This window comes from Oryza glaberrima, chromosome 3 (genome assembly GCF_000147395.1).
Source record: "Oryza glaberrima chromosome 3, OglaRS2, whole genome shotgun sequence".
NCBI classification, from domain to species: Eukaryota; Viridiplantae; Streptophyta; class Magnoliopsida; order Poales; family Poaceae; genus Oryza; species Oryza glaberrima.
The window spans coordinates 29,839,478-29,900,363 of NC_068328.1; the positions used below are offsets into that span (position 1 = coordinate 29,839,478).

The following is a 60,886-nucleotide window of genomic DNA, read 5'->3' on the forward strand; positions in this document are numbered from 1 at the left end:
CCACCACTCTCCCGCAAATCATACATCATCAAAGCCGCATCTCACCTATGTTGTACCTATCGTTGGCTCACCTATCGCCTCTCCCTGCCCCAATCCAGTTTCTCGAGGGTATAAATAGCCTCGCCATACTCCCCTATCTTGTTTTCCACATTTCAAAAGTTTAGTGCTTTTATGCTGAAGACGGAGTTAAAAGACCAAGGTTTATACCTCAGTTGCGTTTTACTTGTGGAGTGGAGGTGAAGTTCCACTAGGATTGTCCTTTTTCACTGTTGCTTTGTTTTTTCTTTATGAGGACTAAGTATTTATTCTGTAAGTATTTACGTTTGAATATGTATATTAATTTGTCATTTTGTGTATCCTAGTTTGATTCCTAGACATAGATTTATACACAGAATAGTATGAGAATTGGTGAAATTTTTGGGCGCGACAGTGAACTACGTGCCAAAAGTTGGAAACCCGGCTTTTCCATATTTTTTAAACCTAACTACCAACCAACCGTTCCTCCGAATTTTAAAAGTCTATTTCGCTATACATTAGAGAAACCACCATGATGCTATTTTTGGTTCAGAAGTCTCACATAGGCTCGGATGGTCTCACATCCTTCCACCAATTGAAATTCTTAGCCCAAATAATGCACCACCTAAAATTGAATTGAACCCCAGAACCAAAACAAAGGTCCCAATGATTGGGAATGGTAGGGAAGATGCAAGATCCATGGTCCAATCAGACCAAGCAAACCATCATTGAGCAATGTTCACTGCACTGTGTGCGAGTGGATCCCATCAAGATCTCGCTCGTTCGCTCGTTCCCTCCTGCAAGGCAGCTGGTCACAAGTCACAGCAAAGTTATGAGCCTCGATTAATCTATTATAAATCTGCAATAACAAATCTTACCAGCAAATCAGCAATGCACTATTCAGTTGACCCACCCCGTCTGAATTCTGAAGAAAATAATGCAAAACACATTCAGTGGACAGAGAAGAGAGGAGACATATTTACGCCATGTAGATAATCTATTATAATAATTCAGTCAATAATTATTGGAGTAAATTAAATATTTTAATAAATTAATTAATATATAACATAGATTAAGGAATCATTGCAACACATTAAAAGAAAGTATTTTTAAGAAAAACTTAATTTTGAAGATGTGGAAGAAATAATCCACAACAATAATTCAGTGGAGAAGCAAAAAAGAATCGGGGCCTGAGGACCCGACCACCGAATTTGTTATATATTTGTCATCAAAATTTTTCCAAAAAATTTTATAGATGTAAATACAGTAAAATCGTAGTGCAATTATATTGTACTTAATTGTAATGTAACTTTCAAATAAATTTTGAACCGTTATATTTGCTTCAAGATTCATGTAATCGAAGAAAAAAAAATCAAGCGTGCGTATAGCTGAGGGGATTATGTCATGAGACATCCGCTTCATGGAAATAGTGTGTTATCATAGAATTTTCTTTTTTAAAATTGTATTGTAAGTTACAAACAAACTATAATATACTTCCTTCGTTTCAAAATGTTTGACACCGTTGATTTTTTATCACATGTTTGACCGTTCGTCTTATTCAAAAAATTTAAGTAATTATTAATTATTTTCCTATCATTTATTCATTGTTAAATATATTTTTATGTAGGCATATAATTTTACATATTTCACAAAAGTTTTTGAATAAGACGAATGGTCAAACATATGCTAAAAAGTCAACGGTGTCAAACATTTTAAAACGGAGGGAGTAGTTATTTTACAATTACACTTAGGCTGTGTTTAGTTATTAAAGTTTGAAAATTTGATTGAAATTGGTACGATGTGATAGAAAAGTTGTGTGTGTATGAAATGTTTAATATGATGGAAAGTTGAAAGTTTAGAAAAAAAAATTTGGAACTAAACAGGGCCTTACATGCTAGATTTTTGGCCTTAAAGTTTTAAGACAAAGCTAGCAACTGCTCGCGCGGCGGCTGCGGGCGGGAGCCCACACCGTGGCGCGCATCAAACTCGCCCGCTTGGATCTTGCGTCGGCGCGCGGTTGGACACTTGGACTTGGAAGACTCAGCTAGCAGCTGGCCGATGGAGAGCTGGTCGCTGGCTACTTGGCTAGCTAGCCAATCTCTCCCTCCTACTTGCAAGCTGCCTCCTCCGACATGGAATTTTCCTGAGCGAGAAGATGAATTGAAAGGGGGAAGCTTGATGACTTGATGCGCACTGGGATGGGATGTTCTGCCGATCACAATCCATCATTTACGTCGTGCTTGCTTTGATTGTCAAACAGTGCCAGACGATGACTCTGCTGATCGATCGCTTTTAATTTGTGATCTCCAGGCTGTATGTATTACTGTACACTACAGCGCTCATGCTCTCTGTAGCTCTCTCGTCTTAAAGTCAGCTTCAAATCTACAACTGGATAACTGCTTACAGAGTAACTGAGAGTACTGTGACAGCAACAACATCGAACTGGAAATTCAAGGCGAGATTTTTAGAATTTATATCAGATATGTATATATACAAAACTAGATATAAATTAGGACTTGAGTGTTAAAGATATAGAAGTAGAATTAAGACTCTTACCCTAAGCTCTCTCTTAAATAGAGTGGCGCATACCACACACATAATGTAATCGTATGATAATGATAGCGTAAGAAAAAGAAATGAATGGCCAGCAACGTAATCAGTGGAAGGTCATTGATACCTTGATAGTTATAGTTACCATGGATAGAGGAGGAGCATCCGTAACTAGTACTCTCGGATGTACTCCCTCCGTCCAAAAAAAGGCAAACCCTGGGTTTCCGTGTCCAACTTTGACTGTCCGTCTTATATGAAATTTTTTTATAATTCGTATTTTCATTGTTGTTAGATAATAAAACATGATTAATATTTTATGCGTGACTTGTATATTTAATTTTTTTATATTTTTTTTCAAATCAGACAGACGGTCAAACGTTGGGCACGGAAACCAGGGTTTGTCTTTTTTTTGGACGGAGGGAGTAGGTTTCGTAGTAACTTTGTGCATCGTTGTTGTCATAATATTTGAATCTTCTATGGTATTTTTCCTGTGTTTGGTTGTGGACGGTAGTTTTGGTGCCAATTTTATACTTCCTCCGTTTCGAAGTGTTTGGTTGTGGACGGTAGTTTTGGTGCCAATTTTATACTTCCTCCGTTTCGAAATGTTTGACGCCGTTGACTTTTTTAAACATGTTTGACCGTTCGTCTTATTCAAAAAAATTTAAGTAATTATTAATTATTTTCTTATTATTTGATTCATTGTTAAATATATTTCTATGTAGGCATATAATTTTACATATTTCATAAAAGTTTTTAAATAAGACGAACGGTCAAACATGTGCTAAAAAGTCAACGGTGTCAAATATTTCGAAACGGAGGGAGTAATAGAGACCATGCGAGATCAAAATTTTGCACAGCTAATGCTGGTCATATATGTTTCCATGTGATTGTGGCCGTCTGGACCTTTCGCCTGGCCATCGATCGACATGATGTGCATGGTCAGCTAGTCACTCCGCGACCATACTGTATGCTCGGGAAGAGCTGGAGCACTGAAAACACCAAATTGCATGGACAACTGCAGGTGACAATAAGCGATGTGATGGCATGCATGTTGAGTGAGACATTCCACCGCTGATTCTGATGTTTATTCTCAGATGATCCAGTAGGAATGACAATGGCGTCCATCCACTACTACTCCCTCCGTCCCAAAATAAACGCAGCTATGAATTTTCGTGTCCAACTTTGACTGTTCGTCTTATTTAATTTTTAAAAAAGAAACCTAAAAAGCATCAGTTACACATAAAATACTATTTATATTTTATAATCTAATAACAATAAAAATATTAATTATAAAAAAATTTAAATAAAATGGATGGTCAAAGTTGGACACGGAAACTCATGGCATTGTTTATTTTCGGACAGACAGAGTACTACTCTTGCATCAGCTCTCATATGGGGTCAAATTCAAAGAAATGTTTGAAAAACTGACGTTTAATTACCAACCGGTAATTATCTAGCAAGTTTTGATAATTGTGACCGAGGTTTCTTTGTTACAAAGGCTCCGTTCCATTCTGATTAAGATATAGTCTGTCTCAATTTTTGTAAGGCATGTTTTTCAAACTGATAAACGGTGTATTTCATAGGAAAACTTTCTATATAGAAGTTGCTTAAAATATCAAATGAATTCATTTTATAAGTTTATACTAATTAAAATTTAATCAATCATACGCTGATGACTTTATCATTTTACATGGCCTTATTTAATCCTCATCTTCATCACTTTGCAAACACCACATACTTAATTAACTGTTGAATCTGTTGATGAGTGGTCTGAATTCAGGATCATCACTATCAGAGTTATCAGAGAGGGAGATCTGCAATGAGCAGTACGCTGTAGTACTACATGCCATGAGTTAATTATGAGTCGCATCTAACGGGAGCTGGACCTTAAACTAAAAGCCCTTAATTTTTACGCAAAAAAGGGGGAAAAGGCACATTATTTGGATAATGACTAGCTGGATGTAGCCAGCTGTGGTACCTGCTGCTACTATTTTGCATTGCACCACCAGATCGGCTCGGGTTTGCATAGCTGGAACAGGAACTCTGCCGTTGCATTTCCAGAAAAGAAAGAAAGAAAGATCGGGTATAATCATCTTCGCCGAATAAATAGTTCTGAATTTTGAACATCAGATATGGTACGCCAACTTGCAGCGATGACATCTTGTATATAGTGAAAGCAACAAGGTTTTTTTCCAAGGGTAAAGAGTTTGGATAAACAATAGTCGTTGAATCAAAATGGTACATCCATTAATAAAAAAACATAAATGAACTAAACATATGGGAATTTTGGGAGATCAATTTCTAGTCCCTCCTCTTATATATTGAGGCAAAGACAATGAAGAAAAAAAAGAAGCTGCCATTGATTTCTCTAATAAACATATAATATAACTTAAGTAAATTTATAGTTGGCTACACCAGTCGATATTTTTAAATAAATTAACTTATGTCAAAACACTCATAAAAGCTAAGCTAAACTAAAAAAACATATATAAAATTTCTTAAATGGGATCAACAGTTGCGTAAAGAGCGACTATGTGGCTAGTTATTTCGTGCAAAACGAAGGATAACAGACAATCTCAATGGACATCATCGAACTGATTATCTACACCACATAAGGCCATACACAAGAAATGCTCTTTATGTTTTTCCCTCTTCCAGATGCTAGCTAGCCAGCAGCATACCATTTCAGCAATCACATCTTGATTTCTTGTTCTCTTCCTCGACAAAAACTGTCGACACGCAACACAGCTACTACTTTCATGCAGATGCAGGTAACTATCTGTGACAATCGCGTTGCTCGTACAGCTGCGCCCCATGGCCGCAGCAAAACCCCGAGAATTCCATAGTAGAAAAAAGGACACCAGCCAACGCGTGCAGATGAGATGATGATGGAAAACGAAACGATTCTCCCGTCTCTGAAGTCTGAACTGATGACGGAGAGACATCGGCAATTGCATAAGAATATTAGTGGTAGCAGCTAGCCGATCCAATCTTTGTCAAATCCTGCATTGCACGACTGTCCATGAACCAACCATTTTCACTTTTAACCTCGCTTTTTTATCTTCTACCTTATCCTGCACCTCTTATCCCTGAGCGTAATTGATCTGATTGAGTACTTACAGTATCTGACAGGCTAATTTTTATCAGCAAAGAATTAGTCTAAGCATCAATTGTTATTCTGATTCTGAAACAAGCACTGAACACTCTCTGAATTTACAGTCAGTTAAGGGGCAAGTTGGATCCGGCACATGACGAAAACAAGCCGAGAATTTGCGTGTCCCTCCGGTGTCGGTACATCCGGATGCAGCGACATGCTGGCAGTAGATTCTGTGCTGTGTGTGATTGATGCTGCATCGCTGAACAGGAGGAACATTTCACATTTTCTTAATGCGTGTGCTTAAGACTTGGACGCTGGAACAGGTCGACGGATTGGCAGTTTGATTAGGGTGATTGGTGATGGATCCGATAAACAAGTGTCGTTGTGCTGGTGTAATAGTATAATCTGGTCGTTTGACTACGGGGTTGGCTAGCCTGGCACTGCAGCCTGCAGGAGTGCAGGGTGCTTGCAAAAATGTCTCTGGCGTCTGGTACAGTGTACTGATCATCTTACCAGTGTTTGGGGGATTGAGATTTCTGCACTTGGAATCTTATCTTGCTTGTCAATGTTCTGCTAATCAAGCCAATAAAATCGAGTGAAAATTTTCCTGTCTAGTTAAAAATATATTCCCTTCGTTATAAAATATAGCAATATAAGATTTGACAGGACACGTTTTAGTATTATGAATCTAAATATTCGTCTGTCTAGATTAGCAGTATTAGGATGTCTCCCATCATGTTCTAAATTGTTATATTTTGGGACGTAGTAATACTGAATATCTTTTTTTTTCATTGGACGATTGAAAGCATGCAGATTCTAGGACACAAAATAAAACACTAAGGCCATTCCCAACCCAATGACTAGGATGGTGTCCATAGCATTAAATAAGTTGCCACCTAGGATAAAAACTGATGTGGCAAGTGAATAAATGAGAAAAGAGAAGGAAACCATGTCTTGCATGAGACTTGGTTTCTACACAACATCCAAGACATCATGTGAGATAAGTAGCATTAAATTTAAGTATGAAATAGTGGTGTTTGCATTGGAAGAATAGTGTCTAGTACTAATTTATTGATGATGTGGAGTTTATAGAAACTATATCTAGTGTCTTGGGTTGGGAATGGCCTAACAGTCTGTCAGTTTTTATATCGGTGTAGTAAATCGATTGATCTACTATCCTGTCAGAGAGTAATGGGTGAAGCCAGGGTGGCGTGCGTGTGAATATGTGATGAACGATGATGAACTGGGGGCTGAATCTGAAACACAATTCATTTTGCCGTGCTGAGCACCAGCTCAGCTATCAGCTATGCTGAATGAATGAATGAATGAATGAATGATCAGTTCATCCATTAGTCGCCACGCATGCATGCCATGGTCAGCCTGAATCCCTGAAGTGCTCCTCTTAAGTGTATGTGGCTTAGCTCAGCGTCGTCTTCAATGGCTAGCTTGGGCGCATCTCGCATTCACTCCATGTAGGACCAAGCCATGGATGCGTCGAGCTCGGATGATTGGAGATTAATTTGAGAGGAGTGGTTGGGTACGTGGACCTGTGGCGCCATTGGTGCGTGGGTCAGTGGGGGAGATGGGAGGAGGAGGAAGAAGAAGAAACGCTGCGATCCGCACGGACGCAACAAAAACTGTCCCAGTTCTCATTCATTTCCTGCAGCTGCAGGGGCCACTGCCAATGATCACCATGTATGGGCTACCTCCATGATTCCATCGGGGGTTTTCACGAAACCGCTAGGTGTTAGTTTATGAAAACCGGTCGATATTAGCTGGTTTTCGTACGGCGTTGACTAAAAGTCGTCGGTTTTTACTAGTTTTTTTTGGATTTCGGTAAACCAATGAGATATGATTTTTAATTCGAAATCGAAAAGTTAAACCCTGAATCTCCATCTCCTTGTTCAAGTTTATCTTAATTTTTTTTTTCTTTTTTCCTCTCCTATTCTCCTCTACAAGATCCAAAACCATTTCTCTCATCTATACAGAAGTATATCCATTCCGATCTAGTATGTCTGAATAATGGTGTATGGACGAGCTAGGCTTGATGGGCGTTGCGAGAGGACTGGCTGGCTGGCTGGCTGCATGTCGCCAGCTGTACAAAGCGCCATGAAAGCGTCGTCGCGTCGGAGCGAGATCTTGAGCGACGGTCAGTCCTGTACTAACGTCAGGACTGGGGCTGTACAGCTCTGACATTGTGTGTGTGACCATAGTTACGACATCCCTCTCGAGTAAAAACGCCCATGCATAGCATATAGTAGTACTGTATGGGCGCTTTCAACCAGGAAGAATCCTATGTCAAAACAGTACGGTACACGCGCATTTAAACACATCTTAATAACCCTGCTAATCAAAGTTTCTTGCGCTACGCTTATTAATCAAGGTCCATTCTTACCTGCATTTGTCGCCTCATGCAAAAAATGCGAAGCGAGATCTCGGCGTCGGCGCGGAGGATCCACGGCCAACATGCGGAGAAAATGGCGCGAAGTTGCCCAGCTCTGGCTGCTCCTCATCCTCCGCCGATTTTGTGACGTTGGACCTGTTTGTCACAGTTTCAGCTCAGGCTCTATCCTCTTAAAAGCTATAGTCCAGCTAAATAATTTTAGCTCCACAAAATGAAGCAGACAGGTGAAGCTGGGATTAATCAGTTGTACAACTTCACTTAAGAACTAACTTTTGGTATTAAATTTAGAAATTGAAGCTTTGCTAAATAGATCATGTATGCCTCTCCCTCTCCCGCCCCTACAATCATCATCTCCTTTAGACCTTTGCTGCTGATTTGTTTGCTGCCCCCTTTGAGAGCTAAGGATTCTACTGCTAAGCTTCGACGCCATTTCCTCCGCTTCCAAAAGCTCTGGTTAGATTAAGCGCCGGTTTCGCACGATCATGATCAGCAGCATCAGCACGTGATTCAATTGCTTTCGCCATAACCATTAACCCGTGCTGCCGCACCACCAATAGGTACAGTGTATCGCTGATTAGCTAGGAGGAATTTTTTATGGTACGGCTTAATGGACCGAAGCAGCTAGCAGGAGCTAGCAGGACTGGACTTTTGTTTTTTCACGCAAAAAATGATGGTTAAAAAAACAAAAGGAAAAAAACTCTAAATTAATTCCAAAGTTAAGCTTATGCGCCATTCTTTTTCAGATTATGATATATATTTTATCTCAGTTTCTGTTAGCATGGTATTTTATTTGCTAAATGATACATTTCGTACAAAAACATTATATATTAAGTTATTTTAAAACCTTAGATAAATCTATTTTTAAAATTTATAATAATTTTAACTTATTAATCATGTGTTAATGGTTTTTTAAGAGCAAGTTTAATAGTATAACCCACTACTAGCTCCAATTTATCTATAGCCAATCTAATAGCTAATTCATACAATAGTTGCTTACTATACTATTAATATATGTTCCCACCTGTCATACACACACTGCGTCTTGGAGTCCGTACTGCAGCTGGCTATAGATCTGTAGTCCGCTTCTCTTCTCTCTCATCTTTTATCTCATTAAAATATATTTATAGCCTGCTATTGTACTTGCTCTTATACTACCTCCATCACAAAATTAGTTCATTTTTTCACCCATCACACACATATACCAATACAAAAGTAAAAAAGACTAAAAACATCTACTTTATCTACTTCCGATACAATTATTCTCTACTTTTACAAACTCTGATGCGATGATCACTCTAAAAATAATCTTATTTTGGGATAAATAAAATGAGCTAAAAATAAACTTATTTTGGAACGAAGGAATGTCCTAAAACGGCACTGACAAGGGGGCCCACCACGGCATCGCGCCACGCAAGCAGGGATGTGCACACAACTCACCGCGCACTGGTAGCAAAATAGACTCGTAGCACCCTAGGATGCGTGCACGGTGTCACACACATTTACGCGCGCGTACTACTACTACTATAGCCCCGCTCCCTTGCAAGCTGTCCTCAACAACCTCCAGGTTGGCACGATCGCCTCCTCCTCCTCCTCTCGACACTACCCGACGCGACGCGTCCTCCTCCCCCTCGCGTATATATACGCGCGACCGCACGCCGCGCTCCACGCCCAACCCCGACCACGAGTCCCCGACCGCGGCGCGCGCTCGGCTCGGCTCGGCTCACCCACCGCCGCGCCGCGTCCGACGACGACGACGAGCATTCAAACTGTGAGATGGGGGCGTGCAACTCCTGCGAGGCGACGGCGGTGGCGGCGGTGAACGGGAGGTCGGCGTCGGGGGAGGCGACGGCGGCGAGGGTGGTGCTGGCGGACGGCGCGCTGCGGCGGTTCCCGGGTGGCACCAGGGCGTCGCAGGCGGTGAAGGCGGCGGGCGGGGGCGGCGGCGGGTCGTCGTGGTTTCTGTGCAGCGCCGACGGGCTGGAGCTCGGGGCCGCGGTGGCGGCGGTGGGCGGCGGCGACGACGAGGAGCTCCAGCCCGGGCAGCTCTACTTCGTGCTCCCCGCCGCGATGCGGCGCCGCCCGCTGCAGGCGGAGGAGATGGCGGCGCTCGCGGTCCGCGCCAGCGCCGCGCTGGTGGGCGACCACGACGGGCCCCTCGTGTTCCCGGAGGCCGCCGCCTCCGCCGCCGATCCCCGCGCCGCCGGGAAGGGGTGCCGCCGGTCGAGGACGAGGCGGCACAGCCGTGGCCGCGACTTCGTGCCCGATCTCGGCGCCATTGCCGAGTAGCACTTGAACCCGCCGTCTCGAAGAGAAATCGATCGAGCTAAACTAGCCAGCCAGCTCGCCGCGGCGGGAAGAAGAAAAAAAAAACATTAGATTAGTTACGTGTAAACTGATCGACTGATCGGAGGAGCCATTGACCAAATTAAGCTAATTTAGCTAGGAGGAGAGGAGTGTAGCTTAGCTGTCATGCTGTAGCCTGTAGCTGTAGGTAAGCACGCACCAAGTGTATATACACTACGTGTACATGCACAACCACGTATGTACATGTGGCTCGCCACGGTGGTTGAGAAAGCCAAAAAAAAAAAAAAAAAAAAACTGCACTTGATTTTCCCGACCCAACAATCCGACGCCTCAAGCCTGGATCCCTGACTCGTGGGGCCCACATCGTCAGTGTCAGCATTCAGCAAGACCCAATTAACAGGATAACTACTGTGCTGATCGCGTCGGCATGTGATGTGAGTCACCCTTGGACGATCGAGACGGTGATACGATCATCAATCTGTATCTATCTAGCGTGTGGTTTGGATTTGTTAATGACTCGGAAATGGAGACATAGCCGACGACGACGACGACGGGGAGGAGAGGCGGAGGCGGCCCGACACGGGGAGACCTTTTTCTCGGCCGCGCGCCCACTGGGATGGGGATGGGATCTGCGGTTGATGGATGGGTGGTTCGCCGCGCCGCGCGCGCGCGACGAGCGGCAACTTGCAGCTTATTTTGCGAGGCAGCTAAATGATCGATCGAGCTCGGTGCTTCGGTTGATCGATCCGATCGGGTGGGCGCGCCTAACTCATTCCCCAACTGGGCCAAGGGAGATACGCGTTCTGTACTTCTGTGGCGTACGTGTGTACATGTTAAGGCTAGCTGTTAAGGGTCACGATTCTAACTTACAAATCTAACTGTAAGAAATTAGAGTTTGAAGTAGAGAGATGAAGAATATAGCTCTACTTTTCTAATTCATTTTGTTAAAGCATTTTAGCTTGAAGCAGCTTGGAGCTTTAACAAACAGACCATCCAACCTTTCCTTCGTTGGTTCCCACACGCATACTTCATAAGCTCGTGTGTTTTACGAAATTTTTCTATAGAAAATTTGGTTTAAAATATCATACTAATCCATTTTTTTAGAAAAAAAAGTCAATACTTTGTTAAATATGTGTTAATCCACTACTTTGTTTTCGTGCATAGAGAATGAGTTATCAACTACTACAAACGAACGCAACCTAGTCATATATAGAAAAATTAATCAAACAAAAAGCAAATATTTACAGGTAAAACTTTTATATTTATGTAATTTGTGGTTTAAATACAAAACCTTAACTGCAAAATTTAAATTTCTACTAGTTGATAAACTTACGGACAGACAATGACATGCCATTAACATCTTTCAATATAAATCCTGTAATGCTAAATAAAAAGCAAAAAAGATATTGCTAGGACAGGACTCAGTATATCAGTCAATTTCAGCCTTAGACTTATCCAATAAACGACTGAAGATGGTGACTACATGTGTTATACATCTGATGAGACTTAACTCAATTTGTTAGGACTCTACAACATCCGAATTCTTTAGAATTCTTAGCAAATTAGATAAGCCAACGAATCTGATCGAGTCAAGTGGGTTAACCTGCATGTTGGTGCTGCAGAGATAAAACTGAGATAAGTGCAGTGCATATATGCCTTCGTTCTTTGCTGAGCTTTATATATTCGAACGAGATTACGTAGCTAGTGTTCTCAAAAAAGATTACATAGCTAGACTTGTGTTTGCTTCTTATGCATGCCCTTTTTTTTACTCCGTCACGTCCTGATCGCCACGCAGGCGTATCACATATATCCATTGGCGGAAGCGAGTTTCAGCGCGGGGTTTTGTCGGAATACATTCTATTCCCAAATCTTTTTTCGTGGACTTGACGGTTCGAATCGATCTCGAACCTTGACGCCACAGTAGCACACAGAATTGTGGTCGGCACTTGGCAGGGAAAATTTCGCAAAATAATAAAATAAAATCCAATGATGTAGCTACTGTTAAGCTCTAATGAACTCACTTTGCTAAGCTAAAAAAAGCCTCGTCTTTCACTCAGGCTTATGCTTAGCGGTCAAAATTTAAATTTTCTTTTTTTTTTAAACCCTGCGGGGTGTATTTGTATTAAAGTAGGGGGAAAAACTGTACAATAGCCCAGGGGGCTAGGAGATTACAATAAGAAAGGAAAAAGAAAGCAGGTGGAGGGGGGTGCAGCTACAAAGGAGGGGTACAGCTGATGAGTCTAATTTACGTAATGTCGGTTATGCTTCCATGGTTGTGGGTCGTTAGACATTAGATGCCCTTTGCCCCGCTTACACGCCAGAGCCAGATCTCGTCGATCGCTTTCTCAACGATTCCCTGCGTCGCTGTCTCTATGTTCTTGAAAACCATGTTATTTCTCTCTTTCCAGATTTCCCAGGATAGTAGGATAAGGATCGATTGGGCACCCTTCCTTTTCTCCTTAGGCATTGTACTAACGGTTTGTGTCCACCGGTCCTCAAGGATTGTCGTTTTAGACCAGTTCTGTGGCCTTAGCTGAGGCATGCCGAGCCTTGTTGCTATGGCATCCCAGATTTTCCTTGTGATCGGGCATTCATAAAAAAGGTGGTGTGCCGTCTCGAGGTTTCTGAAGCAGAGCTGACAGAAGTAGTTATTTGGCCACTCCCTCTGCTGAAGTCGATCGGCCGTCTAAATTCTGTTTTGGAGGAGTAGCCAGGCAAAGAATTTGCACTTCGATGGTGCCCAACATTTCCATATCATATTTGCTGATACCGACGGTATGCCCCCTAGGAACTACATTTGGTAAGCTGATTTTGTTGTGTAGACTCCACTTGTTGTCCATTTCCATCGTATGTTGTCTTCAATGTCTTGGGTTAGTGTGATGCCTGAGGTCCAGATTATCTCGAAGACCTTGAAGAAATCGATGACGAGGGCCGTTGTCAAGTTGTATCGGATGTCATCGATCCACTTGTTATCTTGTAGGGCTTCTGCGACCGTCCTTTTCTTTTTTCTAGCGTGGCGGAAGAGATTGGGTGCCACTGCTTTCAAGGTGGAGCTGCAAGCCCATGGGGATTCCCAGAAGAGCGCCTTCCTACCATCTCCGATTGTCACTGACGTGGATGCTGCAAAGAGCTCGTTGTCCTGTTCATCACAGGGTGTTGGCATGCCGATCCATGGCTTGTCGGGGGAGGTCCTTTCATACCATAGCCATCGCAGGCGAAGCGCCCTTCCCATCTTGGTGAGATTCGAGACCCCCAGACCGTCATACTTTAGGGGCCTGCAAACGCGCTGCCAGTTCACTTTACACTTTCCGCCATTGACTTCATCGCCACCGTCCCAGAGGAATTTTCTTCTTACTTTGTCAATTTCTTGAATGATTTGCTTTGGTATTTTCAGAGCTGTCATGGCATAGATTGGCATGGAGCTTGGTACTGATAGTACTAACTCTCTTCTTCCTCCCGCCGAGAGGAGCTTTTTCTTCCAACTGGCTAATCGTGCCTTGATTTTGTCAATTAGGTATTGGAGATGGACCTTTCGGAGCCTGGTTATCGTGAGTGGCATCCCTAGGTATCGCATTGGGAATGTCCCGCGGGGGCCAGTAAAGTTGTGTAGCATTTCATCAAGGTCAATTTCACCACAACTGATTGGGATCACTAAGCTTTTGTGAAGGTTAACCAGAAGTCCAGTAGCACTCCCGAAGTTATTCAAGATCGAAATCAGGCTGTCCACATCTTGTCGTGATGGTTTGATGAAGATTGCCGCATCATCAGCATATAGGGAGCACCTGAAGCATGCACTGCGGTCCGCTAGGTCACTGAGGAGGCCCTCATCAGTTGCAATCTTGAGTAGTTTATGTAGGGGGTCCATCGCAAGAATAAAAAGGTATGGGGATAGGGGATCCCCTTGCCTTAGCCCTCTATGGTGATCAATTCTTTCTCCCTCAATCCCATTTAGTGCAACCCTGGAAGAGGAGGTTGAGAGGATTAAAGCCACCCAGTCTCGCCATCTAGTACTGAACCCCATTTTTTCAAGCAGCGTTAGGAGGTACTCCCATGAGACCGAGTCGAAGGCCTTGGCAATATCGAGCTTGAAGAATAGGGTGGGCTGCTTGGACCTGTTCATCTTCTTAGCCAGGTTGGAGACATAGAGGAAATTGTCCTGGATGCACCTTGTTTTGATGAACGCACTCTGAGCTTGTGAGATCACTCTGTTAATTTGTCTGGATAGGCGGATTGCCAAAATCTTTGCAAGGAGCTTCGCTAAGGAGTGAATTAAGCTGATTGGTCTATAGTCGCCCATAGTGCAAGCATCATTCTTTTTGGGGATGAGGATGAGTGTCGCTCTGTTTATGCTCCCGAAATTTCCTCCTGATAAGGAGTGGAATTTGTCAAGCAATTCCATGATGTCTGACTTGATAACCTCCCAGCAACATCTGAAGAAGGTGCCTGTGAAGCCGTCTGGCCCAGGTGCCTTCTCAGCAGACATCCGTTTGATAGCTTCCCAAACCTCCTCCTCGGTGAAGGGGGAGTCTAGATCTTCTGGCGTCACCTGGGGTAGGTGAAGCTCCTCCCAGTTTAGGGTGCAAGAGCGAGGGAGTCACTGGCCCGTCATAAAGGAGAAGTGTTCGTGTAGGGCACGCTCTTTGGCTTCATGAGTTTCTGGGATGACGTTGCCACGGTGGAGTTTGTGAATGAAGTTCTTCCGATGGCGCGCATTGACTTTCAGGTGGAAAAACTTAGTGTTTGCATCACCCTCTTTCAGCCATGTTAGTGTGGATTGCTGTCTTCTCCTTGCCTTCTCTACAGCAGCAAGACCAAGAATCTGTACCTTTAGATCTTTTCTGAGGGAGATCTCCAAGGGCGAGAGTGCTCTGTTTTCTTGTGCAATGTCCAAACGGAGGATTAGCTCATTTACGAGATGGAATTGGATGCGACTGTCACTTAGGATGCAATTGCTCCAGGACCGTAGAGCCTTGGCTGTAGCTTTCAGCTTGGAACTCAAGCGCTTGACAGGGTGAGAAGCGCTAACTGGCTGGGACCAAGCTGTCTGGACGGTGTCAAGGAAGCCCGGCGGTCTTGGCCAAAAGTTTTCAAATCTGAAAGTTGGTTTTCGCAGCAGCTGGTGTGTTGGTGAGAGCAACAGGGGGCAGTGGTCAGAGTTGGAGGAAGAGAGAGCTTGTAGGTTGTGGTTAGATAAGAGCATATCGCCATCTGGGTTACAAAAAATCCGATCCAACTTCTCGAGGGTTGGGGCATCTCTCTCGTTACTCCAAGTGAATCGTCTATTTTGCAGTCTCAATTCACGGAGTTCACATCTATTTATCGCAGCCTTGAACCGCCCCATCAGTCGACGATCAAGGTTAAGGTTATTCTTGTCTCTTGCCTCGTAAATCAGGTTGAAGTCCCCCATAATCAGACAGGGGGTCTGTCCTGATGGTGCCACTTCGCACATTTCCTGGAGGAAGTTTTCCTTATCAGCGTCATCCGTCAATCCATAGACGTTGGTGAGGAGGAATGCCGTGTTTGAGGACCGTTGGGTGAGACGGACTGAGAAGGAGAAATTTCTGATGTTGATATCACTGTGCTGGAGGATATCATCATCCCAAAAGGTAGCTGCTCCTCCACGGCTCCCATCAGCAGGAAGGTAGCTGAAATTATTCAGTCTTGGACCCCCAATTTCCGAACACATTCTTTGGTCCATGATTGCCAATTTTGTATGTTGGAGGCACATGATGGATATGCGGTTGGTGGTTGCCACTTCGCGGATTGCTTCTCTTTTTGCCGGGTAGTTTAGACCCCGCACATTCCAACACATGATATGTTCACTAATCATTGCACAATGAGACAACCATTCTAAAAAGGCAGCGTCTTATAATCTCAGCATTTGAACCAATACATTGCCACAGCAGTAGCCAAATACTAGTTACTATCCTGAGCCTCACACAGACTAGAGGAATGCACTGCTTATTTCTTATTAGCCAGGGGGGCTTAAGGCCCAGGCCGGCTAACAGAGCAACTACTAGGGGGGAGCAAAGGGTGTGAAGCACCCCTGACAGCCCAGCGCTAATCGCTTACAACACGGACAGTGACTGACTAATATGGGGATGGTCGCGCTCCTGCATGGTGATGGTGAGACGCACGCCTAAGCCGTGCCGGTGGTGATGCCATCCTGTCCGGCGAAGTCCGACGGAATGGAAGCTGGGTCGTCGACGCGGGTGAGGCAGCGGAGGCCGGCGATGACATGTGGCGGCAGTGGCTTGTCGAAAGCCTTGACGAACGCCGCAATCGCCTCGTCGTTGAGGTCCTCCTCTTTGTCAATGAACCCCATCTCCTTGAGGAGGCGGCCTTCGGCGCGCTTGGAGACGGGCACCGAGAAGGGGCGTGTTGCATGTCTCGCACTGTGCCTGGAGGGCACCATCTTCACCTTGGAGCGGCCACGGCGTGCTGGAGCGGGGGGCGGCGGCTGAGGGAGCAGCGGCTCAGGTAGAGGCTCAAACAGGCGAGGTGGCGCAGGCGCGCCTGGAGGGGCGATATGGGCTAGGCCGTCGCCCTCGTCCAGGCAGCCCACCACGTCGGGCACAACCTCCTTGCTGGCTTGGGCCGCCAGCTCCTCCTGGGCCTCAAACCCGGACTGGGCCTCCAGCAGAGGATGGGCCGTAGGGGCGCTGAGTGGGATTGGAGGAAGCTTCTGGGTAGCTTCCTCTACCCCAATCGCCACCTCCATCGTTATCGGGTCAGTGCCGCCCAGGCGCATGCCATCCATCGCCGCAGTAGTCTCTGCCAACATCTGTGAGCAAAGCTGCAGCGAGAGGTCAGAGAGCACAGAGAGGGTTAGGGTTAGTGGTGTAGCTGTCGATGTCGTCGGTCCCCCTCCCCTCGAGAAGCGCGACCGGGCCCACCGCCTTGTTGTTTGTGCAGCTGCGGCGACGGTAGCGTGAAGTCCTGGCTCGCGGCGATGGAGATCTCTGGCGGGAACGACGACGGCTTGCTGAGCGGCGGCGGCTCGTCGAACGCGAGCGGCGGCCACGATCCCGGCAGGTAGGCGGGCTCCCGTCATCGTCCCCGTCCACCGCGTCGGCAGCGCATCCACGGCGGCGGCGGGAAGGGTGGGGGGTGCGGCTCCTGTGGCGAGCCCCATCAGGTTCCCCCTGCCCTGACGACCTGCTCTGGCCCAGGAGAGCCGCGCGCCAAGATCGGCGTCGTGGGGCGCGACCAGCTCTGTCGTCGTCGTCCCCGTCCCCGTCGTCATTCCTGCGTGGAGCGACCATCCGGCAACCCCCGGCCGCCTCCAGCGTTTTCAACTTTAAATTTGGAGTTAATTTTGAGGGTTTTTTATCGAAGTTTATTTTTCAGCCTTTACTTTTAGATCGCTAAGAACGAACATACATACATACATACATATATATATATATATATACATATATATATATATATACATATATATATATATATATATATAAGTTTTATTTATAAATTATTTTTCGTTTGGCTTCTTCCGGATAGGTCTCTAGGTTTACGTGGGATTTTTCTGGAGGGACACACCACAAATTGCAACATTAGTACTGTTGGATTGGATGGATACTTGTTTGGCGAATAGCATCGTTGGGTGACGAGGCGATGGACCTCTCCGCGCTGTTCATGATATATTTCACCGTCGCTGACTAGTGGCCCCCAGTCTCGTTCCCCTTCGCCTCCGGTCTCCATCCCACCCGCCCGTGTGGGGGACCGTGTGCAGTGCGACCCATTGGGTTCGGACTCGGGTCTCGACATGATTTTGGCCGGCTGCGGCGTCGATCGTCCATCATCGCCCATGCCGTCGCGCGGTATTTGCGAGATTTGCCCCTCAACATGTGGTAGGATTTGCTCCCCGGAATCCGGCTAAAACCTCCCATTAATTGTCGAGCCATACGTGACGTTGTTCAAGTGATGATTCGTAGTTACTCTGAAAATAATCAATTTCTGAAAATAAATCTGGATGAGTATCTATCTAATTTTACGTGTGGAAGTTAGTTTTTTTTTAATGAACGAAGGAAGTACATTACAGTTTAGTCCGAGCCATCTCTTTTGGTTGGCCTGCTTGGCATTTGCCCGTACGTGCTGCTACGGTGTAAACGTAAACGTGAAGGAATGGAGGTTGCGAGTGAGTGGTCCCCCGTTCGGGATTGTTGCCGGCGGCGGGCGCGCCACGAGGATCGGTGCGTGAAATCGGGAGCGGTCTCGTCACTTGTTCCTGCTTGATCAATTCAACAAAAGGGGAGAGAGAGGCTGCAGTGCAGACGGGGCAGGGCTTGGCTGGCGTCGTCCTCGGCCAGCTGCTTGCGACCTGGAACCCAATTCACCGGCAGTGGAGCAGCATATCAACCTCCTGTACGCCTTCCTGCAACCGGTTTCCTTGCCCCCACCCCCACCCCCACCCTGGCCGTTTCTACTGCTCCTGGACTCCCCCTCCCTAGCTCCCAGGTCCCCTGCACTTTATACCTCTGCATTTTTCACAGCACCAGATGCAATCCGGATGCTTAATTAGCTAACAGCAGGTTTATTTTTACCATGCTGGTTTGTTGTTAGACTTCTACTGCTACATGAATATATACACGTTACATCAGGGGTCCTTTTCGGCTTAGCATGCAGAGATGATGAACTGCGGAATGCACGCTGCATGCATACTGTAACGCGCGCCGTCCAAGCTTAGCTTGGCCATGCACAGGGTACGGTGTTAGTGGTGGACAGCGTTGCAGATGTTGACCTCATCTATCTCACCACTCCGCCGAGAGAGCGATGCCTCGACGGGAGGATGACATGATTCAGGTGGCTAGCTAGCGAGTACTCTAGTTGAATACTACTACTACCCTGCTTGCATCTGCATGGATCGGCAAGAGTATACCCTGTTTAATTTTCCGAGATTATTTTACGGTGGAAAAACCAAAAATTTATTTTCAAAAGTTAGTCTTTTAGAGCAGAGGGAGTACTCCTAAACATCTTTAGGGAAGACGTAATGTGATCGAGAAAGATACTGGTATACTACTATAACTGAATGGGAAGGTGAAAGGTGAAAGGTGAAAGGTGAAAGGGAGTATCCAACATCGTCGAACAAACGTGTTCACTCAGAATGTACGACTACTACTTTGGCTAGCTAGTGTGTCGCATGCCAAGTGTACACGTCCCAGGTATGGCGGACGCACCACATTGTCAATCAGTTCAGACTTGTGAGTCAACATCAGAGGTACTACTTAACATGTGATGTGAAATTGTGAACAATGGTAAGTTTCACACACACGCGGGGTGGGTGCAACTGTGCAAATGTGCTCAGATTATGCATTTGTCGATTCTGACAGGGGACGGTCGATCAGTCACAGTTTTCTGAATGGTGCTATTACGGGTATGCTTGGGTTTGACTTGAAGTTGGGCCGGAAATGTGAGTTTATTGGACCCTATCACATACTCCTATACAATCTCTACGAAAGCGCATGCATGTTCACAACCATTGCCAATTTGCCATACTATAATGTACTACAGCATAGTCTCTCCGTTCTTAAAAAGGAAAAAAAAAACTAATTTCTATGAATGAATCTATGATTATCCAGATTTTCATCCTAAAAACTTATTCTTTTTTATATGAAGAGCATAGTATACACTATTACAACACTAGCTTGAGAATAGACTAATCATATCATGACGGAAACCTGAATGGTTTGTTGTTTATTTCTACTGTTGATGAGGTTAGGGTACGAGAAACAAGAAAACAATTAGCCTATAATTATTTTATTTTTAATTATTATAAACTTGAAAATATATTTATCTAATATTTTAAAGCAACTTTCATATACAAAGATTTCATGCAAAATACACTATTTAGTAGTTTGAAAAAACATGCCAACGAAAACAAAGTTAAAATATATCTTAATTAATTGGAAAAGAACATGTTTAATCATCAGGTGTGCGATGCATACTTGATCCAACGGCTAGGGAAGTACTACATCCGTCCCAAAATAAGTGCAGCTGTGAAAATTCGTGTCCAACGTTTGACAATCCGTCTTATTTGAAAAATTTATGAAAAATTTTAAAAAAATTAGTCACACATAAGTACTATTCATGTTTTATCATCTAATAACAATAAAAATAGTAATCATAAAAATTTTTCAAATAAGACGAATGGTCAAACGTTGGAGATGAATAGTGTAAAACTGCACTTATTTTGGGACGGAGGGAGTACCCATGAAGTATAGACTCCATTCGTAGAAATAAAAAACGAATCTTAGCTATGAATTTAGACATGCACTTGTTCACGTAGATAGCTAGAATTGATTTTTTTTTTTTTGGACGTAGGGTGTACGCTACAGACAGTGGACGACTTTTTGTGATTAGAACAAGATTTGGTTAGACTTATAAACTTCTGACATGTAATTTTATGTAAGAAATGAATTTGTAAAATCTAATAAGTTATGATATTGTGATAATACTTTTTATACAAATTTAAGGAAAATATCCGGCGAAAACGTGAAAATTAACCTATGAAAATTAGATCTAAAAATTTTATAAATTTATAAAAAAAATTATGTATAAGCATGATATGGACGTGACTCTGGCTCGGGCGTCTGATGGGAGGAGGTTAAAATCGGGCGCTGACGTCAGCGCCCAATTTACATGCAAAACTACTTTAAACTATTTTTTCTCTTAAATTACTTATCCAAATCATGATCCGATTGCTCCATTTGAATTCGTTTCAAAACAAGACCACACATGGATATATTCCAACAAAAAAAATTAGCTTATTATTGAATTATTTTTAAATGTTGCACGATGTTCCACCAGGTATATCGGAATTGTTTCACTAAGTAGATCGAAAATGTTTCACACGTTTAAATCAGGTGTTATTTCACCTTATATAAAACAATGTTTCAGCAAATAACAAAGAATGTTTCAGTTCACTACAATATTAGATCCATACATAGTGAAACATTGTGAGTACACTAGGTGAAACATTTTTGGTGAAACAAAAAATAAAATGAATTCCCTTAATAGAGGGTTTTCAAAATATGTGGGTGATTTGTTGCAATGGAATATTTCAGTTCACTGCATCATTAGATCCATACATAATGAAACATTGTGAGTGCACTAGATGAAATATTTTTTTTAAAACAAAAAATAAACTAAATTCTCTTAATAGAGAGTTTTCAAAATATATGGGTGATTTGTTGCAGGTAGGGGCAGGGACTGTGGTGGGCCCAGCAGCATGCACACGCGGCCGTGCGGGGGGCGGGGGCGGGGGGAGCGTCCGATTTTTTGCTCCCCCGCCCCGTCGACCGATCCCTATCATTATGGGCATGATATTACCACCAAATCACAAGTCCGACTTCATCGAAGAGGAAAAAAAGAGATAAATTTCAGGCATGTTCGGTTTTCAGCTCCTCCATCCTGCTGCAAAAACGATCATAACCATGTTGGGCCGTCAGACCTAACCTTAGCTTCATACCCCTAGTTCATATAGCTAGGCCATGTAAGGTCCATGGTTATTCTTAGCCCAAGCCAGGATGCACGTGGGCCACAAAATTTGATGGCCCAGCATGGATCGACGCCCGGTGGCCCATGTTGCGCGGTCGCGTCGCCGCCCTCCCCCCTTCTCCCAGACCCAGCGTGGCGGCGCCGCCGGCCGCCCCCACCTCACCTTCCGCCGCCTTTGCCTCCCGCTTTCTCCAAGCGCGGCAGCGCCGCCGCCGCCGCCGCCCCGTCTTTCTCCTTGCCCTCCGGCTCGCTCTGCTGGGTCGACGAAAAGCCCGGCCCATATGCATCGTTGAAAGCAACACCTCCACCCAAACTACAGCCGCGCGGAATCTGATTCTTTTTTTTTTCTCGGAAAAAAAAATCAATTCGAAGCTCACAGTAGCTCGCGGCGGCGGCGGCGGCGGCTCGGGCTCCGACTTCGTGGGCGATGGCGGGGGCAGGAGGAGGGGGAGTGCGCGACATGGACGCGCTGGAGGGCGTGCGCTCAATCGTGCTGAAGCCCTCGGAGTCCCTCGACGAGGGGCGGTTCACGAGGATCGCCGGCGCCGACTTCAACGACGCCGGCCTCGGCCTCCCCGGGCTGCTCGCGTCGCTCGCCACCACCGGATTCCAGGCCTCCAACCTCGGCGACGCCGTCGACGTCGTCAACCAGATGGTACGTTACTAATTACTGCACCCTTTGCAGCCTTCCTGCCTTTTGCATGCCCGTGAGGGAGGCGAAGCGGATTTGGGGTTACTGTAGCTTGAAATTGTTGTGTTTCTAGATCCTTGGAGTTTCTTAGGAATTGCAATTTAGACGAGGCCCATTGCTGTAGCTGTGTTGGTGTAATTGGAGCTGAAGAGGTGAAGTCATGTGCTGAATGATGCGATAGATGTGGTTGCTATAAAATCGGAAACTTGCAGCTTATTATTCATGCTAGGGTTGACACTCTACTGATGATTATCTCGATAATTCCTGTCAGATGAAACAGTTAGCAAATTTGAAATGGTGTAGGTGTATAAAAAATGCTACCAAATTTACTTATTTACATTGTGAATTTATTGGACAACTCCAAATGTACACTTGAACTTCCTCGTAAGTGATCTGGAGGTAATCCAGATGAAAAATCATGAAAAAAAACTCTCTGTTACCATCTTACATGTGTGTTCCACGATTTTCCACTTTAACATTTCCATGATATTTTTTAACACCTTTAAGATGTTCTATACTCCCTAACCCTTTCTATTCTGTTCTTGAATGCACTGAAGTTAGATTGGAGGCTGTCTCACGAGAAGCCACGTGAGGACTGTGATGAAGCTGAGCTTGATCCTACATATAGAGAATCTGTGAAGTGCAAAATATTCCTGGGATTCACTTCAAACCTTGTCTCTTCTGGCATTCGAGATGTAGTCCGTTTTCTAGTTCAGCATCACATGGTGAGAATCACATTGCTGTAATTTCCTTTTATGACCTGGTTTGGTAGAGATGGTTTTACATGCTTTTGGTAACATACTAGCATTATCAAAAGCATTGATATCTTATCCCTATGATGTAGCTAATCCCCCCTTGAAAAATGTGTTATTTAGGTGGATGTTATTGTTACAACTGCTGGTGGTGTAGAGGAGGATCTCATCAAATGTCTTGCTCCCACTTATAGAGGAGAATTTTCTTTACCTGGAACACTGTTGCGGTCAAAGGGATTGAATCGGATTGGAAATCTTTTGGTTCCCAATGATAACTATTGCAAGTTTGAGAACTGGATCATGCCACTTTTTGATCAGATGCTACAAGAGCAATCCACTGAGGTACTGTTACATTTTTCTTCTGGCTGAAGCGCAGATAACTTGCAGCAATGTGTTCAACACTATATAATGCACATGTGCTTATGATTCATTAGCTGTATAGAGGAGGAATCATGTAGGGGGCAGTAATATAAAAAGACCTAGCTTAGAGTGCTTAGAACTCCACTAGTATTATGGTACAGAATGTTCAAAAATAAGAAACATGAGAGAAAAAACTTAAACGGAAAGCAGCTATAATCTGCCCCACAAGTACTCCCAAATAATAAATTAAAATATGTTGAATTTCAATGCTACAGGAATAAAAAGGATCTATGCACATTATTTGAACCAGCCTTCATTAGCTCCCTTTCAAATTGGTCCGTGTTTTATTAACCTAGTAATGATACACGCACAAATCCAAATAAAACTGACATATGAGGACACCAACTATGAATTTCTGTAGCTTTACTGCTGTGCCCTTGTTTTCCAACTATCAATTATCAGATACATCTTTTCTCTCAGAAGCAACTCTTCCAACTACTTTTGTGCTCTCTCTCCTGTTCATGAAGTACGATCAATTTTACTTACCTGCAGAATGTTTGGACACCATCGAAGGTCATAGCTCGTCTTGGCAAAGAAATAAATGATGAAAGTTCCTACCTTTATTGGGCGTATAAGGTAACACATGTTTATTAACTACACCTGAATATCCTTACAAAGTGCAAAATAATAGCACAAGAGGGGGACCACACCATCAATTCTGTTTATAAAGTCCATGCATCTCTATCCTTAGTACACAATGAGATACTAGGTAGTCTGATTCAAAATTTTTCTTTGTTCCTTGAAAAAATATTTGAGTTATTTTTTGTCTGTATTTAATGTTGTGTAGCTGTGAACTCTTCACAATAATGCCATGGGAACATATTTTCCTCCTGGAACTAGTGCACCGCCATCCTATATCTTGATGTTTTGCTTATTGATGTTGATATAATGTACATGGTATCCAAATTTTAACCTTTATTTGACTTTTTAGAATGAGTTATAGACTTATAGTTGAGTGGATTTGGTCAAGACACTTGTTTTTTTTTTTCTCTCATGATGTTGCAATAGACCATATACTTTAAGCATCTGTGGAGAATACGACACGTAAACCAGCATCGATATTCGATATTCTTGTGTGGGTTTTAAGTTCTTATGCCCAAGTGCAATGTTATGATCTGTTAATCAAAAGACTGAAACGAGATAGTACTGACTTTCCAAAACTTGATCAGAACAATATTCCTGTATACTGCCCAGCATTGACTGATGGATCGCTTGGAGACATGCTATTCTGTCATGCAGTCCGCAATCCTGGCCTAATTATTGACATTGTACAAGGCAAGTTTGTGTGCTTGGTTTTCTTGCTTTTGCATTCAATTTTTTTTCTCATATTATGCTCGAAAATGTGGCAGATATAAGATTGATGAATGGGGAAGCCATTCATGCAACCCCAAGGAAGACAGGGATCATAGTTCTTGGTGGAGGTCTACCCAAGCATCATATATGCAACGCCAATATGTTTCGCAATGGTGCAGATTATGCAGTCTATATCAACACAGCCCAAGAGTTTGATGGCAGTGATTCTGGAGCACAACCTGATGAAGCAGTTTCATGGGGAAAGATTAAAGGTTCAGCCAAACCCGTCAAGGTATATTTCTGTACCTTGAGCAATTTTCACATGATTATTTTTAATATTTGATGTGCGCCTAGCTAGCTAAAAGTGCCTTTTGTTAAACATCATATGCTGCATATATGAACATTTTTGTCAGCTTCGCTTGAACAAGGTATGCCAAAGAGATTGCATCAATGATCTTGGACTAGATCCTAATTCTATCCATCTTATATTCATTTCACAGTTTTGCTCTGTATTGCACCTATATCTTTTGATGCATTTTAGCTTTGAAGCATGCATCAATTTTACTTTGTTCAATGATTTATGCGATGATGGTTGACATGATTCTGCTTTGCCTGATATAGAAGATCTGAACGAGAAATTATGATACCAAGAGATAGTTGGAGCATCGTTAACTCATACACCATGGATGTTTGTCGCACTATAAACCTATAATCTTGATACCTCAAGTCCTCAACCTTTTGAAATGCAGGTGCATTGTGACGCTACGATCGCTTTCCCATTAATTGTGGCTGCAACATTCGCACGCAAGTTTCACGGTGCGAAACAAGCGAACTGAATTTCTGGGTTTGAGCTAAACCGATTCCTGTCGAATTCGTCTCCCCAAGTTGAGTGTTCAGACCTCGGAGCACGGCTTGTACATCCCTTCTCAGGGATGGAGCAGGAAGGTTTTGTTGGTAGTAAAATGGTACTTACTCACGAACTGTACGGCCATGCTTGATCATCTTTCTTCATTGTGCACATTCGATCATCTTTCTTCGTGGTACACCACTGAGGCTGTAGTAGCATTTTGCTTGCGTGTTGCAGGGGACACTTCTTGGAAGTTAAGACATTGTTCGCTTTGTTCATCCGCTGTTCGGATGATTTCTGACTAGTGCAAGAGGGAAAAGGATATTTATCTCACAGACCGTTTTGGATATGTACGCATTCAGCGAGAACAAATGGGTATATGTAATTTGAATTCCGTATCAATTGTTTTGCTAGGAAACAGGAAAGGAGGGAAAATGAAAAACAGGAGTCCAAGCAGATTTTCTTCGGTACAGGAAAAGTTGGGATACGGGTGTCAAACTATCAAATAGAATACTCGTACATAATATATCAGAATTATACATAAATTTGGTTTTGACCTCAAAGTGATATTTACACACCCTATTGTCAGCATCGTGAGATCATTATCTTTCTAATCCTCTTCCCAACTATCCGAGGAACAAACAAGTCTTGGAACAGAGATAAACAAATTCATACCTTCAATATTTGGCGAGGATTTATATTTACTTCCTCCATCCAAAATAAGTTTATTTCTCTCCCATCCCACACATATAAAAAAAACAACCCAAAAGACTATAATACACTTATTTTATCAAACCTTAATACAATTATTTCTTACTTTATGTACTTCTAATATAATTATTTTCTACTTTTACAGACTCCAATGAAATAATGATTACTAAAAAAATGGAATTTATTATGAGACGGAGGAAGTAGTAAAGGCTACTGGTGTTGCTTTGTAATTGGGCTGAAAACCGTTGAGTATTGGGCCAATTGAATCAACACGGGCCGATGGGCCGATTGTATCGGTACCCGTCACTTGTTAAGGCCCGGCCCATCCAGCCTACACATCACGGAAAGGCTCTCTCTCTCCCTGGATGGCTGGATCCCCCTTGCGGTCTCGCTACCTCTTCCTCTCTCTCGTCGGCTCGTCGCCGGCGCGCCACCTCCGCCGCCGCTGAAGCCCTCGCGTTCGCCGCTTCTCTCCTCCAACCAACGAAGCCCTAGCGCGTTCGCCTCGCCGCCCACCGGCGATGCTCTCCGGCGTCAAGTTTATCCCCCGGGAGCAGATCGGCGAGGATGCCCTAGGCGGCGCCGGCTCGGCGGGGTCCGACAGCTCCGAGGATAGGCGGCGGCGGAAGAAGCGGGGCAGGAAGGGGAGGGACAAGGAGGAGAGGCGGGACCGGAGGCGCCGGCGGAGGCGGAGCAAGTACGGCTCGGACTCCGAGGAGGGGTCCGATAGCGGAGACTCGATCGACGAGGAGGAGGAGAAGGGGTTGAGCCGGAGCAAGCACCGGAGGAAGCATCAGAGGCGGCGCCATGAGTTCTCCGATGACGACGATGATGATGACGAGGAGTCCAGTGGTGAATCTGATAAGAGAAGAGGCAAGTAGCCCTAAACTTGTTTAGGTCAGGTTAGGATGGTGCTTTTTGGTAGGATTTTTGTGAGTTGTGTTTCTGATCACCTGGTATTGCTGACCTCTTGTTACAGGCAGTCGCAAGAGCAAGCTTGGAGGTGCCGCAGGTGATGATGATGATGATGAGGAGGAGGATGAGGGAATTGGAGGTGAGGAGTTGAGAGCTAGTGATATTGTCAGGAAGGAGATGGGCCTCGAATGGATGCTCAAGTCGGCAAGCAGTGGTCGGGCGGAGAGCAGCCAAGCTCGCGGGGCTGACAAAGATGAGGAGGAGGTTGCACCCGAGGAGGTAATGATTACCACATCTCATGTGAGATATGCTTATGGTTCAATGCTTGTGTCCTAGTAGCTACCTTTTGCCATATAATTGCAATTCAGGGTAGCTTATTGTAGTTCTTTGTGGAGCTGAGGCCATGTTTGTGATGGTAATATTTCCATAAGCTAGGTACTGCATTAATATTGTATATGATTCACCACTTGCAGTGAAGATGCCATGTTTTAATTGTTGGTAGCTGAACAGTAGTCTTCAGATGGTATTAGGCACTTGCATCCTATCTACTCAAATTATGAACAATATTCCCATGGTAGAATGCTATTCTGCTTATGGTTTTATGCTAAGCTATAGTAGCTGAAAGTTGGTTCAATGCTAAGCTTGTTGTGATCAATTCAGTGAGTGACCGTTGCTATTTAGTTATGATGTTCATACTTAGATTTAGATTTGGTTTCTTTCGTTAGCAATGACATTTAGTCAAGTAACTGCTGTATAATTTTCTTCATGACAATGGATGAGTATGTTTTGTCCTGTTACGTTAACTCATATTTTAATAAACCCCTGGAACATTCAGTTGTTCAGTGCAGGAATACTATGGCTGTGTTTAGTTGGTGCGCCAAAATTTTTTTTGAAGTATACGGACACACATTTGAAGTATTAAACGTAGACTAATAACAAAACAAATTACAGATTCCACATGTAAACTGCGAGACGAATCTATTAAGCCTAATTAATCCGTTATTAGCAAATGTTTACTGTAGTACCACATTATCAAATCATGGCGTAATTAGGCTCAAAAGATTCGTCTCGCAATTTACAGTCGGACTGTGCAATTGGTTTTTTTTTTTTTTTGTCCACATTTGATGCTCCATGTATGTGTCCAAACATTTGATTTGACGGAAAAGTTAGAAGTTTGAAGAAAAAAGTTGGAATCTAAACACGGCCTATGGGTGTGTTCGGCACCCCCTTTTCCAAACCCCTCCTTCGTTTTCCGCGCGCACGCTTTTCAAACTGCTAAACGGTGCTTTTTTTGCAAAAAAGTTTATATACAAAAGTTGCTTAAAAAATCATATTGATCCATTTTTGAAAAAAATTTAGCAAATACTTAATTAATCACGTTCTAATGGGCTGCTCCGTTTTCCGTGCGTACTGTGCACGTTGGGAGCCGGCTGTAGCGAAAACACCCTATATTTATATCTACGGATCTGTATAAGATGTATGGAATAAATGTTTTGTTTAGTGATTCTAAACTCTAAACTGGGATATCTCTCCTGCTTTGCTTACATCAACTTCTTGGGTACTGACAGGTGAAGAAAGCCAATCCAAAGGAATTGAATCCATACCTGAGGGATAATGGCAGTGGGTACCCTGATGAATCTAGCCCTTCAAATGCAGGCAACCAGTTGCTTGCTTCCTCTGTGGTTGGTGATGGAGGTGCTAGCTGGAGGCTCAAAGCTTTGAAGCGTGCAAAAGAGCAAGCAGCTCGTGAAGGAAAACAACTTGAGGAGGTATGTCCGTCGCCACATATTATTATTGGAAGTGACTGACATTAGGTAGTTTATTCCCCTAACTTCTATTACTATTCAATTACTATAGGTTGTTGGTGAGAGATGGGGCTCGTTAGGCCACTTAGCTGCATCAGTGTCAGCATCTAGAGCTGCCCCTTCGCATGCTCATTTACATGCCATTAGAGGCAGAAAAGCTGGGCAAGCAGGCAGCTCAGAAGAACATTCCAAAGAAAATCCAAAGGAGGGTCAGCAAGGTGGAGACAGTGGTAGACGTGAATACTTAAAAGATGTTTCCTCTCGGCATCATGCAATGAGAAAACCTAAACCTGATTCTGTACCATGGAAAAGGAATAGGCAGAATATTTCTTCTGAGGATCAGGCACTTATCTCTTCAGCGATAGCAGGAATCAATAAGTTCTCTAATGATGGAAGCTTTTTGGAAAAGATTAATAATCTTGAAAGCAAGACTGTAAATGTTTTGACTGCAGAGGTTGATGAGCTCAAGTCTGATAAGGGTAGCTCAAAGAAAGCACCTTCAGTTAGCACTCAAAAGCTAAATGCGAACCAGTTAGCAGCAAAGATTCTGCAGCTCCGAATGAAAGGCAAGCATGAAGAAGCTGAACAACTTTCGGTAAGTATTGCGTTATTGTTATTGTGATAACATTAACAGGCTTACCTTCTTGATTCATTATTAGTGTATATAATTTGTTTGGAAAATAACTATACTTATTACAATATAGTAATGAAAGTGCAGTTTTGCACATGGTTTCATTTATTCATTTGAAGTAACAGAAAATACATGCTGTTCATTGCTTTTCAGTAATGGCTTAGACCCCTGAGCTAACATATTGCTATTGAATAATGGCTTTGACCCCTAATTTAACATACTCTTATAGTAGCATGTAACCATGGTTGGATCCGCATCAATCCATGCTCAAGAATTTGCACTATGTTTATCGCTTTATGATCAATATACAATTTAGGATGCCGAAGCACAATTTCTTTTATATCTGAAATAGGGCATGATTAAGAAATTGAATTTCCATATGCTTGAATATACTTGAATTAGAGGTGACAAGACTTTGTAACTGCTAACTATTCTTGCTCAGCGAGAAATGGAGGCGGTGCTGGAGAATGAGGATACTGCTGTTGAAGAACCTAGGCATGAAGTGAGGAGTTCAACCAGGTTAGTCCATGACGTTGTTATTCTGAGTTAGCACATTACAGATGCCTGCTTTCACACACTGTCGTATGATGTCACTTTGTAAGGCTAAAAACTTGTAAACGCCTTAGTATTGGTACCTTGTTATTCTCCCACAATATCTGAGGACTTGAAAAGAAATATGTCTGCAACTGTAAAGCTATGCTGAAATGTTCTAACAGTAATCGTTCTCTCATATTGAAATACTCTCAGTTTCATATTCTTAATGTCTAGTTTCTAGAGCATGTGCGTATGAGGCATAGTTGTATAGATAAGAAGGGGAATGGATACAGCATGCACTTGATCTGCTCCTCTGAAATATTTTGGTGGCCATATGTATGCCATTTTGGCATACTATGACAAAAAAAAAAGTGCAAAACACAGGGTGCACCTGTTTTGCATAGGGATATTCAAATATTTTAATGTAGACATCCAATTTATTACAAACATGAGCATTACAGAAATGACCTTTCTATTTCAATGTTGTATCAGCATATATATACTCGTATTGTTTATCTGCTTGCTGAACAAACTATTGTTTTTCTAATCTGTAGGAACACAATAAAGCCTAGTGCAGCTGATCGCAGGAAAAGAGAAGAGGATGCTGACCGGCATCTTGCAAATAAAATTATGCACAATAAACAGTACAACATGTCTAAAAGTATAGAGGATGAATATGATTTTGGTGATGCCCCCAGTAAGAAAGGCAAAAGGAGGAACAAAGATGCACATGAGGAGAGGAGAAGCACTCATAGGCTCACAACTCAGAAAGAGCGCTGTATGTATTGCTTCGAGAACCCATCACGGCCAAAGCATCTGGTTGTTGCTATAGGAAACTTCACTTACTTGATGCTGCCACAGCTTGAGCCTGTTGTCCCTGGGCACTGCATTATTCTGCCATTGCAGGTGAGAAAATCATTTTATGATGTGCTTTCATAACAACAAGCTAACTTCAGCTTCTTGTAATTTTGAATAGTCATATGTAAACCCGACCTTCATTACAACTCTTATGCACTATTCATCATCTACCTTATGATATGTTCTTTTTTATGGTTGCAGCATGAGTCTGCAACAAGAACAGTTGATAGAAGTGTCTGGGAGGAGATCCGCAACTTTAAGAAGTGCCTCCTGAAAATGTTCGCGCAGCAGGACAAGGATATTGTTTTCATGGAAACTGTTATAAGCTTGGCCAAACAACGCAGGCACTGCATGATTGAATGCATCCCTATCCCCTCCGAAGTTTCAAACAATGCTCCCATGTACTTCAAGAAGGTCGGTTGTCTGTTGCTTTGTCCATGATTGAGAACAATTTATTTCTTATGTGCTTCAGGTTCTAACAAAATCCAACCTATTTACTTCAGGCAATTGATGAAGCGGAAGAAGAATGGACCCAGCATGACATGAAGAAACTTATTCCAACAAAGGGAAACCTGCACCAAGTCATCCCAGAGAACTTTGCCTACTTTCATGTAGAGTTCGGGCTCGACCGTGGATTTGTCCATGTCATAGACGATGAGAGCAAATTCAGTGCAGGTTTTGGGTTGAATGTCATCAGAGGGATGCTCCAGTTGCGGGAAGAGGACATGCACAGGCGCCGAAGGCATGAATCGATGGATAATCAGAAACAAGCTGTTGCTAATTTCATGAAGGACTGGGAGCCCTTTGATTGGACCAAACAGCTTGATTAGATGTAAATACAGTCACCAGAACCTCTGTAAGAACAGCCTGCTGGAAATTGTACGACGAATTTTTGTAGGAAATGTCATGTCCTGTATTCATGTTAACACATTTGTTTCTTCACCTGATACTGAATGTAGCTTAAATCTATAATTTCGAAATTGACATCAACCCCGGCCATAACGCCATTAAAACATTTGATCATTCGTTTTATTTAAAATTTAGTATAAATATGTAAAAGTTTAGGTTTAGATTGTAGTTCTAAAATAAGTCACAATAAAATAAACAATTTTTAAAATTAGATGGTACCGTATGCTAAAAAACCGGAGATTGTAATAAGGAAGGTGCGAGGCTGGTACTTGATCGCAACAAGCTGGTTTGAGCGGCTTTTCATTCTAGTTAGTCTGACGTAGACAGTTTGGACTGAATGCATTACTTGCTTGTCTAGGGTTGACGCTATAGGCTACTACTACATACGATTCATCAGTATTCAGAAGACCAGAATAATTCATCAGTACTTAGAAGACCAGAATATTTTTTCCGGTGTTTTGTCCTTGTAATGTCACTATTCAGTTTCGCATTTCATTCAAACTGGAAATCCTATTTGCTATATGAACTTTTCATTCTTGTTGATCCTGTCCTGAAATCTGCACCTAATCTTTTGTTGCCTTATGTTCGAGCGAAGCACGAAAAGCAAGTAGGTGCAGCATGCCAGCATCAGCATGCCATGCCAGCAACAGCAAGTAGGTAGGTAGTACCAACCTGTGCATCCAATCCAAGCTAGCAAAGTTCATCCAAAACAAGCAGCCAGTGCCTAGTGGCACTGCGAGTCTGCAAAATCCCAAACATAAAAACCTTCAGAAATCTCAACAGAATTGAATGGACATCTGCCTACCTGCCTACCTGCCTTCCCTGCAATCTTGGTTGGTTGCTGATCATAATTCATACGAAGCTGAAGCTCACAGATCAGTACACACGTGTGGGTTCCATGAGTCATGGGGAATGAAGCCTGGTCCGAAGCCACCGCCTGGGGACGGCGATCTTCAGACCGGACGTCATTCCTCTCAACAGCCATGGATCATCATCTCAGAACTTCAGAAGATCCAAAAAAAAAAAATCATATCCCTGACAAATTGATCATCTCTTTCTGTCTTTCTGTATGTTTCGTTTGCCATAGCATGCCAGGAGAGGGGACTCACTCGCCTAAGGCGAGTATTATATGCTTAGCACCAGCAGAACAAAAAGATCAGATGCGATATTATGTGGAGAACTGAACGCGACACAAAATCTTTTTAGTTGAGCACAAAAAACAAACAAAAGCAGCATCAGCAGCAGCAGCGCCCGATCAGATGCTATTCGCGTCACTTTCTTTTGAGATTGGCGATCCAGCCTTCTTCGCCGGTGACCGTGAAAAAAAAAAGCAGTGGAAGATCAGTCGATGAATCATGATGGCTGTTTTATATATATTCCTCGTGGCAGCGACAACAACAAAATTAAAGCAACAGAGGGAGAGAGAACCATAGCCTGTCTGTTAGTAATCAGGTCCATGACGTTGAAATGCGAAGTGATTCTCCTGCAAAGCGTGGCAACTTTGTGACTCCACTTGTGAATTGATGATGATGAAATGATCATGGAAATGGTTTCGATTCCAAGCTTAGGGTTGAAGCTACAGGCTACAGAGGCGGCCACGACACGACTTACTCCCTCCGTCCCCTAAAAAATAAATCTAGGACTAGATATGACATATTCTATATCCAGATTCGTTGTAATAGGATGTGTCACATCTAGTCCTAGGTTGTTTTTTATGGGACAGAGGGAGTACGTTCGATCGATCGATGCGTGGTGTGGTCCTTCGATTCTCAAACAAGATAAGGATTAAATACGCACGTAAACGACACAAGTCATTACCATATTGATTAATTGAATTTTAATTACTAAAACTTGAAAAATAGATTTATTTGATTTTTTATAACAACTTTTATGTAGAAAGTTTTCACACAAAATACACAGTTTAGCGTTTGAAAAACGTGCTAATGAAAATCGATGAAAAATGGGTAAAGTTTAGAACGGGGCAAGTGGTCAAATCTTGAGATTCTTTAGAGAGAGAGAGAGAGAGAGAGAGAGAGAGAGAGAGAGCTTTTTAGCTACTTGTGAAAGAAAGGGCACTATTATGGAATTATAGGATTCTTGTTGCTTGAGGTCTTGATGAGCTGAGAGTGTCAACTACAGTTTTTTTAAAAAAAATAGTGTGTCAAACTGTCAACTTAGACCATGCTTTTGGTTTTTAGATTAATGCACATATTTGTAAAGAACTGTAGAAAGATCTTTGACAATATAGTGCCATGATGTCTATTTGACAATAAAGATCAATCTACATGGCGGTGGAAAGAAACAAGACTGATATAATATGGCAGAGAATCGACGTATTGATCATAATCTAGCTTTATATCCTCGCTTAGATATGTTGGTCGAGTTTATATTTGAAATTTTGTGGGGGTGTTTTATATCTAAGGTAAAAACATTGATTTTTTTTTCATAAATGCCTGAGTTTTTTTTATGATCTTTTATATTAAGCATTATTTTGGGTTATGAGGGGGACATTCCCTTAAGTACTACCCACTCCATTTCATAATAACTGATACGGGGCACTATTTACCTTTTAACTTTGACCACTTGTTTTATCAATATTTATAAGCACTAGAGATGTTCTATGTTATTAACGTGGGTATACTCTAAGACATAAACATAAAACTTTGATCTTGTAATTCAAGCACAATTAATAGTCAAAGTTTAAATAAGAAAATACAAATCGTCACTTATTAAAAATGGAGGGAGTAAATGAGTTTTCTCCCATCATTACGAGTCAAAACTCAAAAGTAATCCCACCGAAGGATTTTCTTTAATATAAAAATAAGAGTAAATTTCATAAAATTCCTATTATGATCTAGGTTACACGAAACCATAAGAATTTTGGCACATGACACATAACCCCGAGTATTATGATCTTAAAGTTCCACAAAACAACACCGTTAATCATTTTGATATACCTATCTATCAAATAAAAAAGAATATAATATTTACAGGATATATGATGGATAAAGTTTTCATAAATTTGAGATGCGATTATAGAACTTAAAATTATGGTAGATCAAAGAAAAAATGATCAATAGCAAGGCTTTGTGAAAAGTTAGTACCATAATATCTGAGATTATGTCCCACTTGCCAAAATACCTATGGTTTTATACAACTCAGATCATAATAGGTGAGGTTTCACGAAATTTACTCTAAAAATAAACTAACGGAATGAATTAAACAGATGGTATTGGGTAACAAAGGCCTGGTTGGCCTGGTTTAGTTCCCAAATTTTTTTCCAAAAAACATCACATCGAAACTTTGGACACATGTATGGAACATTAAATATAGATTAAAAAACTAATTGCACAGTTAGGGGGGAAATCGCGAGACGAATCTTTTAAGCCTAATTAGTCCATGATTAGCCATAAGTATTACAGTAGCTCACATGTGCTAATGATGGATTATAATTAGGCTTAAAAGATTCGTCTCGTGATTTTCAGTCGAATTATGAAGTTAGTTTTTTCATTCGTCTCCAACCGACATCCGGTCAAACATCGGATGTGACACCTAAAAATTTTCTTTTCGCCAACTTACACAGGCCCAAAAGAAAATGAAAATAAGGTTACTACTATTACTATTGGCAGTATGGCAGGCACGTATTTTTTTGACTTTTCGATGAATTTTGTGAGGGCTCGCACCTGGGCCCTTGATTTGAACCAACAGTAGCAATCGGACGGCCCATACGAATTCAAAGCCCGCGTGTTCTCCCGAACAGCCACCGCCGCCGCCGCCGCCGATCCATGGCGACCTCGACGGCGGCGCCCAGGCACAGCTGCGCGAAGCTCTCGGTGGCGGTGGAGGACCCCAAGGCGGGCGGCGGCGGAGCCGTATTCGTGAAGGCCACGTGGCACCCCACGCGCTTCTCCCTCGCCGTCACCGACGGCGGCGCCGCGTGGGTCGCCCAGGCCTCCGACGCCGAGGTGCGCCTCCGCGCCGAGCAGTGGGACCAGCCCGTCGCCGACTACCTCGCCCTCGCCGAGCGCTACCTCGCCTTCCAGCAGCCCTCCTCCACCTACTCCTTCCACGACGCCGCCAACGGCAATCGAAGGGTTCGTTCTTTCTTATCCCTTTCTTTTTTTTATCTATATATTGGAAGAATGCTACTGCTTTTAGGGCAAGTTGGAAGTAGAGCAATCGATATCATCTTTGTAACTGTATGGTAGGATTGTTATTTGATGCTCACAGTGTCACATTTCTCTCTCGCTTACATGTGTATACTGCAAGGTCCAGCAATGTTTGTTTAGGGGCGAAACGACACAGTTTGCTGTTTATTTTGTAGCTGGAGACTGCATTTAGCTCCCGATTGTAGTTCACCTTCACTCATCCACGAGTAATGCATTCAGTAGTTAATGTTGATTCTTTTACGAAGTTTTGTGAAGTATCTGATCTCTATCTCCTCTTTTGCGCTCAATCTGGGAAGTAATTTCTGAGCACGTTGACTGCGGCGTAAAGATAATATTTCCCCACTCTCTTTTATTTTTTTTTTCACAATGCAAGTTGCTTACAATCTCTTCTGTTTTTGGATTTTGGCCTTAAGGATATACTCCTACCAATTAGTTATATGGATTAAATTGTACACACCCAATTTTGACGAAGAGTATGCTTTTATGCATAGATGAACTAAAATGCGAAGAAATTCCTGTTTGACATTTTATTTAAGTCGGATACGAATATACACGTGTTATCTAATTTTTGTGCTAACTGTTTCTAGCGTTGGAATGGTGCCTCATCTCAAACTTTGCATATAAACCAGGATCAGTCTATCAAGTTATTGTATAATGATCACATCATGTAGGACTCAGAATGCTTCCTTCTCTTATATTAATACATAATGTTTTTAAGACCTCTTAATTGTTTGGGGGTTAGCCCTTGCGCCTCGACGATTTACTAGACCCTGATTACTTAAAGTCACTATCTGTTAGGGACAACATGGATTCCCTTGATGTCATAATATCCTAAATATGAGCACCATTGATGATATGATACATGATTTTCAAATGGTGATGAAATTATGTTAAACACAAGTAGTACTGCTTTACAGGCATGTCTTGGTTTATGAGGAGACCATTTCATGTCCTTGCTTGTTTTGTACCAAACACGTTTTTCTCCTTTTGTTTCCCGAGTTATTGATTATTTATTTTTCCATGTAGCTGTCATGGACATTTGAGAAACAAGGCACCAAGTTAGAATGGCGATGGAAACTGCAGCCTGCACCTAACACTCAGCAGACTATAGCTGAGATCTTGGATTTTCTTATGGATGCAAATATACGCTTGAGTGTATGTCACTTTCCTTTTCCATTCCATGGATATAATGCTATAATATTTTCTATGGAAGTAGTGAATTGTTGTCAAGATTCCGATGAACTTGATTCGACCTCACTGCAACCTACCACCAAGTCATCTTCATATATGATTTACTTGACCTGAATGACTAAACTGTTGCCTTCCCTTCATTTTTCAGGAAGAGGTTGTTAGGAAAACACAATCCTTTGACAAGTTGAAACAAGAATCTGAGAAGTGCTTGCAACAAAGTGAAAGATTTAACATTGAGAAAGCTGAGTTCGAACAATGCACATTTTCAAAGGTACATTCCCTGGTGTTTGTGAAAGACGAACATTTCTTGCAGTTCAAAAAATTTCATCCTTTAGCCTTGCTTGTTTGCATCATCACAAACTATTCTCACGGTGAACACTATATGATGATATTCACATTCTCCCCAATTAGTTAGCTTTGATATTTTGTTCCCTCTCGTGGTCATATTTTGACTTTGGCATTTAGTGATTTTCTCATTCAGTTATTAGTTGACTGGAACTCAAGAAAACTGTATATTGAGCTTACCATAGTAGTTCTCTACTCACTGTTGTGTCATGTCTCTAGTTTGTGGCTGTCTTAAATTCGAAGAAAGCCAAGCTCAGACAACTCAAGGACAAACTCACAGAACTTGAATCTGCTGACAAGGCTCCAAAGGAGGAGGATGAGAACTCCACTGATAAGACAGAGCTTTTTGAGGAAGCAAGTGACAAAGATGCAAGCGTTAATGATGAACCCTCTGAGACTGGTGGCGGCGATCTTCATAGCTCTCCTGAGAAAACTGCAGCCACCTCCAGAGGGGGGAGGGGTCGCAAGAGGACTAGAAAATAGCCTGAACAAGCAACCTAACTGCTAGACTGAATATGACAGTATAACAAGACCTACATGCGAATTCTTAATGTTAAGGATATCAACAGGACCTACATGGGAGTTCTTAATATCCTTAACACTTAATCCATGTGATATCCTTAACACTTAATCCATGTGATGCATCTGTCATGCAACTAATTTTCATTTCGTCAAGTGTGTCAATCATGTACCTTGTGAACATTTAAGTGCATGTGGAGCTAAACCTTGAGTCCTATAATTGCCAAGCTTGTCTTCAATGTTCTTCACGTGTTTTTGGCTGAGGATGGTGATAATACTGATGGTGGCTGTACTCCTATAGTTTAATATGTTAATGAAGAATCTATGCACAAGGCAGCATGTGCTTTGCTCCCATACCATGATTTTTTGCCCCTGCACTTCTCCTCCTTTTGCTCGGAGACTATTTGAAGTCAATGCAAGCATGTGTTTTGCATTGCACAATGAGCTCAAAATCATGTGCCTTTTCTGGGTTAGAAAAGAAGCATCATCAACCAGATTAGTCCACTAGTTTAGCTCCTTTTTTTGTACTTAACTTCAGCTAAAAGTTGGGAGTCGAAAATGTATAGAAGATTATGATTTCTGGTGTGTTACTCTGCTCTTACTCGTTTTCTGCCTGATCATGCGATGGAGCCATCCTTACTGTTCATGCAGCGGTGCAGGCCTTGGATGAGAACGTGTTGATAAAATTGTACATAAGTTGCTGCCGATACGATTTTTGATGTCACGAAAACCATTCTTTCAACCGCAGTTTAATCTTAAAAATATCGCAAATTCGCAGTTCTTCAGCTTGCACCAGAGCTACTGTTCTTCATCCACCTTTTGTTTTCCATGAACAAAAAAAAAATCTCAGCTTTTTTTTCTCTTGAAACAAGTCACACCTTTTGCACGTCCTTTTCATGCTTGGAAAAAAAACAAACAAAGAAAAAGGAATGTTCGTTTAATCACGTGTAAATTATGCATTTCAGGGGCAGTCAGGTCCGCGTTTTCCAGTCAAAGTTTGAGACTTTTCCCTGCTTTGCAGTTTTGTGGACCAAATAAGCGTTTGCATTCTGGAATCCACGCGGCAAAACACTTCCTGCTGTTGACCACCACCTCTCCTCCCATCGGATGGGGGAAGAAGCGGAGAAGCCGAGCTGAGCAAGAGGGGGCGGAAATGGAGGAGAAACGGATCAAGAAACAGAGACGACGAGGTAAGAAATTTCCTGCTGATTTGCTGTGGTTTGTTGCTTGATTCGGTCTTTTCTTTTCCTCTACGAGCTCTGATTTAGCAGGTTGGTTTTGCTGCTGGGTTGCAGTTTCTTCTGGTGATTTTGGTTTGGTTTTCTCGATTGTTTCTTGTGTTCTAGCTGATGTTATTTTTGACTTTTGAGCTTTCCTGATTGGGCACTTCAGCTGCATGAGTTTTTGCTTGGGAGTTGGGACGACTAGCATGGTTTCATTCTTGATCAGCTTGAATCGAATTTTCCCGAGAGAATTTTGGTTTCATTCATCGATCGCTTCTGAGAACCAGAGTTCTTGTGAGAAGAGAGGAAGATTGACATGTAAAACTATGGATGAAGACCTTCTGTCTTGGACATATCAAGATTGAGAATTTAAGATTGTTCAGAGAGAAAAAGAAGGGTGAATTGAAGAACCTTCAATATGTCTTATCAGGGGATTTATCTGCTACCTTTAATTTATCTCTTGGGTTTTTGTTTGGATAGTTTTCCTCGCAGGTCGGCAGGGATTTTATGTTAACCACACAAAATGCAACTTTTGGTTTCTTGTTTGCATTCAGAAGAGAGAACGATCCAAATAATGCAAAATAGTGAGTTTTGAAAACCAATAACACATGAATACTGAAGCATAAAGTTTTGGATCGTTTACTGAATCTTTGGATCATTTTCTGAGATTTCATAAGAATATTCAAGGCATATTGCTTGGAAGAAGACTTCTATCATCTTATTCTCCTGATTTGCATCACCAAATTGGTAATCGACGACACACATCGTTAGAAGGAATTAAGTTATTTTGCATCAAAACCAACAGCTCTCGAGTCCAAACATCAGAAGAAGCTTATTGGCTCCATGGCCATGGGCAGATTATTATTATTTTTCCTTTTATCTTTGGATATCCCATGGTTTTTCTTTTCTGTATCACTCTGCTTTATCTTTCACTTTGCGATGTGAAGATGCCTTTCCATTTGTTACGATTTATGTGATGGCTTACCGCTGATTTTTTTACAGAATTTCTTGGAGGAAACCCTGTTACAGGAGGGGAGACATGGAGGGTGTGTTTAGTTCACGCCAAAATTGGAAGTTTGTTGAAATTGGAACGATGTGACGGAAAAGTTGGAAGTTTATGTGTGTAGAAAAATTTTAATGTGATGGAAAAGTTAAAAGTTTGAAGAAAAAGTTGGGAACTAAACCAGACCAACCAGGCCTCGGACGGTTCGTCAGAGATGGAATTGCTGAGTCCCTACTGTTGAGGTATTTTCTGACCCTGACACTGGTTTTTTCTGAAAATATTCCCATTTTCCCTCTTGGATTGATGCTTGCTTGGATATTGCTGTGCTTAAACTCATCCTGTTTTATGCACTAGACTAGCCCCCCTTTTTTTTTAAAAAAAAAGAATGGTTTAGGCCATTTATTTAGTTGCACTTGACACTTCTGGTTATTGTGTTTTGCTTATTTTTAAGTTGATGTGGGAATACAAAGTTATAATGGTTATAGTTTGTCTAACAGATCAAATATCAACATCGTTCAACATAATATTATTGTCGTTTTGCAACATAGATTAAAAGAAAAGCAATTCATCACACAAAATCTTAGAGCAACTACACCAAACAAAAACAAGATTTGGAGGGAGAGAAAATTGTGAGTGAGTTAAGGGTTGAACACGGGACCTTAAAATTACAACCACACACACCCCTTACCATCTCCAACTACACCAAACGAGGTTATCGTAACCCACCGCAAACCAAAACGAAGCCTTAAATGCTTTTAAGCCGCGTGCTTAAGAACTTAATCGACGAGAGCTAACCAAGAAATCACTAGCCCTCGACCGCTGAACACTGAACAGCATTCTTGGCCGTGAAAGGCAGGGATTTTTATTTTCGAAGCTCACTGAACACTGCACAACTAGCGGCATAGGCCACAGCCATTTCGATTTATAACGAGTTCACCCAAGAACTCAACCGGAGGACGCCAAGAACTCAACCGGAGGACGCCGTGTTGCTGACTATGTATGTGAAGCCGATGCGCGCCGGCGGCGCCGCAAAAATTTGCGAGCTGCAGCCGATGGTCAACTGCAAATTCTGTCGACTGAAAAGCTGGTCAGATAATTGCCGACATATAAATATAGCAACAAAAACTTATTTGATTGATTTCTTTCAAAAAAAAATATAACTTGTTTGATGGACAAATGGCCACATACCTTTTACTTTTTAAAGAAAAAACTATTTCAATATAATTTAAAATAAATCATCTTATAATTTTAATTTTAGATCTAAATCTTTTGGCTAAACTAATGGTGTGGCTGAATCATGTTCCCAGCATGGCTAAAAACCATGATGTGGCAAGGTATGGCAAATTTTGCTACAGGACACTGTTTATGTGTGGTTTTAGCCCTAGGACACTGCTCAAACCCACTTTTGAGGAAAACACTTCATAAATATGGTAATTTGACGGTGGACATCGCGCCGATTAAAATAATACTTTCCGGTTGAAGAGGAGAGAGAAATTGCGTGAAATGTCAAAAATACCCTTGGGCACACATGTCAGCTCTATCTCCTATCTCTCTTCTCATCTCTCTCTCTCTATTCTCTCTCACTACCAGAGGCGCACGGGGTGGCATCGGCGCCGGCGAGGCTGGAGGTGCTTGAGCAGATGGAGCCATGGGTGGAGCAGCACTTGCTGCCATTGCTCAAGCCAGCGGAGGAGGACGAGGCGGCGTCGGTCACGGCGGAGATGGCGAGGACAGCGGCGAGGAGCATCTCGACGACGCGGGTGTAGGCGGCCTCGTGGCGCTCTTGTCGGCGGCGATGGCGCCGCAAATGCGGGCGAGCGCGTCGTCGCCATGGGCGCGGACGTTGCGTGCCGTGTTGCCGCGGTGGCGCGCTCCTGGAAGGCGACATAGCTGAAGCCGTGGTCGGGGCTCACCAGCGCATGCATGGCCATGTCGGAGCTAATCAGCCGGTGCACCGTGCGCTCCACCTGGCGCATGTCAAGGCGGCCGGAGAGGTACATGTACCGGTTGAGCACGTCGTCATGGCCGTTCTCCTCGGCGGACCACCTGCAGATCCATTGCGCCCACGCTGTCCTGTCGGTGCCGGTGACATCGCGCGCCGACTCGAACCGGTTCGCCATGCTTTGGTACGTGGGCAACGCCTCCTCCGTCACCATGTTCTCTACCAGGCACACTAGGTGCGCATCGGGCACGCCGCGCGGCGCGCTCCCGGAGCTCAAGGCACGCCGCGTGGAACCCGTCCGCGCCGAGCGCCGCCACGTCGGGCACCATGTCCTCCGGCTGCCATGCCTCCTCCGCCGGCTTGAGCAGCAGCAACACATGCTGCTCCACCCACGGCTCCATCTGCTCAAGCACCACCAGCCTCGCCGGCACTGACGCCGCCCCCGTGCCCCTATGAGAGTGAGAGAGAATATAGAGAGAGATGAGAAGAGAGATAGGAGATAGAGCTGACATGTGGGCCCAAGGGCATTTTTGACATTTCACGCGATTTCTCTCTCCTCTTCAACCAGAAAGTATTATTTTAATCGGCGCGGTGTCCACTGGTAAATTACCACGTTTATGGAGTGTTTTCCCCCAAAAGTGAGTTTGGGCAATGTCTTAGGACTAAAACCACACATAAGCAGTGTCCTGTAGCAAAATTTGCCGGCAAGGTATTGGTTTCTAGAATAATTTTTTTAAGATCTATTTATAGAATAAGATTTTTAAAAGGACCAAAAGTTAGGCACTGATTAGTTCCCAAAACAAAAATTTTCATGCTATCACATCGAATGTTTGGACACATGCATGGAGTATTAAATGTAGGAAAAAAAGCAATTACACAGATTGTGTGTAAATTGCGAGATGAATCTTTTAAGCCTAATTGCGCCATGATTTAACAATGTGGTGCTACAGTAAACATTTGCTAATGATGGATTGATTAGGCTTAATAAATTCGTCTCGTAGTTTCTTAGTGGAATCTGTAATTTGTTTTGTTATTAGACTGCGTTTAATACTTTAAATATGTCTCTGTATATCTGATGTGACAACCAAACCCAAAAAATTTTCACAACTAAACAAGGGTTGTGTTTAGTTCACACCGAAATTGAAAGTTTGGTTGAAATTGGAACGATGTGACGAAAAAGCTTGAAGTTTATGTGTGTAGAAAAGTTTAATGTGATGGAAAAGTTGAAAGTTTAAACTTTGGATCTAAACACGGTGAAGACCTTAAAGAAAAATTCAGCTGACATGAACCTTAGATCTCTCACCAGCTGAGGCGGCGCAGCATGCACCGCGCACAAGACGGCCGGATCCCCGCCTTGCAGGGGTCGCAGGCCTCGTGACCGCGTAGCTCCGGCCGCGCGGTGGCCGTTTGCCGGGTGGGTATCCCCCCGGTCGGCACACGCGCGTCACGGTGAAACGCAGCGCGGATCGCGTACGTGAAAAACCCATCATATCCTTTCGTTTTTTGCACGAGAAGGAAGGAGGGCCGCGGCCTACCTAGCTTCCTCGGCGTACCGCGCGGCGACGCTTAGCTTTTCAGCTCACCTCTCCTCCACCCAACCATCGAACGACCGAGTCGCTTGGACGGCACACTCCGCTAGCTCTGACCGCGACCAGTCGTTCGTACCTGGCTACGTACTGCACTCCATTCTAGTACTGTACGCCTGTGTACCGCTCGTGTCGACTAACCTACATGTACGACTGCTTGATGAGCTCACTATAGCTAGCAACACCAACACGTACACTTGTACAGGCATGCACGCGCATATAGTAGCTTTCGCACGGGTTAATTGATTAATCCTTAATTAATCGCGTCGCCTGCTGGTCTTGGGTCGTCGTCTTGGCACATGTGGTCTTGTAGAAGCTACTACATGAAATAGCAGAAGCTATTTTTCCTCCCCGCGACCACCGGTCGACGCTGCATTGTTGGCACGTTTGCTCTGTCCCCTGGAATTTCCAAGAGCACCTTCTCTGCTTTTTTATCATGCGGCTGGTATTAGTTGCAGGTGAGCACCGGTTTCTCTAGCGAAGCTGCTTACTGGCTCAACCGTCGTTTACTCATTTGATCAACAGAGGGATAGTGGATAGCTTTTTATTAGCCCTGTTTGGAACAGAAAAGTATTCTGTACGATTTTTTTTTTTTTTGGTGGGGTGTGGGGAGGGGGGAATAAATTAATTTCTAGTAATAAATCGGGAAATTGCTAAGTTCAAAAGGGGCTTGGAATTCTTCTCTCCCTTTTTTTTTTGGAATATAGTCTTTTTAGAAATAAACCGGGAAATTCGTAGTTGAAAGGAGTTTTGAAAATTTGAATGCTACATGAAAATCTTCTATATATAAAGTCATTTTCAACAATTATATTAATTCCATTGGAAATATATACGATCTCATAATTTATCCTGTTTGTGTCTTACGACTTCTTTGGGGGGTTTGCCAAGTTGTCGTGTTATTTTAAGTTCACAACCTCTTCTTATGACGATTCTCAATTCACGTGGCTTTACTATATGCTGTTTTCAATCTCTAATTTTCTATATCATTATTAAACATGTGCCTGTGAGTTTTTTAGTCTCCGGTCCGGTAGCATAGAGGAATTTCATTTGCCTGATAGACAAATTGCGATAGAAATTACAGCACAGAAGGAGGAAATTGTTATACAATTTTTTTGAGCACATGATAAACAACTGAGAGACTACGACAAGTTAACACACGAGGAGGCTATCACGGGGAACACATTGTAATAACTGAATAATTGGAATCACTCATCACTCATGACTTTGCCTTGACCATTTAATTAAGCCTTGATTTATATAAACAGCATTATCAGAGTATCAGTCCATAACTCCTCCATGCATGCATCCATGCACATGCTAAAAACATCCTCAAGGTATTTTATAAAGGTCCTAATTAATTAGTAAATTGAAAGGTACACCTTGTCAACAGTAAACTAACCACTTCCAATAGAACCCCAAAAAAAAAACAGCACAGTAACCACTCTATGAACAATTTAGAAGTTTCCATAGGTTTCTGTGCCGCCAAAAAAAATGGTGTGCCGGAAGGAGAAGATTCAGCTGGTCCAGGAGAAGTCTTTACTCGTCATTAGCTCTTCAAACATCGCACTAGCGACAGCGTGTGGTAAAATCATTTGACGTGTTGATTAATAGTTGGGATGCTGATTCAAGTTCACATTTGTGTGAGCGTCTCCTGTTCAATCTACTCGTTGCTTGAATTTTTCCCCCTTTTGTTCGACAGTCGGAGAAATACTATTTTAAGTGTATTGAAGGGAGAAAAATACGCCAACATGCTAATAAGATAATCATGTTGATTAGTTGCAATGATGCCTTGAAAATTTGGGATCCCTTTCATCAGAGAATTGTTAATTGTTGTTGAGGAAAATTGCAGGAATCCCTCTAAACTTGAAGTACAGTGCCGAACAAGTCCCTTGAACTTTAAAGTAAATTTGAAAATGTATAAAATCAACAATAAGGTTCAATTAGATCTCAATAAGTGTTTGCTTAGCTAAAAGTTTGGTGGTATACCTTAACTTTCTTCCTTCTGTTGAAAGTATATACCAACAATTATTTTTCCTTATGTCCCCGCAAAAGAAAAAAAAACACTTTCTTCCTTCTGTTTACTTTTTGATTTTTTTTTTCTGAGAAAAAAGTACTTTGTTATCCTATTTCATTGCAAAACCAGGATTAGAGCACTAGCCTGCCAAATTTTCTTTTTTTCTTAAGAAAAAGATAATGGTTTGTCAATTTACTGTATTTATACATTTAAATGCATGGCATTTTGCTACCATAATTTTAGCTGTCATCCACGGTATTCGTGTGGTTGCAAAATACTGAAAGTCAAAGCAGAGGCCTCATTGATTGCCCAAAAGCTTATTATGAACTTATTAGCGATTAAAAAAATATTTTTTAAATCTCTATACATATGTACTTAGCGACTTAAAAGGCAATAAAAAAGAAACTATGTTAAAAATATCTTAAAATCAAGTTTAAAATTAAGTTTCAGATTTAGCATAGAGAAAATGTGTGTTACTCTATATACATACTGTAAATCCATCATGTAAATACCGAATCTGTAAGGGTCTAATCCGCGAAAAAGCAATCAACGCAAAATTTCCCAATCAATCGGCCTCCTACGTGGAACCTTCTCTGCCTGCCGACGTGTACAGCCGCAAGCTGACGTCACACCCCCTTCAAACCGCGTAGCCGTACCCCCCTCCGTTTCTAATCCCACGTGCTCTTTTGCATCCCAACCCCTCCTCCTCCGAATAATAACTTATTTATTTATTAATCATTTTTTCATCATTTGACCGCCCGGTTTTAGTAGCCAATCCCACTCGCCTCACATTTGCGCACACGGCTATTTTGACCACGTGACCCAAAAAAACCACACGTGAACTTGTTCTTCCATTTTCCGCCCCCGCCTATTTATATCCCGCGTTCGAATATTTCCCGGGAAACCATCGCCAACCATCACATCTGATCGAGAACAAGAAGAAGAAGAAGCAAGAACAGCAAGAGGAAGAGATGCAAATGGAGTCGTACTACGGCGCGTTCCACGCCGACGAGGCCGCGTTCTTCTTCCCCCACCACGTGCCGGCGTCGCCGGAGCTGCCGTTCGGCCTCATTGCGTCGCCGGAGCCGGAGCCGGAGCCGGAGCAGGCGGCGGCGGAGGCGAGGCAGAGCGCGTTCCAGGAGTACGGCGGCGCGGTGCACGCCGGAGCGCCGGCGGCGGCGGGGGCTGTCACCACCGGTGGGACGAACATCCACCGGAGGGTGATGGACGTGCTGGGCAGGATGGGCGGCGGCGGCGGCGGGGGGGAGAAGGGGGAGGGTGAGGAGATGGAGGAGGAGGAGGAGGTGCCGCAGCGGCGGCGGCGCGGGCAGGGCGCCGACGTGGAGAGCAGCCGCGGTTTCCGCCACATGATGCGCGAGCGCCAGCGCCGCGAGAAGCTCAGCCAGAGCTACGCCGACCTCTACGCCATGGTCTCCTCTCGCTCCAAGGTTCGTCGGCCTCCTCTGCTCACAGCCTAAGCTTATCACTCTCACTTAGTACTCTACTTCACTTCGCCGCTCACTTCATTTCAAGCTCCATTTCATCTTTCACCTAGATTCCATCGAGAAATGCCTAATGTAGACTGCTAATTTGGCCTTCTTTAAGCTCAGATTTTCGTTTACCATCGCATTGTCCCATTTCATTGGCTTCAATTTGCCTCTTCTTGATTTCCCCAATGTTAATCTGAAATTCAGAGCATCTTCAGCTCAAACCAATTCTGTTCAGCTTCAGAATGTTCGAAATCCCCCTTTAATACCTCTTAAATGGAGTGTTTACCAAAATCGGGCTGACAAAAAACCGTTCGTGTCACTGCAGGGGGACAAGAACTCGATCGTGCAGTCGGCGGCGATCTACATCCACGAGCTGAAGGTCGCGAGGGACCAGCTGCAGAGGAGGAACGAGGAGCTGAAGGCCCAGATCATGGGCCACGACGAGCAGCAGCCGTGCGTCACGGTGCAGTTCGAGGTCGACGAGCCGTCGTCGTCGATCGACTCCATGATCGCCGCGCTCCGGCGGCTCAAGGGCATGAGCGTCAAGGCGCGCGGGATCCGGTCGAGCATGTCCGGGAACAGGCTGTGGACGGAGATGAACGTCGAGACCACGGTGAGAGCGCTCTCTCTCTCTCTCCCCCATGGCTTGCAATTCTTGAAAATTTTTGCATTTTTTTCCCCTCTGAACTTAGCCTACCTGCCTTGTTGACAGTAACTGTCAGAGTTTTAATTAGGTTAGGAAAGATGCAGCAGTTCGTCTCCTACAAGATTAGCCTCATTTTCGTGTTTTATCAATACACTGTATCTTGCCTTGGATAGCTACGGATTAGATTGTTACGTAGAGTAGTAGATAGGAAACCGTAGTGGCAACGGGATAACTGGATAAGGATGAAGAGTTCTAATCAACTTCAGAAATGGAAGATGGAAGCATATTGGTTGGGAGAATTTGGGCTATTTTTTTTCGAATAAGAAGAATTTGGGCTAAATTAGAGAAGCATCAGAGTAACGTTTCCGAAGGAAAAGATTAGTGCAGTAATTTTGCTGAACTATTTTATATCCTGTCCACTTGAGGTCAAGATGCAGGAATTCCACTCGAAACCCCCCAATTTGACATTAGTCAACCGTGTCAAGAGTTCTTGTCGAATCTTTTGGTTTATGCATAAATCATTTAGCAGATCCTCAACCCCAAGACCCCAATTACAAATAGCTGTAATTAGAGGTTTAATTAATCAGCAACTGTTGTTAGTTAGCACTGGTCATCCAACTGCCAAATCAATCTTTCCTCAAAAGATTATTACAAGTAGTTCACAAACATCCAAACATGATCTTTCAAAAGGAAACATCCAAATTCCAAACAGCCATACCATATTTTATACTACAGAGCAACAATCGTGGCCAATTACAGTCCATGCCTATCCAATATTAAACTGAAAAAGTTTATTATAATTATAACACTAGCAGTTGATTAATAATAGTAAGCCAATTGTACACTCTAACTAACGACGTTTAATTTCGCATGTGTCATTTTCACAGATTGCGGCTTGTGAAGTGGAAAAGGCAGTGGAAGAGGCTCTCAAGGAAGTAGAGAGGAACCAGCCTGACAGCGATGCCCCATTTCCTGGAAGCAAAGGCTGGACACAGACATCTCATGTGCAAAATGTGTTTTGATCGGTTTTGAAACATGATCCTGCTGGGACCCCCATTTGTTCATTTTTTTAAAAGCTTGTGATGGAGCAAGTGGAAAAAAAAAATCTCCATATCTCCTTGTCAATGTACCTTTTTTTGTCCATGTAGATACAATCATACAAATAATAGCTTCCTCTCTTTTCTACAAGGAAAAAAGAAAGAGAAGAGTACAAAAAAGATTTAAGCAGCTTTGTTTATCAGTTAAAAAAGAAAAGGGAATCAGATTTGTCATATCTCAGTCTCTTCCTGTTCCAATCACAAAGGGATCAATTTCACATCCCACATAAACTCACCCCCTTCCCACTTCCACCCTTGCACTGCCCTTCTCCCTCAGCCATCGCCGCTGGATGCATTACCATGTTTTCATTGCGACCACTGCCTTAGTCACAAATGAGAGAATTATGTCAATGAAACACTGTTTCTACCTCTAATCAATTATTGAGTCCATATTGTTGATGAGCAATTTCAGAAACATTCTTCAGGCCTGCTGCTATCAACTATGATCTCTGGCCATGCTGCACCGTCCACATACTCACTATGGTTTTTTTTTCAGGTGGATCTAAAAATTCTCGCTTATAAAAATAACAAGAGGGCTGTGTTTGTAACTTGGTGTTGGGAACCCATCTTCTCCACACAGAAAATGAAGCAGTCCATTAGCACGTGATTAATTAAGTATTAGCTATTTTTTTTCAAAAATGAATTAATTTGATTTTTTAAGCAACTTTCGTATATAAACTTTTTTTAAAAAAACGTACCGTTTAGTAGTTTGAAAAGCGTGCGCGCGGAAAACGAGGGAGATGAGTTGGGAACTGAGAGCACCGAACACACCCTAGGCCCGCTAGTAAAAATTGAATTTCACTAACAGTGTCTTAAGAGGACAGCTTTAAAAAATACCTCATTTTCGCACATGGTCCCTCTTTAGACACGGTTAGTAAAAATTGATTTTTACCAACGAGGCATAAAGAGGCCCACTAGCGAAAACATGGAAACACTACAAAAGTATCAGCACAGCAAGAGCGAGAAGTCGCTGAGCATAAGACCCTGTTTGGTGGAGCTTAAGATTTTAAGAAGCAGCCGGTGAGAATATGGAGAAGCTAGTAAACCCAGCTTTTGGCTTCTAGTTTATTTTCTGGATTATACAACTACAGTTTTTCAAAATATGGGTGAAAATTTGAATTGTTTGGGGGAGCTTTTGGCAGTTGGAAATTCTAGGAGAAGCTGCAACTGACAGGAGCTCCCCCAAAAGAGGCCCTAAGTACATTTGCCCCTTCCTTCCCTCTCAGGCTCTCTCAACTCACCTCCCTCACTTTCTCAATAGGAGCGGCCAACAACAACTCCCTCATCCACTCCACTCCCCTCCCCTCCCCCTACCAAATTTGGCTAGAGGGAAGGACATTGGCGGCGAAAACGGGGTTGGTGATGATGGTTGCGATCGGCGATCTCAATGATGAAGACGATTGTGACTGCACGTGACAGCAACCTCGACGATGACGAAGGTTGTGACCGAGCTTGGGCGAGGCGGATCCGTCACACTGAGCTTAGGAAGGGGGCTCAGCTGCAGCGAAGGGGAGAAGCAACGGCGATTGAGGAGGGCCACGAAGGGGACGGTTCGGTAGAGGTGGAGGAGGCATGCTTCTACCTTATGGGCCTTGACTATGGGCCTAAAAGAGATGGATTTGGTCCTCGGTGATGGTGGTGGGCAATGGACGACAAATATGTCCAACCTGTAATTGTAAATTAACCCAATTAGTTTTTAGTATGAAGATTTCTACTGCTAGCAGCGTTCGTTCGGGTGACATTGAGGGAGAAAGTACATCGTTTTCCGCTCGTATGCTTCCCAACCTACTCAACGGTGCGTTTTTTGCAAAAAAAAATTCTATATGAAAGTTGCCTTAAAAAAGCATATTAATCCATTTTTGAAATTTAAAATAGTTAATACTCAATTAATCATGAGCTAATGGCTCACCTCGTTTTGCGTATCTTCCCAATCTCCTCAATCCCCTTCTCCTCAAACACACCCTAAATACACCAAATAAAATTAGAGATATTGTGGATGGAGGATTAAAGAAAATAAATTAAAGAGGAGGGGAGTGCTAGTAAATTGCATGTATGCATATGCGCTTTATATTATGAAACATTGGAAAAACTGTAAAATTACAAAAACCACACCAGAAGTTACTTAAAGTTTGGCATTTCACTCTATAAGTTATTTTGTTACAAACGTCCATCCACCTACTTAGTTTTGTTGTAAAAACCACGCTAGTACGCGCGTGCTTAGCTGAATCAATATATTTTTATAAAATTGTGAGCTATTAATGTGGTATTTACCAAAATTAAATACTTCTAAGAGTGTAATCTTGACCTTTTTTTTTGGAGATACCACAAATAGAATTGTTGATAAAAGCTTAAACGTTGTCGCACTGAGTTTCGCTATATGAAAGAAAATTCAATGAAACATGAAAAAAAAGAGTCTAATATAAGCACTTGAATAAGATTGACTCAGTTAGCTTAGTCTGTGGTGGCTCTACATCAACGATAATGGGCTGATTTAATTAAGCACATGCGCACTGGGGTGGTTTTTACAATAAAATTAAGTAAGTGGTGGGCATATGCAATAAAATGATTTATGCGGTGGAATATCAAATTTCTAGCGTCTTATTGGATGATTTTTACGATTTTCCTAAAAAATTGTTGAATCTTTTATTCAAATTTGTTGTTTTAGGTGGTGTCACATCCTACTGGGTTATTTTTAGTTTTTTATTTGGGGACGGTGGGAGTACAAAATTTATGGGACAAAAATGTAAACTGTACGGATTGAGATCTAACGCCCATACAGGCCAAATGTTTCGGTGGTCGAGTTCTGTGGATGATATAGCCCATGTTCCAGATACTACGCCTTCCGGCCCAATATGCTGCCCTAGGAGTCATAAGGCCCATGAAGGATTGAGGGTGGCCCAACTATCCAGAACCCAGACGGGCCAAATTTCCCAATCGGCCCATCCGACCATGAGTTTTTATTTGCCCCAAACCAAAACCACCTCCGCCGGCTGAAACGTCACTACACAGAGCGGCTCATGTCGGTGACGCCGGCCGGCCGAGCTCCGGCAAGCCGCCGGCGAGATCACGGCCTAGCCACATGAACATGATGATAACCTACAGAAAAGAGCAGTGCAAAACCCCACAGAAATCACAAAAAATATTGAAGCAATCCTCCCAGGACCGCACTAGATCGAGTACTCAACAACTTAATTCCATCCGTTTCAAAATGTTTGACACCGTTGACTTTTTAGCACATGTTTGACCGTTCATCTTATTAAAAAATTTGTGAAATATGTAAAACTACATGTGTACATAAAAGTATATTTAACAATGAATCAAATGTATGAAAAGAATAAATAATTACTTAAATTTTTTTGAATAAAACAAATGGTTAAATACATACTTAAAAAATCAACGGTGTCAAACATTTTAAAACGGAGGGAGTACTCGCTAGCAATAATCCCAACGAATTAACCGATCAAACTCAACCTCGTACAGTGACTATCATGTCGGTACACTACACGCTACACCCAATCAATCCCCTCCAGGTTTCAGATCAGATCAGATCACACGCACCAACGATCCACCACGCATCGCACCGATCAATCACTCGCCTCCCAAGTGCCGTGTGACCTGGGCCATTAATTCTAAGCTCTCACTCATGCATGCTGCTTTAATTTGTCCAAGTATATATATATCCTACATTAATTTATACTACATATATGTATATATAATCTCGAGCACCATGGAAGAAAACCTCATCAGATACCAAAAAGAAGACCAAGACGAAGAAGAAGACGAGGAAAAGGCAATTAAAGCAAAGCAATGGAATTTTTTCCCCTTGTGTCCAAGTGGTAGGCATGATGGATAGGCCGGAAAGGAGAGGTAGATCGTTGATCGATCGATCGATCGCCCTGGGCTTCACCTTCTTTCGCTTGGGTTAGTATTCCGTATTCGATCGAATGTGCGGTAGCTTTAGGCAGCAGCTTGAAGGCGACAGGATTCGGTTAAAGCTCTCTCCGGGTTCAATTCAGATAGGCATCTCGGATCGATCGATCGATCACGCATGCATGCTTGCATTGGCGTGGCATCCATCGATCACTGATGATGATAGCTTGCTTTTCTTTTTTCTTTTAGGGAAAAGAAAACACGTCGATAGGTTATTAATTTAGTGCTAGTACCATATGGTTAATTTGGAACAGGCTTACGTAGGTTAACAGAAGTTAGCTCCATTTTCAGGTCTCTTGTTTCGTTCAAACAAAAATCTGTACGCGTTAATTAATAAGGCCATGTTTCTTTCAGTTTGGGTTTATTATAATCTAGATTATTAAGTCAGATTACTATAAACTAGATTGTTATAATCTGTAGTAGAATAAACGGTTAGTTGTTTCTTTTCTAGATTATTAGAGCCTAGATTATTGGGTTTGCAAGTCTAAAGAGAGAGTGGGGTAGCATGGTGGGTAATTTTTCACCCAATAATTTAGAAAAAGCTCACTTAAATGAGTTTATCAGATTATAATAAGCTGAATTCCAGATTATAATAAGCTATTTTAATAAGTTGTCTGTTTTTTTCAGTTTACTCTTGATAATCTAGATTATAATAATCTCAAGTTGAAAGAAATCGGGCCTTAAGTTGGTTCATCTCGTCAGTGCTGGTCAAAATGGCCGGCGTCGTTAGGAACGTTTCAACCAGAGGTAAAGTAAAAAGTACTGGTCAAGAAAACCACTCATGGGGTGTAGAGCCGAAATGACGCTGACAGGACTAGTTGTTTTATCCTACCTCTGATTCACGTAACAAGTCGTTTTAATTTGTTTTAATTCAGTTTTCTTTAGATTTAACTAAGTTTTATAGAAAACTATAATAATAATTTCAACATAAAACAAAAATCTATCAATATATATTCAATGTTAGATGCATTGAAACTAATTGGTGCTATAAATATTGTTATGTTTCTCTATAAGCTTAGTTATAAACTCTTAAGAAACTTAACTTAAAAATCAAAATGACTTATAACATGAAATGAAGTGAGTATTATTGAGCAGGTTATGGTATTTTAATAAATAAACTTAATAATTACAGTCGACTCTAACAAATACTCATTTTTTGATAATATATTTTTTAAAAATATGGAACAAATATTTCAATAATATCGTTCAATGATCTAACAAGAAAATGGCAAGAGCTTGTGTGCCGTGGTGGGGTGGTGGTGGTAATGCAGTGATAGCGAGTTGGTGCTGGAAAGCAGTAAATTTTCAGGTAAAGCAGCACTAGCTAGGCACGTACTGTGTCAAGCGTTTGCCGCGTATCGCGCGCGTGGTTGGAGATAGGAGATAGTACTTGGATATGGACGGTGCATATGTGGTCGATGTTGTGGTGGTAGACTGGTACGAATACGTTAGTGTGGTGAGAAAAATAACGGCGGTGCGCGTGATGCCGTGATCGAGATCGATGGGTGGATGCATATGGATGTTGCGAAATTGCTTGGATCACACTTCTGCTGTGTTCTGCTGTCTTCGCTGGCTGGCTGGCTATAGCTGGGTAGCTTGCTAGCTGCCCAGTAGGCAGTGTGAAAAAAAATGGCACTATCTGTGTAGGGATCGGTAAATCTGGAAAGCTCATAACGTTGCCAAAAAGAAAAAAGAAAGAAAGAAAGAAAGAATCCGAGGTTACGTTTATGGAAGTACGGCCGGTACTATGGTTGCATTCTCAACAGCCGCACGTAAAACGTGACAAAATCATTAAACACATTATTAATAAGTGTTAATTGTTATAAATTTTAAAAATAGTAACTCCGTTAATTGACTTTTTCTAGTGCTAGTAGGCGAAATGACGGAGAGTACTAGGCAGGACTCCCTCCGTATTTTAATGTATGACGCCGTTGACTTTTTATCAATATTTCACCATTCGTTTCATTCAAAATTTTTTTGCAAATATAAAAATATTTATGTGATGCTTAAATAGCATTTGATGATGAATCAAGTCACAATAAAATAAATGATAATGACATACATTTTTTAATAAGATGAATGGTTAAACGTTGGACAAAAAGTCAACGGTGTCATACATTAAAATATGGGGTAGTATAAAATAGGATACAGTCTCACATAAGGTACTATCATGGATCTTAATAGATGTTAATCTAGATCGTGATGAGCAAGGTAAGTACAGATTATGGTCTTTGAGACGAGGCCTGTTTAGTTCACAAGTTCTTTTCACGCTGTCACATTAAATGTTTGGATATATGCATAAAGTATTAAATATAGACAGAAAAACTAATTACACGGATTGCGTGTATATTGCGAGACGAATCTTTTAAGCCTAATTACGTCATGATTTGATAATGTGTGCTACAGTAAACATTTGCTAATGACAGATTAATTATGCTTAATAAAATTCATCTCACAATTTTCAGGCGGAATCTGTAATTTGTTTTGTTATTAATCTACGTTTAATACTTTGAATGTGTGATGGTATATCCGATATGACCCTTCAGAAATTTTCGTTCGCCGACTAAACAGGGCTGAAGAAGTGAAGATTGACCTCCCAACGATGATTTCCGCGAAAACAAACAATATAATAAATCTGACCTCGAAACAAACAGTAACAGTAGACAATAGCAGCTCAACACAACGGCCAACCCCTCCACCCCAAATCAAATCTGCATGCGCGCGCATGCATACATGGATGCATGGGCAAGCCAATGCCAATCGAATCTGCCCTCTCAGCCTCTGCACATCTGCATGGGCGCATCCTCATCAACCGATCTCGCCCGGGCAGGCACCGCATGCATGTCCTTTCAACCCGCCGCGCCACACGCGCGCAGGTCCAAGCCGCGCACTGTTGGACACACACCCGCTAGCTGCCGCCTCCATCGATCGCGACGGGTCAAAGCTTCCACCGCAGCAACGACCGTTTTGCCGGCGTATAGTACGTACGTCGTTCGTCACGGACCGATCGATCGCGAGCCAAGCCGAGGAAAAAAAACACCTGGCCATCCAGCAAAAAAAAAAAAAAAAAAAAAAAAAAAAAAAAAAAAACACGCTTGCGTCGATGAGTGAAATGACAAGCTAGCTAGCTTGCACGTAGGAGTATTGGTATTATCCCGACCAATTGATCGACTTGGGCTTGGTTTAGTTTCTAACTTTTTTTTAAAAAAAACTTCTAACTCTTCTATCACATCAAAACTTTTCTACAAATAAACTTTCAACTTTTCTGTCACATCGTTTCAATTTCAACCAAACTTTTAATTTTAGCGTGAACTAAACACACCCTTATTCACCTGACCCGTCGCTCTACAGTATACACGCATGTACTGTGCTTTGCCGCAGATCGATCAGCCGAAAGTTGCTCCAATTAATTACATGTGTACTGTTATTATGTGCCATTGCTAATTCATTTATTCACAACGATGAGAGATTACAATGAGAGGTAGTATGTATTGCGTAGAACTATCTAGTGCTGAAGAATGTATGATTGGCGTAGAGGCTGTAGGGCATGCCGTATAGGCATGGTCATGTGTATGGATCCATGGTAGCAACGGAAAACAGTATGCATGAGCAAATTAAATAGTAGCTCTGGATTATTTTTTTTTTGGCAGCATTGACTGATAGGGTGCTTTAATTAGCACTCCGCTGTTTTTCTTTCTTTTTCTTTTTTTTTGAAGAGAAAAAATCGGCGTTGAATTGACTCCGTATAAATATAAATTAACCTTAAATACTGGGGCTGTACATCAGTTATTGAACCCTTTATTTCCAATGGAAATACTTGCCCTCCGTTAATTAGCTACTCCCTCCGGACTGATAATACTTGTCGTTTTGGATAAGGGTGAGGTTAAACTTTAAAATCTTTGATTATGAATCATTTTCAAAATATTTGTCTTTCAAATATGGTGATCACATGTATATATTAGTCTTAAAATTAATAAGATCATATATTTGTTAATAATTTTTTACATATTTTGATAGAAAATAATGGTCAAAGTTATTTTTTTAAGACCGTGCCCTTGTCCAAAATAATAAGTATTATCAACCCGGAGAGATTATCAGTCTTTATTTTCTTTCTCTTTGGCCTGACTTGGGCCATAGGATTAATTCTCTATAATTGTTACATTAACTGAACTGGTTACTTAAGATTGTCACGAATTTTAAACTAGGAAACTCACGTGCTCCTATGTCATCCTACCACCGTTTCCTAATGATGTTTTTCCTAACTTGGGGGGGGGGGGGGGGGGGTAATGAATAAAAGACTATGAGTTCAAACTTTATAAAATTAAATTTGAATTTCAGTCGGTTTGAGTTCAAACTATGAGTTTTGGGTTTAGTTTTATGTCAAGTTCCGAATGAAAACCCATGATTAATTTGGAACACTCTTGGTTAGCTTAGACTAAGCAGCTGGCGTCTGTCATGCTTGCAATTAGTCAGTCTTGTTTAGATTCAGTGGATACTCCATATATATCGCACCATATCAGATCATGAGGACAAGTATGTGATCACCATCATGCATCCTCCGGTGTTGAGAGGAACATGATGATTGCCCATTCATGACCATCCTAACTAGAAACAGTGTAGAGACCATAATTAGAGGTGCTGGAATGGAATCATCGCCATCATTACTAGCCATGCATTTCTTCTCCCAAAGATAACGACGTCCACACGTGCGCGCGTACGGCCGCCCAAAACGATCGAGAGCCTAGCTGCCGACTGATCCATAGCTGTTTTAGCCGGAGTACGATTGTAGGCCTGTGGTACTTTGCTTTGTTTGGACCTTATATGTTTTAGCACCCTATATCTCAGATTCTCATTGTATAATGATTTGTTTTCTCCATCCTAAAAAGACTTTATATGTTAGAAAGAATGCTTTGATAAAATTGTACTTTCTTTGTCTCAAATAAACAAAACTAGCTAGTATGAGAGGACATCTATTCGGATTCGTAAAATTAGGAAATGTCACATTTCGCACTAGCTTTATTTATTTTGGAACGAAGGGAGTAAAGCGTAATAAAAAGAAAATCAACAATTCTAAAGATGAATCTTAACAGATGTTTGTTCAGCTTCATTATTAGAAGTTTTTTTTCCTAAATAGGAGGAAGTACTCTATTTGTTTTTATAAAAAATAAACAACGTCATATATTAAAAAACAGAGATAATACATAGTACTTCCTCCGTCCCATAATATAGCAATCTAAGACCGGATGTGACGTATTTGTACAGGTTCCTAGTACTAGGATACATCCCATCTAATTTTAGGTTGCTATATTCTAGGACGGAGAGAGTAGAAAATAACCAGAAGCAGTATGAACACGAGGAGGAGATATCACTCCCTGCTAGCCAGTAGTCCAGTACCCATGAACACGTACAGCAGCGCACCGGAGGAGCACAGAAATAGCAGTGGAGTGTGTGTGGGTGTGGAGTACTCCTCAGTGGAGGACAGCATCGACGACGCGACGCAGCACGCGCACGATCGATCGATCGAGTGGGCGACGACGCGGCACTCGCGCACCACAAAACCCCGTACGTGTTCGCGTCATGGCTCGCTCGCGCCGCGCGCGACACCCGGCGGCCGAGTCGCCCGCCCTCGCCGCCGAGACCGACCTGGTGGTGCCGGTCGCGGTCGGGTCTGCGTAGTGCGCGCGCGTGCGCCTCGCTTCGGCTAACGAGAGGTGGGGCCCACCAAGCGGGCGTGGGCCCGGCCCGCACCGGGGAGACTCGATCTCGGACTCCTCGTTGCCGCGACGTGTCGCGGGGTGGTTCGCTGGGCTCCAACGGCTTCAGGGGAGGAAGGCCCGGATCGGGTGCGGCGGCCTCCGCGTGCGGCCCATGTGTGCTGCAGACTTGCAGTTGGAAGATGTGAGGAACATTGCTGGCTTTGTGAGGAGTTCGATTTTAGAGTCAGTGGTACGGAAAACGGGTACGCCATTTTTAGCTAATTACTGATTAAGTATTAATTATTATAAATTTGAAAAATAGATTTATATAGTTTTTTAAAAAACTTTTATATATAAAAGTATTTGCACCAAATGTATTATTTAGCAGTTCGAGAAACATGGTAAAAAAACGAGAAAGTTGTTTTTTGAGTCCGGCAAAGTTTGATTTTTCTAACAATGTATATGTTGCAATGATATTAGATTCTATTAGGTCATTCTAATGATGCATCTTTATTTTATACTAACATACTTTTTTCTTAAGGAAAAGATGTATTCCTCCAAACACCAGCAAATTCGGTTCCAATTTTTTCTATATTATTTTAAGTTTCTTTGTTCTGATGTACTGCGCACTAGTATGTGATATGGTTCAAAAGTAACTAGCTCGATCATGTAAGAGTAAGACATGTATGTCCATCATCTAGATCATCAACTCTAAGAATGTGTTCCTACTATACGAACAAGAATTACATGTTTGCTAGAGTGGTAAATCCTGTTGAAAAATGCAAAGGGCATATGATGACCATGTAAGGATAATATTTCATTCAAGCCTCACTAATGCAAAAGAAAAACGAGAAGAAATAATAGTTACTGCTCCATTAATTATATCTACTATATATATAGGATGACCCACAAATCCTAAAGTCTCATCAAGGCTTTGTTCATTCGATTGATTGTTTGCTTGATGTCTACTTGTACGTTTTGAATGTGGTGTAAATGATTAGATATGAAATTATTGTATCAGTGAAAAAACATGTTTGCACGACATATATATAGGATGTTCCAAAAAGAAGTTACCACATGTGATCGATCTAGAGAAACAATATTGCTATGATAAATATGTTTTGCACCTGCGAATATGTCATGAAATGACTTACTTCTGCTATCTAAGACGATGTACTTAAGGAGGCCGGTTCTCGTGAGAAAAAACAATGAACAATCTCAAAGATATATCTCGTAATATCTAGATGTGTGCTGTAAATGACTACGAGTATGTTTTAGATAATATAACTAATTTCCAGTATATGAGTATGTGACATGAAACTATTTTATAGATGACTAATCAACATCAAACTCTTTCAGATATTATAAATGACTATATATGTAAAACCCTTTCACGTGTGCTAAAAATGAAACTGTGTTACGGATAAAAACCCCGTTCTTAAAGTACAATAATTAAAATGTTTGGATTGTGCTACGAATGGAAATTTATGCTATAAGAATACTATACATAAATATGACACATTGTATGAATGATAAATCTAAATACAAGTATATGCTATTATTGAGAAATCATTTGTGCACTCCTTAGATCCTTTATTAGTGACTAGAAAAATCATCTCATTAATGAGAAACCTGTTTTACATCCTTCAGGTAATCAGGTGTGCCATAAATGAATATGGCACAAAACTGCTCAAGCAATATAAGCAATATGCTAGGTAGAAAAACCAATAAAAATATATCACCATAAATGAGCAAAAAGTTATGCTTTAAATGAGCCATAGATACTTAAAAAAACATTATGAC

At 42.3% G+C, this 60,886-nt stretch overlaps 5 protein-coding genes and 1 pseudogene across 7 annotated transcripts; 5 read left to right on the forward strand and 1 right to left on the reverse strand.

Moving 5' to 3' along the window:
• Positions 1-9,598: 9,598 nt before the first annotated feature.
• LOC127766018 (uncharacterized) lies at positions 9,599-10,694 on the forward strand. The gene has a single exon (XM_052291016.1). The coding sequence runs from the start codon at positions 9,840-9,842 to the stop codon at positions 10,350-10,352; it is 513 nt and encodes a 170-aa protein (XP_052146976.1). The 5' UTR covers positions 9,599-9,839; the 3' UTR covers positions 10,353-10,694.
• An 11,307-nt stretch (positions 10,695-22,001) lies between these two features.
• Positions 22,002-26,454, forward strand: LOC127766485 (deoxyhypusine synthase-like). Of its 3 annotated transcripts, none has more exons than XR_008016239.1 (8): positions 22,002-22,521; positions 23,115-23,282; positions 23,433-23,651; positions 24,222-24,305; positions 24,899-25,004; positions 25,079-25,314; positions 25,772-25,987; positions 26,086-26,454. XR_008016239.1 is itself a non-coding variant. In XM_052291523.1 (7 exons), the coding sequence occupies exons 1-7, from the start codon at positions 22,294-22,296 to the stop codon at positions 25,856-25,858; spliced, it is 1,128 nt and encodes a 375-aa protein (XP_052147483.1). In that variant the 5' UTR covers positions 22,002-22,293; the 3' UTR covers positions 25,859-26,452. The 3 variants fall into 3 exon arrangements, 1 of the variants encoding a protein (XP_052147483.1); XR_008016240.1 differs by having other exon boundaries at positions 26,107-26,454; XM_052291523.1 differs by having other exon boundaries at positions 25,772-26,452.
• Positions 26,455-26,932: 478 nt separating this feature from the next.
• LOC127766484 (uncharacterized) lies at positions 26,933-32,303 on the forward strand. The gene is made up of 8 exons (XM_052291522.1): positions 26,933-27,457; positions 27,564-27,774; positions 29,064-29,264; positions 29,353-29,895; positions 30,374-30,450; positions 31,020-31,371; positions 31,525-31,737; positions 31,827-32,303. Exons 1-8 carry the CDS (start codon positions 27,102-27,104, stop codon positions 32,151-32,153), a joined length of 2,280 nt encoding a protein of 759 aa, XP_052147482.1. The 5' UTR covers positions 26,933-27,101; the 3' UTR covers positions 32,154-32,303.
• A 3,653-nt stretch (positions 32,304-35,956) lies between these two features.
• LOC127765842 (DNA repair protein XRCC4) lies at positions 35,957-38,700 on the forward strand. The gene is made up of 4 exons (XM_052290802.1): positions 35,957-36,326; positions 37,428-37,556; positions 37,741-37,863; positions 38,157-38,700. Exons 1-4 carry the CDS (start codon positions 36,018-36,020, stop codon positions 38,418-38,420), a joined length of 825 nt encoding a protein of 274 aa, XP_052146762.1. The 5' UTR covers positions 35,957-36,017; the 3' UTR covers positions 38,421-38,700.
• Positions 38,701-40,931: 2,231 nt separating this feature from the next.
• LOC127767190 (acyl-[acyl-carrier-protein] desaturase 7, chloroplastic-like) lies at positions 40,932-43,338 on the reverse strand (annotated as a pseudogene).
• A 14-nt stretch (positions 43,339-43,352) lies between these two features.
• On the forward strand, positions 43,353-49,631 carry LOC127767189 (transcription factor BHLH148). The gene is made up of 3 exons (XM_052292444.1): positions 43,353-47,672; positions 48,040-48,327; positions 49,248-49,631. Exons 1-3 carry the CDS (start codon positions 47,196-47,198, stop codon positions 49,380-49,382), a joined length of 900 nt encoding a protein of 299 aa, XP_052148404.1. The 5' UTR covers positions 43,353-47,195; the 3' UTR covers positions 49,383-49,631.
• The last annotated feature ends 11,255 nt before the right edge of the window (positions 49,632-60,886 follow it).

Excerpts from the sequence above, each read along its gene's own strand:
- LOC127766484 (XM_052291522.1), top strand. The coding sequence starts at position 27,102 with ATGCTCTCCGGCGTCAAGTTTATCCCCCGGGAGCAGATCGGCGAGGAT. Across the intron at positions 29,265-29,352 it reads AAGGAAAACAACTTGAGGAG|GTTGTTGGTGAGAGATGGGG; the intron begins GTATGTCCGTCG and ends CAATTACTATAG. Across the intron at positions 30,451-31,019 it reads GAAGTGAGGAGTTCAACCAG|GAACACAATAAAGCCTAGTG; the intron begins GTTAGTCCATGA and ends TCTAATCTGTAG.
- LOC127766485 (XM_052291523.1), top strand. The coding sequence starts at position 22,294 with ATGGCGGGGGCAGGAGGAGGGGGAGTGCGCGACATGGACGCGCTGGAG. Across the intron at positions 23,652-24,221 it reads TACAAGAGCAATCCACTGAG|AATGTTTGGACACCATCGAA; the intron begins GTACTGTTACAT and ends ACTTACCTGCAG. Across the intron at positions 24,306-24,898 it reads ACCTTTATTGGGCGTATAAG|AACAATATTCCTGTATACTG; the intron begins GTAACACATGTT and ends AAACTTGATCAG.
- LOC127765842 (XM_052290802.1), top strand. The coding sequence starts at position 36,018 with ATGGCGACCTCGACGGCGGCGCCCAGGCACAGCTGCGCGAAGCTCTCG. Across the intron at positions 37,557-37,740 it reads ATGCAAATATACGCTTGAGT|GAAGAGGTTGTTAGGAAAAC; the intron begins GTATGTCACTTT and ends TTCATTTTTCAG. Across the intron at positions 37,864-38,156 it reads AACAATGCACATTTTCAAAG|TTTGTGGCTGTCTTAAATTC; the intron begins GTACATTCCCTG and ends TCATGTCTCTAG.
- LOC127767189 (XM_052292444.1), top strand. The coding sequence starts at position 47,196 with ATGCAAATGGAGTCGTACTACGGCGCGTTCCACGCCGACGAGGCCGCG. Across the intron at positions 47,673-48,039 it reads TGGTCTCCTCTCGCTCCAAG|GGGGACAAGAACTCGATCGT; the intron begins GTTCGTCGGCCT and ends GTGTCACTGCAG. Across the intron at positions 48,328-49,247 it reads AGATGAACGTCGAGACCACG|ATTGCGGCTTGTGAAGTGGA; the intron begins GTGAGAGCGCTC and ends TCATTTTCACAG.
- LOC127766018 (XM_052291016.1), top strand. The coding sequence starts at position 9,840 with ATGGGGGCGTGCAACTCCTGCGAGGCGACGGCGGTGGCGGCGGTGAAC.